Source organism: Fistularia commersonii, chromosome 1 (assembly GCF_037954325.1).
Source record: "Fistularia commersonii isolate RoL2024-O1a breed Wild chromosome 1, RoL_Fcom_v1.0, whole genome shotgun sequence".
NCBI lineage: Eukaryota > Metazoa > Chordata > Actinopteri > Syngnathiformes > Fistulariidae > Fistularia > Fistularia commersonii.
The window spans coordinates 2,398,667-2,470,334 of record NC_141284.1 but is presented as its reverse complement, the minus strand read 5'-3'; the positions used below and the strand labels follow the sequence as shown (position 1 = coordinate 2,470,334).

General features: G+C 46.9%; 1 protein-coding gene, 2 long non-coding RNA genes and 1 pseudogene across 3 annotated transcripts in view; 3 read left to right on the top strand and 1 right to left on the bottom strand.

Annotated features, from left to right (window-relative positions):
- Positions 1–1,122: 1,122 nt before the first annotated feature.
- Positions 1,123–2,717, top strand: LOC147237094 (meiosis-specific nuclear structural protein 1 pseudogene; annotated as a pseudogene).
- Positions 2,718–13,596: 10,879 nt separating this feature from the next.
- LOC147237093 (uncharacterized) lies at positions 13,597–16,249 on the bottom strand. Its single transcript, XR_015104224.1, has 3 exons — positions 15,811–16,249; positions 14,348–14,471; positions 13,597–13,674 (listed from the first exon to the last, which is right to left on the bottom strand). It is a non-coding gene; the product is annotated as an uncharacterized LOC147237093 (long non-coding RNA).
- Positions 16,250–52,388: 36,139 nt separating this feature from the next.
- Positions 52,389–67,263, top strand: LOC147237092 (uncharacterized). The gene is made up of 4 exons (XR_015104523.1): positions 52,389–52,564; positions 53,763–53,877; positions 56,428–56,530; positions 66,983–67,263. It is a non-coding gene; the product is annotated as an uncharacterized LOC147237092 (long non-coding RNA).
- A 384-nt stretch (positions 67,264–67,647) lies between these two features.
- rab3b (RAB3B, member RAS oncogene family) overlaps positions 67,648–71,668 on the top strand; it is a 7,024-nt gene continuing 3,003 nt past the window's right edge. Inside the window, exons 1-4 of the mRNA XM_086143170.1 lie at positions 67,648–67,875; positions 69,052–69,276; positions 70,458–70,576; positions 70,655–70,779. Of these exons, the coding sequence (XP_085999296.1) occupies positions 69,052–69,276; positions 70,458–70,576; positions 70,655–70,779 (469 nt within the window). The 5' untranslated portion in view covers positions 67,648–67,875. The remainder of the gene's footprint in view (positions 67,876–69,051; positions 69,277–70,457; positions 70,577–70,654; positions 70,780–71,668) is intronic.

Sequence of the window (71,668 nt, the reverse complement as noted above, 5' to 3'; positions counted from 1 at the left end):
CCACAGTAGCTTATTTTGTACCGGTACCCTTTAGATGATTGGCACTGATGCTGGCCATTATTAACCTGAGCTTTGACGGATCCGGTGCGAATATGCAGATTGACAAATTGAGAGCGAATCACTCTTGATGTCCTCATCAAAGTACTCTTACTTTGCCAGAACATGAACTCCCCCGTGGGGTTAGAAGCTCAAATGTTGCAACCAAGAGCATTGAGCAATGGCTTCTTTGCTGGTTCTCTCCTGTCACTTCCTTTTTCCAGAGAAACATCAACTTATTCTTGGAAAAACATGGGGAAAAAAAAAGCAGGTTTACTGGCGTTTACTGTGTTTTAGTTGAACCAATTGCATGATGTAACTCTTTGAAGGTATCTCAAAATCATCAACTTCAATTTCTGCAGTGAAGACGTCACCATGTTAGGTCACTGCCACCCTGGTGCTCTTTAGTTGTGATGTCAGGACTTGCTGTGACGATGATGACACTGTCACGGTTGAGCAACCATGTCAATGATATACAGTATAACATCTGAAGTCCTCTCTGGTTCCTGTGAACAAAAGTCCTAAATTCTCAAGAGGAATGTTTAGTTACTTCAGACTCTTTGGCTCCTTTGGCTCCCGGACCTTGTCTTCATTGTGAACTTTTGGTTGTCCTCATCCAGTTCCTTGGTGAAACATAGGAACCGTACTGGAACCAACTCCTGTCTTTGTTGTTTCTTAATCTTCACAGTGGAGACTTGAGGACATCGATGGTGTCGTCTACAAGGTATCCGAGCGTGAAGTTCAGCTTGGACGTCATTTTCAGACACAAAGTCCCCATTTGTACTTACAATTCTGCTGTTTGAGAAAAACATACATGTCCCGTGGAGTTCCCGAACCCATTTGCATTATTTTTTTAACTGTTTGCTCTCTGGCTGTGTGAAATAATAGCGCAGGCGGTGACGTCACATAGCGAAGAGATGGCAAGCCTGGTGAAAAGTAAAGCCGGGAAGTCAGAACGTGATGTCACTGTTTGTGCCTGATGTCGGCAGGGCATAAAAGCGTTGCCCTGCAGTGACGTCACAACGCTGCCTCGTTCAAAGCACAACCGAAACCTCAGACGACAAACCTCCTGCGGACGACCACTTTCATATCGGCTTCGTATCCGAACGAATATCCACTCGACCACAGCGGAGCTGTTTGCTCAAGCGCAATCGACTACAAACATGAGTTACTGGGCCCTTAACCAGCAGCAGAAGCTGATGTCTGAGCGCAGAGCTGAGGCACAGCAGAGGGACCAGGAGGCCCGGCAGCTGCAAAGAGACCGACAGCTGCAGGCCGGCATGAGGGACGAGGACAGCCTGGAGAGGAGGCGGTACCTGCGGCAGTTGCAGGAGGACGGCAAGCAGCAGGAGAAGGAGAACGCTCAGCTGAAGGTGCAGGAGGGCCGACTACAGAAGCAAAAGCAAGTTGAGGAGGATGACAGGTTAGCCAAGGAGCTAGCTCGCGTCAACCACGAGAAGCAAAGGGAAGAGAAAGTGCGCCAGTATATCAAACAGAACAGCATTGAGCTGAAGGAGTTGGAGGCGAAGCTTCGGGCGGCCTATTTGAACAAGGGCCGAGCCCAACAGATGGCCGAGCACGAGGCCATGCGGTTGCAGCTCATGCAAGAGGAGGCGGAGTTTGCGCGCCAGATGAAGAGCAACCACGAGCGAGCAGTCGCGGAGGACCAGAAGCACGAGAAGCAGCGCCATGAAGAGCTCCTGCATTACCAAGAGGAGCTGGAGAAGCAGCTCATGGAGGGCGAGCGCAAGAAACAGGACGCGTACAAAGAGTTCCTCCAGGAGAAGCTCAAGGTGGATGCGATCGTCCAGAGGATTTACGAGGAGGAGCAGATGGAGCGTCAGATGAAACTGGAGAAGGTGAGGGCCACTCAGCAGTACATCGAAGAGTTCAAGAGGCAACAGGCTGAGTGGAGGCGCGTTGAGCGAGAAAGGATGGAGGAGGAAAATCGACGGATCAAGGAGTTTGCGAGTTATCAGCAGCAGATGGAGGAAACCAGGGTGGGGCAGCTCAAGGAGCGTGAAGAAGCCAAGGAGCAGCTGCTCAAGGTGCTCTATGAGAAGATTGACGAGGAGAAGCAGCAACGTGAAGAGATGGAGCGAGTTCGCGAGGAGCTCTGTTTGGAGGAACAGGAGGCGGCGGACAGGAAAATGAAAATCCAGGAGATGCAAAAGAAAATTCATCACCGGCTGATGATGCAGCAGAACTGTCAGGAGGAAATGGCTTTCAGAGAGATGCGTAAGAAGGCGGAGAAGGAGGAGGAGGAGGGTTTCCGCAAGATGATGCTGGACAAGTTTGCGGAAGACGACCGGATCGAACAGATGAACGCCCAGAAGAGACGCATGAGGCAACTGGAGCACAAGCGTGAGGTTGAGAAGATGATAGAAGATCGAAAACTGCGTCAGGAGGCGGAGCTGGCGCTGGAGGCCAAGGAGAGGGCAATGGAGCAGGAGAGAGAGATGATTCGAAGGCGGATAATCGAGGAAGAGCGGCAACGACTCCTCAAAGATCATGCCACAAAGCTCCTTGGGTACCTTCCCAAGGGTCTGCTCCGCGAGGACGATCTGGAGCTGTTCGATGAAGACTTCAGGAAACACTTCAGACCACGTGATGAGGATACTCTCTTAGAGGACTGGGAAAATAAGAGAAACACCCAACACAGGACCGAGTCAGCATCTTAACTGGTCCACTGTTAACCTGTCCTGGTATCATGTAGACTAGTGGGCAACTTGTCTCTGGAACCACTTGAATTAATAAATGCTTTGGGGGATGTCAGTGTTGGTATGTCGGCCCAGTTCTGGGACGGGGTAACCATCAGGGTGAAGCTGGTATTAAAGGCAAGTGTTTCGGTACACTGTAAATATGGGCGGTATGTCCATGTGCTGTATGTGACATCATGTCTGGGGAGTTATAGTTAGACTATGGAGGATCCACCAGGCAGGATACAGTCTTCTTCTCTAAGGCACCTGATAATGTGAGGACGCATGGGAGAATAGGGGGCGGGAAGGGGGAAGGGGCTCCTCCAGACTGCGACGAAGGTGGCTGCTGCGTCGCGCAGCATGTGCAGCCACTCGGGGCAGGGATTTGCGGGGAAGCGACGGAAAGCGCTGACCACGTTGCGGGCAGGCTGAAAACCTCTGAATGCCCCTCTCTGCATTTGCAGGCCAAAGAGCTGCAAAGTGTCTGCGTGACCCCTCAACCACCACTCAAAATACCTTCCCCTTTTATGAACTCGGACCCCTGCTGCGATTGTGAAGGTCGGCCAGCGTGAAGCCACTTCTAGTGCCTTGACGGCAGTTGGGTTATGCTGTGATGATGGTGCACTATCACAGCAAGTGAGAGTGACATCATACCGTAATTTCTGGACTATTGAGCGCACCTCAGTATAAGCCGCACCGGCTAGCCTATGGCTATCTTGGGCTTCCTCTTGCGCACAAAAACCATCAGTCGTCTTCTTCGGTGTCGGAGTTGAACACCCCCAGAATTCCCACGGTTATTTTGTCAGTCCCATGTGCAGTCCCATAAATGTTTTAGCAGAGTGAATCTTGTTACCCCCCCCCCAAAAAAAATCCACATATTAGCAGCATCGTTGTATTAGTGAAAATTATGAATTTACTGTAGTTTACGATAGTAAAGTCCTGCAGACTTTTGTGCATGTAGTGTGCCAGGACCAGAGGCGATGTTTTGTAACCGTCGCTCTGGATAAATAAATCAAGCAAATAATTTGCTTCAATAGTTTTCTGGCATCTTCTGAGGGTTTTGCGGCAAACGACAGTCCAAGATAGCCCGGAACCCTGAGGTCACTTCAGAGTTCCCCTAAGAAGTAGGAAAACACTTCACTCCTCTATATGATATTTGAGTGATAGGGAAGAAGTGGGCTCTGAGCATCGTCTGTGGGACCTCAAAAAGACCCAGTGTAGGAGCTAAAATGGTTTTTCAATAGTACCTGGTTCCTATGCTGCCTGAATGCACCAAGACAGCCTAGGTCCTAAAAAGCCTCTGGGAACTGTGAAAAGCTCCTATGCAATGGAAACTGCAGATCCCAGTGTCGAATTTATAACATGAAAATATCAGTGCAAGGTCAACAACAAACTAGTATTTGACTTGTTTGGGGCAACCCAATTGTTCATTCAACTTGCTAAATTGCCTTAATAAAAGGCTGGAGGTGTCAGTAAAAGAGGTGCTGTTTGGGAGCCCTTCAAAGGGAGCCGAGCCACAAGAGCCAAATCCTTGGTTTTGAGCAGATTAAAGATGCTGCCAAAATCCAGTCTACTTGCAATGTCGCCCCAGCAGGGGGAGTCCCAAAACCAGGCGGTATGCCATCTTGGCGGCAACTGTGAAGTTACATAAGTTCAGCACTGGGTTTGGCATCTGTGCATGTGAGGTTTCCACACTTGAGACCAGTGACCTCTTCTTGTTCTTTTAATTCTGGCAAAATTACCAATATTTTCAATAGATGTCTTTATGTCGTCAGTTTCAGGGTAGTTTCTTTTACTTTTTGAATTATTTTACAAATGCGAATGGTTTTTCATTCAATTTTCTTAATATTTTTTAATTTGTCTGCAACTTTTTTTTTTCTTGACTGTAGGAAAAGGACGTGATATGAAAGGTTGAAATAAACACACAGGCGAATCACATGGCTTGTATTTATTTTCTTTAAAGTATAAATCAAACCCCGTCACAAGGAGTGATAAAGCTACAATCCAAATAATAATCTTTTTTTTTCTATTTTAGTTAAAAAAAAGAGCCTCCAGTGACAAAGCCTAGAAACTGACCTCTACGAAAGAGTACTAGAGAATAATAGAAAATAAAAACTCAGTGAGAATGCATTTGGCCAAAAATCAAGAGAACAATCTTGCAAGGAAGGAAGACAGGAATTCTTGAAAACATCAGGTTCTGATCTTTCTTCTAGGGCAGGAAGAGAGAAAGGGTTTCAACCGCTCATCTTTTGTCTACAGGTCCCATATTCTGCGGAAATGACCTTTTTCGTAATTTATCCTTTATTAATCCCCGTGGGGAAATTTGTCCCTGCAATGAACCCATTGTGGATGAACCATGAGCAGTAGGCTGCCGTCCACCAGCACCAGGGGAGAAGTTAGGGGTTCAGTGTCTTGCAACACACTAGGAGGAGCCGGGAATCCAGCCAAGACAAAGACAATATCACTGTACCTCCTGCGCCGCCTCCAGATTTTCATTGTCTCCCAGTCAGTTTTGTTCTTGTTGGTAAGACACCATGAGGCGGTACTGCAGGTTCACGTGACTTGTATGCTGCAGTGATTAACAAAGCGTGATGCTCTTTGCCTGCACTGAGTAGCACAAATATGTCCTTGGACCAGCAGCCTCAGATGAAGCCCCGACTATTTTGAAGTTGACCCAAAAAACCTGGCCTTAGTTGACGGCAGTCACATCCCCAAAAACCATTAGCTATCCATACATGGACTTTACATGGCAATGTCAAGGGGTAGACTCCCGAGCCGCCGTCTGCTGGTATTTACAGATCATGACATTATGGTCATGACTTTTATGGAAAGGACTTTGCTATAATTGGTGAACTACCAGCTTGCACAATGTGCAGGTGCATTTTTGTAGCTGATCAAATATCTCATCACATTACAGAAGATTGGAGATTTGGGTCCAGTAAGGGTCATTTTGATCGTCGTAGCCCTTGTTGTTGATCCATGCGGTAAGGCTGTTTTGATCGGCGTTGGTCATGACACCCTTGGGTTGAAGCTGTTTGAACCACTCATCAACCATCTTAATGGAATGTCCTTCAAAGCTATTCATAAAGATGTCCAGTCTGGTTTTACTTCTTGGGGTATTCTGGAAGTCTTTGAAGTTCTTGGTACTGTTCAGCTTGAATCTGGGCAATGCTCCGATGATAGTGAGTTTGAAGGTCCCAACAACATCGTCATTGCTCATGACATTAGCTAAGTGTGTCCTAAAGGACGGTGATACTGTACTGGGAAACTCCCGGTGTATTTCTCGAGGTACGTAAACAGTTGGAAGTTGAAGGCCATGGTACTTTATCACATTAGGAATGAGGTTGACATCTAAAGGAGAAGAACCTGTTGCCACTTCCAGCATGGCCTTAGTTAATTTGCTGTTCTGGTTCAACTTATGAGCTTGCTTCAAACTGTCCACAGGTGGCTGGTGATCTGCATTGATAAACCTCCCGACTCCAGGATTTCTAATGGCATAAGACTTCCAGTCTTTGTACAATTTTACTTTTCCAACCTCTCTTTGGAGTCTTGACCGGCTTTCTTTTATCTTCTGTTTTGGAGGTGCGGCTCCCTCGGCCATGTACCAGTCCCCTCCTCTGATTGAGTCTGTCAGCTCTTTGCGTTTGAGGAAAGGCTCCCATTGGCCCGGGTGTTGCAGTAGAGTTTTTGCCTCCAAATCTCGGAGTCGATTCGCCTCTGACTTGACGTCTTCCTCGCTGGCTCCTGGCTTCATGCCGCGTGCCAAAGCGTGAAACAGACAACTCTTTCCCTGGCTGGTAACGCTCACGGTTTGATTGTCGACGCGCACGTCGTAGTGCCCGGCCGGGTGCAGGTCACTCTTGGGTCTGTAGATCAGTGTCACCGTCTGATGGGCAGGTTTAGTGCCCGGACTAAACTGCTGCATCTTGGTCAGCTTGCCGTGTTTGTCTTCTGTTAGGATCACAACCCTAGTGCCGGTGGTTTCTGACAGGACCTTGATATCCAGGATGGTGCCTGGAGTCGTGGGTTTCTTAATGTTTGCTGCATGAGACTTTGAGCGCATCCCGGACTCTCTTCCTTGGTTCACGTCTCCTGGCATGTGTGTGATGTATCTGTTGTTCTGTCCCGCTCGGAGCTTCTCCTCCGTTCTGGAACTCTTCAAGCCTTTTCGCACATAACTACCAAGGACTCCATTCAGTTTACCTTGGACGCGAGAAATGATGTGAGAGGAGAACTTCTGGTTGAACACTTCTACGTAAGCATCTGCTAACAGGGTACTGATGGTGCCGGCCAGCTGTTGTTTAAATTCTTTCAGCATCGCCCTTTCTGCTTCGGCCAACTGTCTTTTCTTCGTGTTCTCTGTGATACCTTTTCCTTTTTTAAACTTGTTCACTTCATTATTCAGGTTCAAGAAGAACTTCTCCGAGAGGGTGACCATGTTAGCGATGGCATCGGCTGCCAGCACGGCCATATGAGTGACCTGGATCGCAGTCAGAATGGCATGCGTGATCTTTTTCCCTTTGGCTTCTGACTGAGCTTTGTTCAGCACTTTCGTGATGGACGAGTTCAGTTTTTTTTGCCATTTGAGGTCGGCGGTGAACGGCTGCAATGCAGTTGTACTCAATTTTTTGAAAATGTTCAAAAGTTGGTCTGTTTTGAGTTTATCCTTCATGAGCTCAGAGAGGGGTTGGTGGTTTCCGAGGTGTGAGATAATTATCGAGTCGATCGATTCAGCCAAGGGATCTTTTTCAAGATTGGTTTTCACTTGCTCAGCTATTCCTTGCTTCACACCATTCTTAATGGCCTTCATTATTTCTTTCAAAATGGCCTCTTCTGCTTTCCCAAATCCATAGCTTGCAAGCTCTTCAACCATTTTCTTTGCAGTGACTTTCACTGCATTTTTCAGGTTCGCCTTTGCCACGACGCTAAAGCCCTCTTTGGCCTGTTTGGACAAAAATTTGGGCAGTGCCTTCAGCTGTTTTCCGAACTGCTTAACAAGCATTTTAGCCGCTTTGAAACCCTTGGATATTATCTTTCCGACTCCGAAAGAAACGAGAGATATGGCGATAGAAACGGCTTTTTCGATAGCCCATTCTTTCCAACTGAATTCTCCAGTCACCATGGCCTCAATGCCCGAGATGCAGTCCGAGATGCCTTCAGTGATCAGCCCAATGCCGACCTGAGCTAACGCTCCAAATGTAAATGCGGTCAGCAGAGCTCCACCGACAATCTGCAGGACTCCCAGGAGGAACACCAGAAGTCCTTCCCAGCAGAAACGAGGTTTCTCCTCCACAGCGAAGACATATTTCAGACCTTGGCAGTACAGATTGAAGGCCTCCATCTGCAGTGCGTCATCACCGTTTGACAGAAGGGAGAACACTGGTGATTTCCTAACTATTGCATCCCTTCCTCTCTCTTTTATCTCCTCCAGCTTTTCGATGGCCTCATTCATGTTTTTATTAAGGAAACTGAACAGGTTGTTCCTTCCAATCAGCTGTTTCTCCAGGCTGGATGGGTCGCCTTCGGACGAGTCCGCAAAGGACATTTTTGCAAACTGTAGACAAACCATACATTCTTCGCTGAGGTAGGTCAGGGACTCCTGTGCCTTCTTGAGATCATCTCTGGCCTTATCCAGATAACCTTTAGTCTCCAGCTTGACCGTGCAGTAGGCATGATTGTAGAAAGCAATGGATGCCCAAGTTTCGTCTTGCTCCATAGCTTTTTCAAACAACCTGTTACTGAGGGCCCAATTTTTTTCATCCATGGCGACGTTCCCAAACCTGATGTAGTGGTAAATGCTGGACATGGGTGAAGTCTGACTTTGAGACTGACTTTTGGCCACAGACAAATCGGCCGTCAAGCTTCTCTGCAAGTCGTTTCTTTTCAGCTGGTCAATTTCCTCCGACTTAGTTTGCAACCAAATCCCCCAGAACTCGTTCAGGACTGCGACAACAGCTCTTTTTTCGTCCTCATTTGTGGCCTTGTGAATATCCTGAAGGGTCTTGCAGTACTCTGAGAACAGATCTTCTCGCAGCTTCATCTCAACGACGTCATTCTTCATTTCACGATACTTGTCGCTCGCAAGCCTGTCCCTTGTTTGCTTCGCCTGGTCAAGGGAGTCCACTGCCCTGTAGGACTCTTGCAGATCAGAGGTGGTCATGATGACCTGAGCAGATCCAGGCTTCCCTTTGCGCGCCGTTCGTCCGAACGCCTGGCGTTCCACTCGAGTGTTGTCAGCGAGGAACGAGAGGATCACGAATAACCCGCCGTTGTTGTTCACCTCCTTGGAGACTTTAATGTTTGTGCCACGTCCGGCCAGATTCGTGGCCACTATTACGTCACCCGGGCCCAGTTTCTTGTCTATTTTGCTCAAGCTGTCTTTGTCACTGCGGCAGTACAGAATGAGCTCACCCGAGACGACACTCTTCAGTTCCTCGTGGATCTCATTGGCCTTGTTGATGGTTTCGCAGATCACCAGGACTGCCCTTCCATCCCTGTACCAATTTGGAGAAATCTGAGTCTTGACCACACTTTTGATTTCAGATTTCCAATCCTCATCTGAAGTCTTCAGGGTCCCTCTGACCTCGAACAACTTCCTGCGATTGAAAGTTGGCATTTTGCAGGCCGAGAGGGTGGGATAAAGGTCCTTCAAAAACAACAGTTCCTTTTCGCTTCCGATTGTCCCTGATGTTCCGTATATTTTCCCTTGGTACTTCTCAAAAAAGGCAATGTTGGAAATGTAGTTTGTCACTGTTGAAATGGTGCTGAGTTTGATCTTGTGTTTAATCTCTACAAACTGCTGGAGGCCATCACCCCATTTCTTGCTCAGTTCTATGATACCCGTGGATCTGAAGTCCACTGGACACACGGCCTCGTTCTCCACAACATACTCCCGTCCCTCCCTAAGTCTCTTTGCCAGGAAGGCATTTTCAACCCACACTGACAGTTTCTTCTCGATCAGGTTCCTCAGGAATCCCGGGATGCTGATCTTTTCTTTGTTGTTAGTGCAGGGAGTGAACTGAAGCTTGTGTGCAATCATTTGGGCAATGGGCTGGACGATCTCCTCTTCCGAATCGTAGAGAGAGCAACAGAAGCCGTCCTCCAAAACGACAAATTTGATGTTTGGAATCTCTTTGTTGCTGTATGAGCTGGGCTTTCTGAGGCAGAGCACTCCCTCGTCATCCAGGGTGTACACAGTGAAACCGTAGGGGACGTAGTCCTCCATTTCCCCTAAAAATTGTACCACCGAATCCTGACTCACACTCTTCAGTTTCTCCAGGAGGCCGTCTTTTTCACAGTTGTGAATCTCCTCCGTAAATCCATCGGGCACATGGCCCAAGTTTTCAGCCATCTTTAAAATGTCCAAGGGGTCCTCAATTTCACTTCCTTCTGTGTCAATGGAGTCAAATATGGCCTTGAAGAATGAGGACGGGGGTCCTTGGACGAAGGTCTCCGTTCCGGTGGTCAGGAAGCCGTACTGGTTGACGTGGGCCCAGATCATGGCCAGAATACTGTTCAGGTGCTGCATGGAGGCCATGGGACTGGACAGGTAGGTCAGTTGCACTCCCTGATCCAGCATCAGTGAGTCCACCTCATCGACTATGATGCACTGATAGTCGCGATCGGGTCGCACGTCCTTCATCTCAAATATCTGACGGAGGTGATCTGCCGCGAAGGCTTCGATTGTTCCATAGACCACGTCCTTCTGGTAGCACTGTTTTCTATCGTCATCCTCAGTTTTATTAGTGTTTGTGTCGACTGTGATGCCAAAGTGCGAGTAGAAGTTGGTCCACTCTTCGGCATCTCTCTGACACAACACAGAAGAGCTGGACAGTACGTCGACCTTTTCCCCTCGAAAAACTCGCAGCGCCGCAAACATCGATATGACGCAGGACTTCCCTTCTCCAGTTCCCATCTCCAGGAGCTTTCCAGTCTCGGATAGGGCCAGGAGGCACCAGCTAATCATCTGAGTTGCTCTGGGCCACCATATTTTCTTAGCAATATGTAGATGGACAGCGTTACAGAGGACAGCCAGGACCTCCTGAAGGTCTTCTGGGGCTGAGCTTTGGCTCAAACTTCTTGCTCGTTGGATGTCTTTGTATTTTTCTATTTCTTCAGATTTTATCCAGTTTTTGACCCCCGTTACGATGGAGTATGACTTCTGCAGTGTTTCCTCATCAATGTTTTTCATCTGCCGTAGCTCTTTAAAAAGGCAGTCGATGCTCTTGTCTTCCTCACTGGTGAAGCTCTTTCCTAGATGCTTGATAAGTTCTTCTGTTTTAAGGTTACTTGAGTTGAGGAGCTCAAGGAGAGACTGGTTGTTCTTGTCCTTCCACTCAGATGACACCTGGTATGTTTCCGTCAGATGTAAAATCTTCATGATGGAGGTACGGTTTTTGTCCAGATGGTTCTCCGCTAATGCGAGGAGGAGGTTCAGAGCTTCAACTGGGGGCCACAGTTGTTGTCCTACAAGATCTGACACCACCTGATAGATTTCTGTGTAATCTTTGTCAGGGGACTGAAATTTAATTGTACATTTGAATAAAGTCTCTAAACACAGCAGTTTGCCATCTGAATATCCTTCGTTCCACTCGCTTTCACTGTTTTCACAGAAGGCTCGAAGGAGCCTCTCAAGCATTGTCAGAATGAAGGTCTCGCTGTCGGACACTACTTGCCAATTCAGCCTTTGACTGATGGTAATGATATTATTGCCGGTGGCCTCCTTCGGGTTTGTGCGCAGCGCCCGAAAGAGTGCCAGGATGAATTTTTGCCTCACGTCCTCATCCACATCTTGGAACTGACTCAGGAGGGTTTGCAGTATGTCCGCAGTGAAATACAGGTTACCGTTTTGCTTGAGTATGGACAAGTCCAGAGCTAAGGAACCACTGAGAACTTGTTTTTGGATGATGCATTCTCGGCTCAGAGGAGGGCTCCCAGTTTCCATCACCTTCCAGCCAGTCTGACAGTAGTCGATGATGAAGTCCTCCATGGTACCGTACACAATGTCTGCTTTGTAGAGATCCTCCAGAGGCTCCTTAGTTCCTTTTTGGTTGGTCTTGACAGAAATACCGATGTGTTCGTAAAAATCGGACCACTCCTTAGATTGCTCATCAAAGTTCAGCACAATGTTTACTTTGGCTGAAGTGTAAACATGTTTGGCAACAAACATGGCTGTGACACAGGGGTCCTCATCCAATACCACCACGTCATCCTTGGCACTCAGACCCAACACACACCATCGCAGCATGTGCTGCACTGTGGGCCACCAGCCTTTGGTGTCAAAGACTGCTTTACAGAGCAGCGCTAGGGAGTTCCGAATGTCAGCAGGATTCATTTTTGTAGTTGGAAAGTAATCTCTCGTTAGTCGGTCATCCTTTGGAGCGTTTTGTGAATATCGTAGGACGCTACTGACAAGATCGCCAATGAGGTTGACATCCAATGTGGGGTTTTCATTTCTCAGTTCTTTTAGAGCTGAATCCAGACATTTCTCATTGTACCTTTTGAAAGCCTCCTGGAGTTCCAGCTGGAATCTTTCAGGGCCAACAGAGTCCAGGGTCTGGATGACGGAGCGTCCGTTGTCACCCGTCCAGTCAGGTGGAATGTCGTACGCTTGGATCACCGCGAGTACCTCCCTGACCGGAGCCTCCTCTGCATAATTCTCTGTCAAGGCTTTGAGCAGCGCCATTGCCTCTGCTGGGGTCCACTGGTTTCTCTTCACCAGCCTGAGGAGCATTTTACCAGACTCGGAGTGGCTTTCTGCTCCACCCAGGTGTGTTAGTGTGGAAAGGAGAAGCTCCAAGCACCGAAGTTCCATATCTAAAATGAACACCGAGGCTTTTCCCACTGCCTTCTGCAGCGATGCCGTGAGGGTCCCCAAGAATTCTACGACTAAGAGATCCTCGGCGGAAACATCTCCCGCAGCCCATCGTTTGGCAATGAGAGTGGCATCCGAGTCGCCTCGGCCGGCGTTGTTGAAGTAGTGCATCAGGTTCAGGTACAAGGCTTGAGTCAGCAGGAAACTCTCAGGAACGCTGCCCACCGACTGGCTGATGGACTCCACCAGGGACTGTAGCTGGTCGGTGATACCCTGGAGGAGGAGTTCCTCAGTTGTCTCCAAGGACAGGGCACACAGCTCAGTGATGAACACCCGAGCATGAAGCAGAGTGCCGAGAGACGGAGGAGCCTCGATCCACTCATCGAACAGGAGTTTGTCCAGGCCTGCAAGGATGTCCTGCAGCTGCTCAGGTGTCAGGTCGGTCAGACTGAGCCCTGAAAGGGGGAGGCCACATTTTGACGACAGAATCTCGAGAAGCTCGTCTCTGTCAGGGTTCTTCTCAAACTTATCCAGACGATCTCTCAGGACCGTCCGTTTGGACTGCTGCTCCTCTGATATCTCCTCGCTCTCTTGTTGCTCCTGCTGTTCTTCAGCTTGTCTCTGTGACTCCTCAAGTTTTTGGTTCAGTTCCTTTTCTCTCCTCTCCTCTTCTTGCCTCCTCTCTTCTTCTCGCCTCCTCTCTTCTTCTTGCCTCCTCCTCTCTTCTTCTCGCCTCCTCCTCTCCTCTTCTTGCCTCCTCCTCTCTTCTTCTCGCCTCCTCTCTTCTCGCCTCCTCTCCTCCTCTCGCCTCCTCTCCTCCTCCCTCCTTCTTTCTTCCTCTCTTTGTCTTTCTTCCTGATCTCTCAGTGGCTTATAGAAGCAGTAATGACACTGATACAGCTCGTTGTAGCCAACTGGTCTGTAGTATTCTCCGCCGTTGAAAACATGGACGTTCTGTCCCAGCAGAGTAGTTTGGTACAAATCTGAGAAGCTCTTACATGGATTAAGGACTTTGTGACAGGTGATACACTTCAGCCGGTCGCCCATGTTACACTCTTTTGGTACTTTGTTCCCCATCTTTAATGGGTTTCCTCAGTGGGTCGGCACTGCTCTTCAACTGATGTCCTGAAAGAAAACAAAAGATGATAATGTATGCATGTTACCAAATGCTTTCAGACCTGAAACTGCGCCAGGCTGGGGACATTGGGTGTGAGGTCATTATCTAATGGATGACAGTCAACCGGCACATCTGTGCCATTGAAGCACAGACCCTAGACATCGTATGCACAGAAGGCTCGCCATGCTCTGCTCTGTAGCGCAGGCCGAGTAAGCAGCCCAAATGGAGGTGCAGGTACTTTCCACAATTGAGTACTATTTTCTGATGTGTGCACCCTTGGGAAAAAAAAGAAAAACAAAACAAGACCAACTCCAGTGTGTCCTGAGGCTTCACATTAGAGTACTACTTGTTTTTGGCTTGTTTCCAGTTGTTGGAGGAATTTAGAGTATAATTTAGCTACTGTTTGTGCTCATGAGGATCCCAGTCATGTTTTGGAGGCACCAAAAGTTCTGGTCCACTGGACTCTGGCCCACCTGCTAGAGTGTGGAAGGGTCGTGAGGTCGGTCCCAACTACCTCTCAGACCTCCTGAGCTCATATGAGATTTGGAAATAAAAATTTCCAAAAACAGAAATGCGACACAGGAGTTGGTGAACAGGTCCCCTTATCTGTTCATGACCTTATAACGCCACTCAAAATATTTGTCGGAATCACACAAGGTTGGACGGGCAGGAGTCACTCACCGCAGTCCTGGATGGTCAGCTGTCAATCACAGACACCCAACCAGTCAGTTTTTTATCCAAACCAACGGACAGTCTTCGGTTAACCTCATGACCACTTTTGGACAGTAGGAGAAAGAGGCAGTCCCTGGAGAGGACCCAGGCAGGAGAACATGAAGAGTCAGCTCAACGTGGACATGAAGTTGAGGTGTGCGGATTTAATTCATCTATGACAGGGGTGTCAAACTCATTTCTCATGGCGGCCACATACGGCCTAGGTAGATGTCAAGTGGGCCGGACCATTAAAATAATAGCATACTCAGCAATAAATAACCAAAATATCATGTCTTTCCTCTGTTTTGGTGTAAAGAAGTACAAGAACATTAGGAAAATGTTGGAATTTAATGAACAATCCTTTTACAAAACATTTCATGAAACACCTCATATTTCCTTAGACAAAAGTGAAATTTACTTTTATCATTCACATGTTTGCATTGCAATCATGTGATCATGAGATCCCACTGATCTTACAAAGGCACAAAACTTTAACAAGTAATTGGTATTGAAAAATATAGTAATGCACCTTAAGATTAAATGAGACTTATAAAGAAAGGGATTTTTAAACCATTTACACATGTGAATATAAAATCTAAATTGAATCCCTGCCTACACCCTACAAACTAAAAAGAGTGCTATTAAATGTGCAAGGAAGAAAGTATTTACCCGTCCTGTAAATGTGTAAACTTCATCCATAAAACATGCAAACACATACTGAAAACGCATGGAGTTGCATGAACAGTAGAATTCCACCATACTCTTTAGTAGTGAAGCTGGTGACTAAAATTAAATTGCACATTTTCGCTAGCAATTAGCCAGCTGACTTTTACCGCTGCTTCGCTGATTTCTCTGCTGTGGGTGAAAGTGGACGCTGTTTCCTCAGACACGCCAGCGATTGGTTGATCTTATCTCTTCTCAGTTTCTTTGCAAGCTGTCATATTTTTCGCTCTGATGAGTCTCGTAGCGGCGCCGTATATTATATTCTTTAAATACCGAAACTTGTTGCAAACACGCCACAAAGGTGCGTCTCCGTAAATAAATATGACACTCTTTAACTACTTTTCTCTGTTTTGATAACGACATTTTGGCTAATGAGGGAGTAGCGGGGAGGTCGAGGAACAGGGTAGAAACAAGGTCATAACAAGCAGCAGGTGGTGCATTGATAACGTCTGAGATTGTCGTCACCTCTGACCCAAATAGTGCGCACCCTAGCGGAAAATTCTCAAATTGCATTTAATCAAAAAAATTAAATCCTTGTCTTTTATGCATTTTTTCACTTTCAAATTATCCTGCGGGCCTGGTTGAACCCCCTTGCGGGCCGGTTCGAAAGGCACCTTGTGTTTGGTCAGCTGAGACTTCAGCAGTTGTCCCTGCGGACATTTGGATGCAGAAATAACATAACAGGGTGCAAATATAAAACATCAACCTACCTGCTGCTGATTTAGTGGAGTGGCCCGGCACCGGCTTGAGGAGAGGAACCAATCACTTGCATGTCATGTCACAGGAAGCCAGTTTTCACATCAAAACAAACACGGGTTGAGTTCTACCTTGGCCAGTGTGGGTTTTTTGTCCTTGAGCCAATGCTGTGATGGTTCTGAAGGTTCTGTCCCCTTCTGCTCCAGGAGGAACCGCAGAGCCTCAGAGCATGCTGTCTGAAGTTTCTACCTAAAAGGTGAGCATACCTGCCTGCTCTCGCCTGTCGGCAGCCTAATAACATCCGTCTTGGCGCCTGGATGCCTCTGACCTCAGGCTACCTTCCTCCTGCTTCACCTTGTGTATCAGCAGTGCTCGGATGCCATCAGCTCCTGATTCCCATTTAGAGATCGTCTGATAATCTGTGCAAGGAAGAGGTGGCGCCAGGAGTCTTGTGTCCTCTCTGGTATTTATACTCCGATAAGGAACTCGAGTAGCAGGGCTGATCCTTTATAGGCAAATTCCTCCTTGCAGTCCAGGAACAAAAAAACTGCTGTTTTTCTTCCCAAATAAAAAAGCATGGGGGCCAATCATCATCTCCCCATGTCCACATTTGGAGTTTGCTCCAAAACAAGTTAGAATCTTCGCCTCTGTCTGGTCTCTGGTCAGGAGCTCTACAGGGTCCACCAGTGGAAAAAATAACCAAAAAGTTGGGTTTCGTCAGGCCCGACGTTTCGTGCCAGGGGTTTCGACTCCTCATTCCAAAAGTAAATAACTGAAACTGAAAAGCACGAACTCTGCGGGTAGAACATCCAGGACAGTTTCCCAAGTTCCTGTAAGAAAGGAATTCTGATAGGCAGAACTTGGGGCGGGACTCTGGGACAGATATTCCACCAGCCTTGTCACTGCTTCATTAAGCAAAACTAGTCTGTCAGGATGCTGCTGTCACCCGGACCAGCCCCTCCTGGTGCCACCTAGAGTTCAGCAGTACACAGTTCATATTCTGTTCAAACCCACATAAGTGGTTCACCTGGTTTCTCACCTATTTTTTTTGGACATTTTCCCTGGGATTTCTCACTGAGTTCCTTCCTTCTTCCTGAACATGTTAACATCTGACTGATGATCCGGACAGTTGAACTCCTTTGTCGAATGGCAGAGAGATGTTCCCTTCCTTTTAACAGTGTTTTGACAAGCACTTTGCGATGCAGCAAATCACAAAATTGTTTGTCATCATGGAGATCTGGAGCTGCTCTGCAGCCGGTTAGGTCCTCCAGCCGGAGGTGCCAAATTCCAACTCACAACCTGGCCTGGTCGTTGCAGTGAGGAAATGTCAGACTTTTATTTCCCCTTAATCCCTTATACATCACTGACCCCTTGTTGATTGATTTATCTATTCATTTTTCAGGAATAAATAATAGTTAAGCCTTGACACATTCAAGAGGGTTCAATTAAAAAGAAAGACAGGAATGACATATAAATTATGATTGTAGTGTTAAACTGTGGTGGATAAGTTGGGCTGACTGCAGACTCCCGCAGGCCATATGAGACCAGGAACTAGTCTACAATTTGGCCCCTGCACTTCAGGTTTGATGCTCATCTTTGTGGTTTCATGAACGGAGCCACATCTACGACTATCGGCTCTGTGGTTGGGGGGCAGAATCCTTGATAGGACTGACTATTCCTTTAGTGTTTGGACCTTCAGTGAAGGAACCAGACTCGTACACTTTATGAAAGATATCTGAGGGGAAGCAGAGAACCACAGTGGCCTCATTGGAGTTCTCTGCCACTGTGCTGCCGCTCCCTGGTGGTGAAGAGATGCAGCTGCCGCCCAGTGCATGACAGAAAAAGGCCTTTCTGGACAGATGTGAGAGGCAGGTAGGCGCAATTTATGTCTTCTCCTTCCTTTTTCTTTTCTTCTTTGCTTGTTTGTTGGGATGGAAAGTGGCAAACGACCAACTTGTTAAACAATAAACAAACAATTCTATTTGTGAGATGATCATGTATTTTGGAAACATTGCATCTGTGTTTTCTGTCAAGTTGTTTCGAACCTGCCCTGCAGGACAACATCTTCGGGTAAAAACGCAAAAGCTGTAGTTCTGTCCATCTGGACAAGAGCACTGTTTGTGTAGAGAGTAGTAACTCATGCAGACTTCAATCGACATGTTGGTGCAGGCACTTGAGGTAATGAAGAAGTAATGGGCAGGTTTGGTATCCAGGAAATGAACAGACACTTTGCAAATAGGATTGAAATGCCTGTAGTGAATATTTTCTTCCAAAAGAGGCGGGAACATCGGGTCGGAGCATTCAGGTAGACTACATCTTTTGTAGACAATGTTACCGAAGGAGATCAGTGACTGCAAAGTGGTGGTAGGTGAGTGTTGAGCCAGACAATATAGGCAGGGTGGCTCGGTATGTTGCCTGAAAGGAAAGCAGATAAAATGACTTGGTGGTGGAATGAGGGAATGCAGGAGTATACACGGAGAAAGTGGTGAGCAAAGAAGAAGTGGGACACCGAGAGGACTGAAGAAAACAGGCAGGAGTGCAAAGAGATACAGCACAAGGTAAAGATTGAGGTAGCAAAGAGAAAACAAAGGGATTTGTATGCTCGATAGGACAGTAAGGAGGGAGAAAATGATTTATACAGGTTGGCGAAACAGAGACAGTGGGTTCCAGGTGATTAAGGATAGAGAGGGAAATGTATTGAGAGATGCTAGAAGAGTGATAGGAAGATGGAAAGAGTACTTTGAAGGGCCGATGAATGAGGGAAGGGTTGAAGAGGTGACTATTTCAGACCACAAAGTAGCAGAGATTAGTAAAGGTGAAGTGAGGACGACATTGAAGAGGATGAAGAGTGAAAAGGCAGTTGGCCCTGATGATATACCTGTGGAGGTATGGAAGTGTCTCAGAGAGGGAGCGATGAAGGAAAGCAGATGAACGACTTTGGGGTGGAAAGAGGGAGTGCAGGAGTATTTACAGAAAAGGAGACTAGCAAAAAGAAGTGGGACACTGAGGGGAATTAAGAGAGCACACACAAGTACAGGGAGATGAAGCGCCAGGCGATGGTAGAGGTGGCAAAGGCCACACATGGGACGTATGATGACTTGTATGCTTGGATTGTTTGGTTGAACAATTAGGAGGGAGAAAATTATTTATATAAGTTAGACAAATAGAGATGGGAAAGACATGCAGCAGGTTTGTTTTGGATAGAGATGTAAATGTATTGACAGGTGCCACAAGAGGGATGGGAAGATGGAAAGAGTACTTGGAAGATTTGATGAATGAGGAAAATAAAAGAGAACAAAGGGTAGAAGAGGTGACTATTGTGGACCACAAAGTAGTAGAGAATAGTACGGGTGAAGTGAGGAGGGCACTGAAGAGGATAAAGAATGGAAAGACAGTTACAGAGTGAGAGGATGCCTGAGGAATTGAGGAGAAATGTGAAGGCTGCCCATCTAAAAAAAAAAGTGAAAGGTGCAGAATTGTGGTAACTACAGAAGAATAAAGTTGATGAACTATACAGCAAAGGTATGGGAAAGAAGAGCTGAAACTAGACTGAAAGCAGAAGTTAGTATTTGTGAGCAGCAGTGTGGTTTCATGAAAGAGCACTACAGATGCACTATCTGCTGTAAGAATGCTGGCAGAGAAGAGCATAGTATGTCAGATGGAAGTGCACTGTGCCTCTGCAGATCTAGAAGCATACAATAGTATGGCGAGAAACGAACCATGGTTGTATGAGGACGTCTGGAGTGGCAGGGAAGTATGTTTAGATGTAGCAGGACATTATTAGAGCTGTCAGGTGGTGGTGAGTTGTGCTCTTGGTGTGGACTACATCAGCTCTGAGCCTGGGAAAAATTACGGCGATTCATAGTTGCACCCCTACAAAGATCACCTCCGTACCAGTGCGAAAATGTTTCAATCAGAGTTTTAGCTGGTCATAAAGTCCAACTTAGCAAATGGTGGATGGACTGCACAGGTAATGACAAAAGATATTTCAGACACTTCAGCATTGACAAATTCAGTCGTTATAACTGAGCGCATGTCGAGAACTTTTAACAGGGAGCAGAACTTCACCACCTGTCCCACTTCTGGCCTGTCTTAATAAGCCATGTTTCAGACAGGTCTGTGGTGTCGATGTTGGAGTCTGAAAATAATACGACCACAAAGCAGCCCCTTGGGGTTGAGTTAATGGTCCCTGACTAATCTCTCTTTGGTCAGTGTTCTGGAGATTTTCATGACTTGGTGCTTCTTTGCCAAAGAGTTGTCTGCAGCTAGGCCACTTTCGGCATTGGCCTGTTTGAGCTACCTGGTGGAGTAAGTCTCCCGGATACAGCGCAGCTAGTGGAGGAGGCCTCCCAGCTGCTTGGCTAGTTGTCATCAGCACGGGTCCACTGGGGTCTGCAAGGGTCCACTGGGGTCCACTGGTGGCATTTGCTCCTGGCCGCTGTTGGTGGTTTGAGCTGTGCACTTCTGTTTGCGCAAAGTTTCCAATCACTGAGCAAAAAGAAAATCCTTGCCAAAAGAAGATGTTGGTTTAAATCCTTAAAGAGATCAGATCTCAGGTCCCAGACCCTGCCAGCCAGCCAGACAACCAGCGTGGAATTGAAGACACAGATAATAAGAACCCCAGAGGCTCAGATTTGCAACCCAACAAACTACCCAGAGCATGAATTGGTTCATGTTACCTCTTCTCCTGCCAACAGTGGGTAGAGGGGAGCCTCCACCGGGTGCCCAGGGGGAATCACCAGGGTTTTTTTTACTCTCTGGTCAAAGTGGTGAAGAAATGAAGAGACTCACTGGACTAGAGTATAAAAAGAGCGGGTTCTTTGGAGCCGAGTCCCTCCCAGTCGTTCTATGAGATGCCAGCCGCTGATAAAGTCTTTGAAAATTTAACAAGATTGCTGTTTTTATGACAATTTTGTGTGCAAAGAGCAAGGAGTGGGTCCATGGCACCGGGCCAGGAGATTGCCCGACCCCGGCCTTCAAAAGAACGGGGAGGTGGAACACCTAGAAGTCTGATTGCCCTGTTATCTCCCGGCAGGTGCTGATTCAGACAAGGGGTTTGTCTACCCAGTGTTTGCTGAGGCAGCTGGTGACAGGTCACCGAGACACCTGATAAGGTTTTATCTGGGTTTGTGTCAGAAAGCCGATTGGATACCTGACGTTTGTTCTCATGATTGCACTTATTCTTCTGTGGTTGTTCACTTATTGAGGGATTAAGTCTTTCCTGGACATCAGATTTCATCTCTTCAGGTTTCAGTTCTTCAGTCCTGCCGTCCGTCCACTGCGGCGGTTCACCAACCTTCCACCTTCTCCGTGGCGACAGAAACACCTCAGACCTGTGGACTACACTCTTGGGTGTAGACGGTAATGGAAATTGAGAGGTTGCGGGTAAAATCAGCAGAACCAGATTTAAAAGGAGCCGCTCTCGAGAACCCATAGGAGGAAATCTATCCTGCCGGAGCAACAACTGACATTGAAACATTTATCTTCCAAACAAATTCTCCGTCTCTCTCCCAGAAACTCCTCCAGATATCAAGTGTACATAGACTTTACAGGAGAGTCCTCTTTTGTGCTTTTTACTGTGGAAACTTTACAACATCAGTGTTAGCATAGGAGGTGTGGTGGTTACGGTTTTCTGACCTTGTAGTCTTCAGGTTCACTAAAAGTTCACGTTGTGTAAAAAATGCAATCCGTCGCGTACAGATTAAGGGTTCAGGTAGACTCAATATAAAATCCGGATATGGACGGAGCCCTCTGTCCGTCTTCGAAAAATCCTGTTTTCACCGGATGTGCAGACCGGTGGAATTCGTGGTGGCGGGCAGTGTTACGTGGTATGCTCAAGTGCGACCGGCGAAAAGAAGAGGACATCATGGCACGGGAGAGGAATTCTCCGTGCACATGCAGCCTTGTATGTAACAGCAGCACAGATCGCCACTGTCTACTGAACAGGCTATTCTTAGACTGTACATTATTACCAGCTCATCCACCATCGCCGTAACTGATAACATCTGAAACGGAACTTGGACTTCGGAAAAGAACTCTGAACTTTGCACTGCCATTGAGCGGATGCGTTGCTTAAAAGCCCTGGTGACATAAAGTGCTCACAAGGACTGATGTTTGATGATGTTCGAAAGGGTCTGTTTAGGTTCGTACGCAAGCATGAAGGAACCCTGAGAACATTCCCTTCTTTTCTCCATACTGGCGTTTTGCGCTACGCTTTTGGGACTTTGCCAATGGGATCCACAACGTAGTTCTGGCGGGCGGCTAAGCTAATGTTGCATTACGTACTTCTTGATAAGAACACTCCGCTCGCATCGGGATGTCAACTTCACCAACTCCAATATTCCTGAGACTTTGAGGATCGATAATATCGGTTTGACATGTATCACGACAGTGTCTAGCGTTTCAAAACTTATGAAAGCGGGAAATGTGTGAAGATGACTAAAGCTACCAATACATCAGAAGAAGTTTTTGGGTCATTATTTACAAGACTACAACTGGAGTCTCTGCAATTTTTTTCCCACCATGCAATGTTTTCAGCAAATATCTGCAGAGCCTTTTCCTTCTCCGATTGGTCGCGATACATCAGAGAGTTGACATCGTGCAGGACACTTACTGATCGGGACGTCTTCCGCCATACCGCCGACAAATACCCAAGTACCGCCAATACTGGTCTGGTAATCTATTGTCTTGAAGCCCAAGACTTGGAAAAGACTGATCAGATCACTACCTTTTGCTTAACAGCCAAGATGACGGGAGCGCTGCCACTCCGGTGCAACTGCTTGAGTTTCCCTGACCCATCGAGTTAAACGCCTCTGATTTCGATTAGTTTTACAACAACGCCCGTGGATGTTTTCTTGGGAGGGTGATGAGCCGAGGGTCGACGCAGGAGCCCCTGCTGGTCAAACAGCGGAAGTGCAAGTAAGGTACCGGCGGCCTGAGAAGGAATCGCCCATTTCAGAGTTCCGAACCCGTCCAACGTCCGATTTAACCCGTGACTGAAGGAGACGCCGTGTTCCCCGATGAGGACGCTGCTGTCCTGGAAGCTGCTGTGTGAGGAGGCTGGTCAAATTTTAAAAGGATTTACTTTGCGTCAAATCCCCCTGATTCCTTTTCAGCTGTCAAAGAATTCCAAAAAACACATCTTTGAATGCCACGTATGCAAACATAGATATAGCAATGAAGTGTTTGAGCAACTGGGTGTATCCAAGGCAGCCAGCATTCCCTTCCCAGAGAACTGGGAGGGCAGAACAAATTAATTTCTGATTGACAGATTATCTGATTGTAGGTGTTACCTGCCAGGAGTTGAGCAGGAGCGGAGTTCGGTATTTGATTTTTGTTGCCCACTCTTGTCAAAAGCTGCCGACAGCAGGTAAACACAACACTTGAACTCATTTCCTCGGAAGAAATTGCCAGCTCTTGGCAGCGATCCGAACTCCTCCAGGTGCTTGTTACAGGGTTATTTTGACATTCCCGACTTGATTCTTCCCTGTCTTTTCAGAGAGAAGTTCGAGTCGGAATAGAACAGAATCAAAGATTTAAAAGATGATGAAAAAAATGCAGAGTTTTAAGCATCGATGAATAAATGCACCAGTGGACGGTGACTTGTTCTGAAGCCCTAGAAAAGTCGGACTATATCTGGTCTTTTGTTCCAGCTCAGGTTTCTTCCTGATTCCAGAGATGATGTTCCATGTTCTGAGAACCAGCTTGGCACCTCCTGGTTGCCTACCAGCTCCCATGGGGTCCAGGGTTCCTCTCAGCACATTGTAGTTCCTCTTTATTCCGATCTGGGAAAAACAAGCAACTCAAAAACCAAATATCAGTTGTACTTTTTTTGAACTAAGAGTTAGAAGGGTCCGATATTTAAAAAAAAAAAAAAAATCAGAAGCTTTTTGCAGAATCGATGCATTTCCTAATTGTTCCATATTTATTATCATGCAATAACGCATGGATTTTTATATGCACAGCCTTTTGTCGGAGATCAACCTGGAGAAGGATCTGGAGGGGAGAGGATAAATCCCCGCCGGCAGATAATTTGGACCAATCACGAAGTCTGCACCGAAAGGTGTGTGCCTGTTTGTGTGAGTGCACTTATCTGAAAGGGTGTGCACAATGGGTGACCACGATTGGACCTCCTCACCTTGGGTGAAAAAAAAAATGCTGAGCTCCTCGGATCACGGTCACTGCATCGAATTGCATCATGGCTCGTGGATGAACCATGAGCAGCAGGCTGTCGTCCACCAGCGCCAGGGGTTCGGAGTCTTGCTCAACAACACTTCGACACACTAGGAGGAGCCAGGAATCGAACCAGGAATGTTCGGTTCCAAAGATGATTGCTCTACCGCCTGCGCCCCCAACATATTTATGGCTATTGGGACGAAGTGGTTCCAGTGCCTGAACGAATGGCTCGAATTGTATGCCCTTATTTCATCTGCACCTATTCTTATCCCTTCCCTTCCTCAGTGCTTCCTCCTGAGGGTTGGATTCATTCAGTGTGGCATCTCCACGTCACCCCCGTGTCTACGTGGGGTTCCTCCAGGTTCCTCCCGCAGTCCGAAAACATGCAGGATGTTCATTGGAGACACCACATTGTCCAGGTGGTGAATGAGGGGGCGAAAGTTGTATCCTTAAAATGAGTTCTGAATGGAAGTGAAAGGCCCTGTGACGGTCCAGGATGGGTTCCTCCAGGTTCCTCCCACAGTCCAAAAACATGCAGGATGTTCATTGAAGACATCACATTGTGTAGGTGGTGAATGAGGGGGCGATACTTGTATGCCTAAAATGAGTTCTGAATGGAAATGAAGGGTCCTGTAAGGGTCCAGGATGAACACCGCCTCCCCTGAACTCTTTTTAAATGTCTTTTTTTAAATATTTCAGCTGGTTTGTCTCACACTTGACTTCTTGGTCTTTTTTTTTTTTTTGGTCAGTTCAAGGATGAAAGCTTGATCTGCTGTGGACCATCTCCAGAGTAACAAGCAAAAAAGAGGAGGAGGAGGAGTAAGATGTAGTCAAGATGTTTATCACCGCAGGGGCCTACCGGTAACGAGTCGGGGGCGGATTTTAACGGATCCGCCCGCGCTGTGACGTCGCCGGCGGGTATTTGAGCCCCTTACGGCTCGGGAGAGTTCCGACACCGGTCACCGCCCCCCCTCGGAGCTCCGCGGTCCCGGGAGGACATCCGCCCCACCCCCGGTAAGCGGGGACGATCTTGGTGCCGCGGCGACTTCCGTTAATCCGTTATTCTGTTTTTTTTTTTAATGGTTTTATTTATATGGGTTTATTATGCACTTGCAAGGAGAGTATCTTGTGCAGAAGCTGCACATGCAGCTGTTTTTTAAGGTTTAAATTCTGGCGCTTTTATCGATTTTTAGCAGAGGAAAAAAATCACCTGAGGTCACTTCATTTTCCAATTTTTCAGAAAGTTATCTCGTTTTTTTTCTTATTTTTTTTAGAACGCTGAAAAGCATTCATGGTCTGAGCATTATTTATATACATTAAGACTATAGACTAAATTCTGCTGCTTTACCCAATTTCAAATCAAGGGGAGCAAAAAGAGTAATTCACATAAAGTCAATTTTTTTCAAATTATTCAGTTTGATCTTTTTTTTTTCTCTAAAAAAAATCCCCAAACCATTTGTATTCTTACCTATATTTGTCTCCTATATCTATATTATGTGTTTAAAGGGATTGGAATTACACAGAAAAAAAAATATTTATCACAGAGATCAGTGGACAAATATTAAAACTGATTTTATGTTATCATTATTAGCTTTTTATTTTTCATGATGACACCGTCCCCTCCTGAGGTGTTCAGGGTTCCTCCCTGCATGTCAAAATTCACAAATTCAGTACCTCATAGTTCCTTTTTATCCCTTTTTTTTGGAAAAAATAAAAAATACCTCTTGTTATCAGTTTCTATTTTTTTTTTAAACCTAAGGGTTTTAACTAATGACATCACATTTAGATTCAAGATTCAAAACGTTTATTGTCACAGTGTGGAAACGTGTTACTGTAAAATTCCTACTTTCCTGTTCACTGTGCATTTCAATTGATGAGAAATAATGATAGTTAACTTTTTTTTTTTCAAAATATAATAAATATGTGGCAGTGCAATAAGACATTTGCGTGCAGCTTGGTGTGCAACTCCCAAAGTGCAGGTGCAAGGATGAGTGCCGTTTGAATGGGCAGTGATTACATGTGCAAAATGAGTGCATGTAAAGTGCAAAGGAATATCTGTGTTTAATATCAGAGTCCAGAAGGGCGAAATATTAAAAAAAAAAAAAAAAAAAAAATCAGAGGCTCATCTCAGAATTGGTACGTTTCCTAATTGTTATTTATCATCATGCAATAACGAGTGTGTTTTTACGCACACAGCCTGTTGATGCTAACGGAGAATTCTTTTTTTCACATGTTCAGATGTTGATTTTTTCTATTATTCACAGATTGTGGATCTGGAGAGGAGTGTGGACGCCTTCGGGACGCCAGAGGACGCCGTGGTAAAGCCCAACCGACGGAGATCACCGCCGTTCGGACCAAACACCAGGTCTGGACCGAAAGGTAAGTGTTTGTGAATGCACTTATCTGAACGGGTTGAATGGTGATCAACCCACGACTTTTTTATGAAGGAATAAACAGCTTCTGACTCGCGGATCTTCTGATCGTCAGTCGACTCTGTGAATAATTGACTCCAGTGTTCTAACCTCCTTATCGTGCCAGAAGTTCTCGAACTGACCCTCCAAGTCGTGGTTTATGATTTACTTGCAAAGTGCCCAGGTACGTAAACTGTACCATGTATTCTGAGGAGCGGTACCTTCCTTTGTATGCTCTCCCAAATGTCTTCATTCATGTCAAGCAAGCTGAGTCAAGTCCACCAGCCAAGGAGAACCAATGAGTGATGAGTGACCAATGATATTTGGTTTCAGAATAATCAACACATTTTCTGCACCCATGCTGCTCACAAGCAACCCAAAACCCTCTTTCTTTTTTTTTTTTGTGCACAACCCTACTACATCCATCCCTATGTCGCACCACCTCCATCTCTACTTACCAGTCTGATCTGTGCAACAGCCATATTATATTTATTCATTCTCCACGACATTTCCATAATTTACGGACTATAAGCTGCTACTTTTCTCACGCACTTTGAACACTGCAGTTCAAATAATGATGCAGCGAATTTATGTTTTATTTATATTTTGTTTACTGTACTGTACATGGCCTTGTCCATTTGTATCTAGATCCTCTATGTGCATATTCTTATCAATTATTGCTATTTGTATGCTATTCTACCCTGTTGTGGGACCAATAAAGTCTATCTTGTCTTAGCTTAGCTTAACATCAGGGTCCAAAAACGGTCAACAGGTCCATTGAAGATAAAGTGACCACTGGGACGTCGTAGTGCAACGAAGCAAGTTGGCAATTATGATGAAGTTGTGGTGGTAGACTGGGTTCCACCATGTTCTCCTGCATGTCTGTGGAGGTTCTCAGTCATCCAGGTCAAGGTGAATTCTTGTCGAAATCATATATGTATAACCTGGGAGTTCTCTTCAGAAACTCCCCAGGGGTCACCAGAAGTGAAGAAGCTGAGGGGTGAAGAGATTCAAGTCCAGTTGCCACGACAAGAAAATTTCGACAAGAATTCTCCTGCTTGGTTCTCACCAGGTTCTCCTTCCTCCTATCGCAGTCCACAAACAATAGGATCATTTAAAGAGTTGGGAGGGTGAATGCATGATTGACACTTGACCTGTCCAGGTTAGACCATATCAGCAACCTCACGCCCAACCCGCCCCAGACTGCCGGCAAACAGTCTGTGAGCAGGATAAGAACTGTAAAAAAAAAATGAATGAATTCATTAACAAGGAAATGATGTAATAAGATAAACCCAAACCTTTATCTTGAAAGTGTTCCTTGTTGTAGTTTATGTAGTCAGAGCTGTTTTCTTCCAGTCTGACCTGGAAAAGTCAGACATTATTCAGTAAATATTGATAAGGAGAGACTTTTAAGTTGCGGTAAACCGAAAGGTACGTCTGACTCTAAATGTCCTACAGGCAGATCGTTTGTTTGGTGAAAGTTTGGCACTCTGTGACAATTGAACATTGAACAATTGGTCATTGTAGATAAAATGCAATAGTAACACTGTAACAAAGCAAAGTGATAAATATGATGAAGCAACTAATCAAGAGTCTGATGCGGTAGTAGACTGGGTTCTCCCTCTGTGGAGCCACCATGTTCTCCGGCTTGGTTCTCACCAGGTTCTCCTTCCTCCTGCTGCAGTCCAAAAACACTAGGTTCAGTGAAAAAGTAGGGAGGGCGAATGCATGATTGACAGTTGACTTGTCCAGGTTAGACCCAGGGTCCGCCCATATTGGCAAAACCCCACACTGACCTGCCCCAGACTGCCAGCACTCAGTCTGTAAGCAGGATAAGAACTGTAAAAAATGAATGAATACATGAACAAGGACATTATGTAATAAGATAAACCCAAACCATTGTTCCTTGTTGTAGTTTAGGTCTTCAGAGTTGTTTCCATTCAGTCTGATCTTTTTTGAGACTTTTGAGTTTCAGCAAACCGAAAGATACGTTTGCCTCTGGATGTCCTACAGGCAGATCGTTTGGTAGTGAAACTTTGGCCTGAGCTCCATCATACCCCTTGGGCTCACCACCTGTGGGGAGGCAAACAGAGGTGGAGACCCACTGGTACCTGCCCTTGGTGTGGTAAACTAGCTTTTGGAAGATAGCTGCTAAGTTGGACTTTTATGACCAGCCCAAACTTCAAGTGAAACATTTTCACATTTTCACAGAACAGCCAAGCCTCTTTCACTTCTTCTTCAACTTCTTCTTCTTTCGGCTTTTCCCTTCAGGGGTCGCCACAGCAAATCAACTTTCTCCATCTAACCCTATGCTCTGTATCCTCCTCTCTCACACCAACTACCTTCATATCCTCTCTCACTACGTCCATAAATCTTCACTTTGGTCTTCCTCGAGACCTCTTGCCTGGCAGCTCCAATTCCAGCATCCGTCTCGCAATATATTCTCTATCCCTCCTCCTAACAACATTGCGCATTACACCTTCAATTTCCAGTTTCAGACTCATAAGTCTATCTGACGTTCTTTTCACCTCTAGGACATTCCTAACAAACTCCTCCTTCAAGATAACTCCTACTCCATTTCTCTCCTTGTCAGTACCATGATAGTACAACTTAAAGCCTGCTCTTAAGCTTCTAGCCTTACTACCTTTCCACCTGGTCTCCTGGACACACAGTAGATCCACCTTCCTTCTCTGCGTCATGTCAACCAACTCTCTACCTTTTCCTGTCATAGTCCCAATATTCAAAGTCCCTACTCTCAGTCCCAGACTCTTTCCTTTCCTCCTCTCTCTCTGCTTCCGAACACGCACTCCTCCTCTTCTTCTTGTTCTTGTTCTTCGACCCACAGTAGCCCAATTTCCATTAGTACCCTGTAGGTCATCAGTACCAATGGCGGTCGTTGTTAACCCGGTCCACGACCGATCCGGTATGATATGGTTATGGTTGACTCGCATGTTTGGTTTTGGCAAAAGTTTTACGCCGGATGCCCTTCCTGACGCAACCCTCTGCATTTATCCGGGCTTGGGACCGGCACAGGCAGACACTGCTCCGTGCCCTCCCAAGGCAGGCTTGGAGAGATACAGGCCAGTGCCGCCCTGAGGCTGCATTAGCCAGTCCTCTTTCACTATGTCCATAAATCTCCTCTGTGGTCTACCTCGAGGCTTCCTGCATGACAGTTCCAACCTCAGCATCCTTCTACCCAGATCTTCACTGGACCTCCTCTGTAGATGTCCAAACCATCGCAACCTGGCCTCTCTGGCTTTATCTCCAAACAATCTAACCTTTGCCGTCCCTCTGATGGACTCATTCCTGATAGTATCCATCCTAGTTATTCCCAAAAAGAACCTGAACATCTTCATCTCTGGGAAACTCCACCTCTGCTTCCTGTCTTTTCCTCAGTGCCACGGTCTGGGAAGTAGAAGAGTACCGGCTGCCAAAGCTGCCACCGATACACAGCAGCACACAAATCCGCTCAATCACTTATAGGCAGGTCGATAATTTGCATCCATGCAAAGTCAATATTTGTACATCCCAACATGTGAGTGGAACATGCTGCATCCAACATTTTGATGCGTACGCACTGTTAGTTCATGATACCCCAGGGCTTCACTCTTGTAAGGAGCATGTATGGTTCATGGGAGTGCACTCATCTCCTCTACATGGGCTTTGTAGATTTGAAGAAGGTGTTTTTTGGTGAACCTGGTGTTCTGTGTGAGGTGCGGTGAGAGTGGGAGTCACAGGGTAGTTGCTATGACTCACCTGGTCTCTTTACGAACCTCAGACACATTTTCAGTGGGTCCTGGGCTAACAGGACTGCCCTTTGTTACTGGTCCTATGTGTGATCTTCATGGACAGGCATGGTTGTAAGGAGTGTGTCTCTGGATTGGGGGCTTGGGATCACTTCTTTGCTATTTGCAGACAATGGGGTCCTGTTGGCCTCAGCACCAAATGACCTCCAAGCGGAACTGTGGAGCTTGGTTGCCAAGTAAGATTCAGCTGGGATGAGTGCCATCCCCTCCAATTCAGAGGGTATGGTTTGATTGTCCTCTACAGGTTGGAGATAATTCTGCCCCAAGATAAAAAAAAAAGTGTTGCAGATAGTGCTGTTTAATTTTGTTTGTGCCAAAGTCAGGACTGGCTGAAAGCAAGACCTGGATGCTAAAGTCTTTCCTTGCTTCGGCTTCCATTCAGTGCAGTGATTGTACTGTAGGCCTTAAATCTGAAGTCCCGTATATCAGGTAGTTCCAGTCATTAGTAGCATTTGAAAAGCTATGCCGGTGCTTTCAGTATGCTCAGCTATTGTGAGACCTACTTGGCTTCAAACTAACATTTACGTGCTATGTTATCCGAGTCTCTGTCAAAGGGAACTGTGGGGAACTTGAGTTCCCAAAGGCAGAAATGACTGAGGAGAAGACATCACTCTGGCTGGATCCTAAAGAGCCCTGAAGGCCCCATAGGTGACAAGAGGTGAAATGAATTAGAGGTGTGTAGCTCCCCCAAGGAAAGTAATGTGTTTTGTGGCAGGCTGAATCACTTTTGACATGTCACTGGAACATCACGAGGCATACATCATGGGGTCAAAATAGGTCTGCCTTGATATTGTCATTTCCGGTTCCCCCTTGGACAAGATGCACACGACAGGCTAGTACGCTCTCTGGCGATCCAGTCAAAAGGTGTGTGACACATCGAAGTTGGCGTAGCCTTCTAGAAGGCCTTGGTGTCACAACTCAAAATCTGATTGGTTGAAGCAACAGCTTCATCACATTTATTTTTCGCCAAATCACCTGTGAATCGGATTCTGCTGGCCTCCAGTCAGATTCCTTTGACTTTGACCCTGGGTGGCAACAAATAACAGCTGAAATTTGACTGGTTAAATGCTCTTTGTTCAATGGAAATACATGTCTGGATTCAGCACAGTCAGGGAAAAAGCTATGAAAGGAAGCGGAAAGACCCTTTTTGTAATTCTTCAATCAGATTCGAGATTCAAAATATAATTAAGATTCAATTGTAATTAAAATGAATCTGTGATTCAGATTTTTTTTTTAGGCCAGCAGAGAAGGCTTTGCAGGCCCTGACAGCCCACCACTGATGAATATGCAATTGAGGTTCTCCCTTGTACGGTTCGATGAGTGTTGAAAGATGTAAACAATATCAATTTATAATGTAAGATTGTTCTCATTCTGAGAAATGGAGTGAGACATTACCAAAATAATTACAAATCGTCAAATCCATTGAATGTTTTTCTCTGTCTTTTAGATCCCTAGGGTTTGCAGTTGAAGAGCAGTGTTGGCCCACTGAGGAACCCATTAAAGATGGGGAACCAAGTGCCAAAAGAGTATGACATGGGCACCAACCTGAGGTGTATCCACTGTCAGAAAGTCCTTAATCCATGTAGAAGCTTCTCCGATTACTACAAAACTAATCACCTGGGACGCGACGTCTACGTTTTCAATGGTGGAGAATACTACAGACCAGTTGGCTACAATGAGTCGTACGAGTGTCAGGACTGCTTCTATAGGCCACTGAGAGATCAGGAAGAAAAGCAAAGAGAGGAAGAAAGAAGGAGGGAGGAGGAAAGGAGGAGGGAAGAGGAGAGGAGGCGAGAGGAGCAGAGGAGGCAAGAAGAGGAAAGGAGGAGGCAAGAGGAGCAGAGGAGGCGAGAGGAGGAGAGGAGGAGGCAAGAGGAGGAGAGGAGGAGGCAAGAGGAGCAGAGGAGGCAGGAAGAGGCAAGGAGGAGGCAAGAGGAGCAGAGGAGGCGAGAGGAGGAGAGGAGGAGGCAAGAAGAGGAGAGGAGGAGGCAAGAGGAGCAGAGGAGGCAGGAAGAGGCAAGGAGGAGGCAAGAGGAGCAGAGGAGGCGAGAGGAGGAGAGGAGGAGGCAAGAAGAGGAGAGGAGGAGGCAAGAGGAGCAGAGGAGGCAAGAAGAGGCAAGGAGGAGGCAAGAGGAGCAGAGGAGGCGAGAGGAGGAGAGGAGGAGGCAAGAAGAGGAGAGGAGGAGGCAAGAGGAGCAGAGGAGGCATGAAGAGGAGCAGAGGAGGCAAGAAGAGCAGAGGAGGCGAGAGGAGGAGAGGAGGAGGGAAGAGGAGCAGAGGAGGCAAGAAGAGGAGCAGAGGAGGCAAGAAGAGGAGAGGAGGAGGCAAGAGGAGGAGAGGAAAAAAGACGAACTGAATCAAAGTCTTGAGGAGTCACAGAAACAGGCTGAACAACAGGAAGAGGAACAAGAGAGCGTGGAGATATCCGAGGAGCATGAGTCCAAACAGAAGGTTCTGATAGGTCATCTGGATGAGTTTGAGAAGAACCCTGACAGCGACAGAGACGAGCTTCTCGAGATTCTGTCGTCAAAATGTGGCCTCCGCCTTTCAGGGCTCAGTCTGACCGAGCTGACACCTGAGCAGCTGCAGGACATCCTTGCAGGCCTGGACAAACTCCTGTTCGATGAGTGGATCGAGGCTCCTCCGTCTCTCGGCACTCTGCTTCACGCTCGGGTGTTCATCACTGAGTTGTGTGCCCTGTCCTTGGAGACAACTGAGGAACTCCCCCTCCAGGGTATCACCGACAAGCTACAGTCCCTGGTGGAGTCCATCAGCCAGTCGGTGGGCAGCGTTCCTGAGAGTTTCCTGCTGACTCAAGCCTTGTACCTGAACCTGATGCACTACTTCAACAACGCCGGCCGAGGCGACTCGGATGCCACTCTCATTGCCAAACGATGGGCTGCGGGAGATGTTTCCGCCGAGGATCTCTTAGTCGTAGAATTCTTGGGGACTCTCACGGCATCGCTGCAGAAGGCAGTGGGAAAAGCCTCGGTGTTCATTTTAGATATGGAACTTCGGTGCTTGGAGCTTCTCCTTTCCACACTAACACACCTGGGTGGAGCAGAAAGCCACTCCGAGTCTGGTAAAATGCTCCTCAGGCTGGTGAAGAGAAACCAGTGGACCCCAGCAGAGGCAATGGCGCTGCTCAAAGCCTTGACAGAGAATTATGCAGAGGAGGCTCCGGTCAGGGAGGTGCTCACGGTGATCCTAGTGTACGACATTCCACCTGACTGGACGGGTGACGACGGACGCTCCGTCGAGTCAAGGGTCATCCAGACCCTGGACTCTGTTGGCCCTGAAAGATTCCAACTGGAACTCCAGGAGGCTTTCAAAAGGTATGACGAGAAAAGTCTGGATTCAGCTCTCAAAGAACTAAGAACTGAACACCCCACGTTGGATGTCAACCTCATTGGCGATCTTGTCAGTAGCGTCCTACGATATTCACAAAACGCTCCAAAGGATGAACGACTAACGAGAGATTACTTTCCAACTACAAACATGAATCCAGCTGACATTCAGAACTCCCTCGCGCTGCTCTGTAAAGCAGTCTTTGACACCAAAGGCTGGTGGCCCACAGTGCAGCACATGCTGCGATGGTGTGTGTTGGGTCTGAGTGCCAAGGATGACGTGGTGGTATTGGATGAGGACCCCTGTGTCACAGCCATGTTTGTTGCCAAACATGTTTACACTTCAGCCAAAGTGAACATTGTGCTGAACTTTGATGAGCAATCTAAGGAGTGGTCCGATTTTTACGAACACATCGGTGTTTCTGTCAAGACCAACCAAAAAGGAACTAATGAGCCTCTGGAGGATCTCTACAAAGCAGACATTGTGTACGGTACCATGGAGGACTTCATCATCGACTACTGTCAGACTGGCTGGAAGGTGATGGAAACTGGGAGCCCTCCTCTGAGCCGAGAATGCATCATCCAAAAACAAGTTCTCAGTGGTTCCTTAGATCTGGACTTGTCCATACTCAAGCAAAACGGTAACCTATATTACACTGTGGACATACTGCAAACCCTCCTGAGTCAGTTCCAAGATGTGGATGAGGACGTGAGGCAAAAATTAATACTGGCACTCTTTCGGGCGCTGCGCACAAACCCGAAGGAGGCCACCGGCAATAATATCATTACCATCAGTCAAAGGCTGAATTGGCGAGTAGTGTCCGACAGCCAGGCCTTCATTCTGACAATGCTTGAGAGGCTCCTTCGAGCCTTCTGTGAAAACAGTGAAAGCGAGTGGAACGAAGGATATTCAGATGGCAAACTGCTGTGTTTAGAGACTTTATTCAACTGTGTAATTAACTTTCAGACCCCTGACAAAGATTACACAGAAATCTATCAGGTGGTGTCAGATCTTGTAGGACAACAACTGTGGCCCCCAGTTGAAGCTCTGGACCTCCTCCTCGCATTAGCTAAGAACCATCTGGATGAAAACCGTACCTCCATCATGAAGATTTTACATCTGATGGAAACATACCAGGTGTCATCTGAGTGGAAGGACAAGAACAACCAGTCTCTCCTTGAGCTCTTCAACTCGAGTAACCTTAAAACAGAAGAACTTATCAAGCATCTAGGAAAGAGCTTCACCAGCGAGGAAGAAAAAAGCATCGACTGCCTTTTTAAAGAGCTACGGCAGATGAAAAACATTGATGAGGAAACACTGCAGAAGTCATACTCCATCGTAACGGGGATCAAAAAGTGGATAAAATCTGGTGAAATAGAAAACTACAAAGACATCCAACGAGCAAGAAGTTTGAGCCAAAGCTCAACCCCAGAAGACCTTCAGGAGGTCCTGGCTGTCCTCTGTAACGCTGTCCATCTGCATATTGCTGAGAAAATATGGTGGCCCAGAGCAACTCAGATGATTAGCTGGTGCCTCCTGGCCCTATCTGAGACTGGAAAGCTCCTGGAGATGGGAACTGGAGAAGGGAAGTCCTGCGTCATATCGATGTTTGCGGCGCTGCGAGCTTTTCGAGGGGAAAAGGTCGACGTACTGTCCAGCTCCTCTGTGTTGTGTCAGAGAGATGCCGAAGAGTGGACCAACTTCTACTCGCACTTTGGCATCACAGTCGACACAAACACTAATAAAACTGAGGATGACGATAGAAAACAGTGCTACCAGAAGGACGTGGTCTATGGAACAATTGAAGCCTTCGCCGCGGATCACCTCCGTCAGATATTTGAGATGAAGGACGTGAGACCCGATCGCGACTATCAGTGCATCATAGTCGATGAAGTGGACTCACTGATGCTGGATCAGGGAGTGCAACTGACCTACCTGTCCAGTCCCATGGCCTCCATGCAGCACCTGAACAGTATTCTGGCCATGATCTGGGCCCACGTCAACCAGTACGGCTTCCTGACCACCGGAGAGGAGACCTTCGTCCAAGGACCCCCGTCCTCATTCTTCAAGGCCATATTCGACTCCATTGACACAGAAGGAAGTGAAATTGAGGACTCCTTGGACATTTTAAAGATGGCTGAAAACTTGGGCCATGTGCCCGATGGATTTACGGAGGAGATTCACAACTGTGAAAAAGACGGCCTCCTGGAGAAACTGAAGAGTGTGAGTCAGGATTCGGTGGTACAATTTTTAGGGGAAATGGAGGACTACGTCCCCTACGGTTTCACTGTGTACACCCTGGATGACGAGGGAGTGCTCTGCCTCAGAAAGCCCAGCTCATACAGCAACAAAGAGATTCCAAACATCAAATTTGTCGTTTTGGAGGACGGCTTCTGTTGCTCTCTCTACGATTCGGAAGAGGAGATCGTCAAGCCCATTGCCCAAATGATTGCACACAAGTTTCAGTTCACTCCCTGTACAAACAATGCAGAAATGATCAGCATCCCAGGTTTCCTGAAGAACCTGATCGAGAAGAAACTGTCAGTGTGGGTTGAAAATGCCTTCCTGGCAAAGAGACTTAGGGAGGGACGGGAGTATGTTGTGGAGAACGAGGCCGTGTGTCCAGTGGACTACAGATCCACGGGTATCATAGAACTGAGCAAGAAATGGGGTGATGGCCTCCAGCAGTTTGTAGAGATTAAACACAAGATCAAACTCAGCACCATTTCAACAGTGACAAACTACATTTCCAACATTGCCTTTTTTGAGAAGTACCAAGGGAAAATATACGGAACATCAGGGACAATCGGAAGCGAAAAGGAACTGTTGTTTTTGAAGGACCTTTATCCCACCCTCTCGGCCTGCAAAATGCCAACTTTCAATCGCAGGAAGTTGTTCGAGGTCAGAGGGACCCTGAAGACTTCAGATGAGGATTGGAAATCTGAAATCAAAAGTGTGGTCAAGACTCAGATTTCTCCAAATTGGTACAGGGATGGAAGGGCAGTCCTGGTGATCTGCGAAACCATCAACAAGGCCAATGAGATCCACGAGGAACTGAAGAGTGTCGTCTCAGGTGAGCCCATTCTGTACTGCCGCAGTGACAAAGACAGCTTGAGCAAAATAGACAAGAAACTGGGCCCGGGTGACGTAATAGTGGCCACGAATCTGGCCGGACGTGGCACAAACATTAAAGTCTCCAAGGAGGTGAACAACAACGGCGGGTTATTCGTGATCCTCTCGTTCCTCGCTGACAACACTCGAGTGGAACGCCAGGCGTTCGGACGAACGGCGCGCAAAGGGAAGCCTGGATCTGCTCAGGTCATCATGACCACCTCTGATCTGCAAGAGTCCTACAGGGCAGTGGACTCCCTTGACCAGGCGAAGCAAACAAGGGACAGGCTTGCGAGCGACAAGTATCGTGAAATGAAGAATGACGTTGCTGAGATGAAGCTGCGGGAAGATCTGTTCTCAGAGTACTGCAAGACCCTTCAGGATATTCACAAGGCCACAAATGAGGACGAAAAAAGAGCTGTTGTCGCAGTCCTGAACGAGTTCTGGGGGATTTGGTTGCAAACTAAGTCGGAGGAAATTGACCAGCTGAAAAGAAACGACTTGCAGAGAAGCTTGACGGCCGATTTGTCCGTGGCCAAAAGTCAGTCTCAAAGTCAGACTTCACCAATGTCCAGCATTTACCACTACATCAGGTTTGGGAACGTCGCCATGGATGAAAAAAATTGGGCCCTCAGTAACAGGTTGTTTGAAAAAGCTATGGAGCAAGACGAAACTTGGGCATCCATTGCTTTCTACAATCATGCCTACTGCACGGTCAAGCTGGAGACTAAAGGTTATCTGGATAAGGCCAGAGATGATCTCAAGAAGGCACAGGAGTCCCTGACCTACCTCAGCGAAGAATGTATGGTTTGTCTACAGTTTGCAAAAATGTCCTTTGCGGACTCGTCCGAAGGCGACCCATCCAGCCTGGAGAAACAGCTGATTGGAAGGAACAACCTGTTCAGTTTCCTTAATAAAAACATAAACGAGGGCATCAAGAAGCTGGAGGAGATAAAAGAGAGAGGAAGGGATGCAATAGTTAAGAAATCACCGGTGTTCTCCCTTATTAAAACCGCAGATGACGAGCTGCAGATGGAGGCCTTCAATCTGTACTGCCAAGGTCTGAAATATGTCTTCGCTGTGGAGGAGAAACCTCGTTTCTGCTGGGAAGGACTTCTGGTGTTCCTCCTGGGAATACTGCAGATCATCGGTGGTGCTCTGTTAGCCGTATTTACATTTGGAGCGTTAGCTCAGGTCGGCATTGGGCTGATCACTGAAGGCATCTCGGACTGCATCTCGGGCATTGAGGCCATGGTGACTGGAGAATTCAGTTGGAAAGAATGGGCTATCAACAAAGCTGTTTCTATCGCCATATCTCTCATTGGGTTCGGAGTTGGAAAGTTGATCGCCAAGGGTTTCAAAGCGGCTAAAATGCTTGTGAAGCAGTTCGGAAAACAGCTGAAGGCACTGCCCAAATTTTTGTCCAAACAGGTCAAAGAGGGCTTTAGCGTCGTGGCAAAGGCGAACCTGAAAAATGTAGCTAAACTCACTGCAAAGAAAATTGTTGAAGAGCTAGTAAGCTACGGATTTGGGAAGGCAGAAGAGGCCATTTTGAAAGAAATAATGAAGGCCATTAAGAATGATGTGAAAAAGGGAATAGCTGAGCAAGTGAAAACCAATCTTGAAAAAGATCCCTTGGCTGAATCGATCGACTCGATAATCATCTCACACCTTGGAAACCACCGAACCGTCTCTGATCTCATGAAGGATAAATTCAAAACAGACCAACTTTTGAACATTTTCCAAACCTTAAGCAAGACTGCATTACAGCCGTTCTACGCTGACCTCAGCTGGCAAAAAAAAATGAGCTCATCCATCACGAAAGTGCTTAAAAAAGCTAAGTCAGAAGCCAAAGGGGTAACACGTGCCATTCTGACTGCGATCCAGGTCACTCATATGGGCGTGCTGGCAGCCGATGCCATTGCGACTGTGGCCACCTTGTCGGAAAGATTCTTTTCAAACCTGAATGACGAGGCGAACAAATTAAAAAAAGGAAGAAATTTCTCAGAGAATGCAAAGACAAGAGAATTGTCCGATTCAGAAAGGGCGATGCTAAGAGAATTTAAACTACAGCTGGCAGACACCATCAGTGCTCTTTTGGCAGATGCTTTCGTAGATGTGTTCAACCAGAAGTTCTCCTCTCACATCATTTCTCGCGTCCAAGGCAAACTGAATGGAGTCCTTGGTGATTATGTGCGAAAAGGCTTAAAGAGTTCCAAAACAGAAGATGAGCTCAAAGCGGGACAGAACAACAGATACATCACACACATGCCAGGAGACGTGTACCAAGGAAGAGAGTCCGGAAAGCGCTCAAAGTCTCATGCAGCTAAGATAAAGAAAGGAACAACTCCAGGCACCATCCTGGATATCAAGGTCCTGTCAGAAACCACCGGCACTGAGGTTGTGATCCTAACAGAAGACAAACACGGCAAGCTGACCAAGATGCAGCAGTTTAGTCCGGGCACTAAACCTGCCCATCAGACGGTGACACTGATCTACAGACCCAAGAGTGACCTGCACCCGGAAGGGAGTTACGATGTGCGCGTCGACAATCAAACCGTGAGCGTTACCAGCCATGGAAAGAGTTGTCTGTTTCATGCTTTGGCACGCGGCATGAAGCCAAGAGCCAGCGAGGAAGACGTCAAGTCAGAGGCGAATCGACTCCGAGATTTGGAGGCAAAAACTCTACTGCAACACCCGGGCCAATGGGAGCCTTTCCTCAAACGCAAAGAGCTGACAGACTCAATCAGAGGAGGGGACTGGTACATGGCCGAGGGAGCCGCACCTCCAAAACAGAAGATAAAAGAAAGCCGGTCAAACCTCCAGAGAGAGGTTGGAAAAGTAAAATTGTACAAAGACTGGAAATCATATGCAATTAAAAAGGGAGGGCGTTTTGTCAATGCAGATCAACAGGCACCTGTGGACAGTTTAAAGCAAGCTCAAAAGTTGAACCAGAACAGCAAAGTAACCCAGGCCATGCTGGAAGTAGCAACAGGCTCATCTCCTTCAGATGTCAACCTCACTCCGAATGTGATGAAGTACCATGGCCTTCAACTTCCAACTGTTTACGTACCTCGAGAAATACACCGGGAGTTTCCCAGTACAGTATCACCGTCCTTTAGGACACACTTAGCTAATGTCATGAGCAAAGACGATGTTGTTGGGACCTTCAAACTCACGATCATCGGAGCATTCCCCAGATTCAAGCTGAACAGTACCAAGAACTTCAAAGACTTCCAGAACACCCCAAGAAGTAAAACCAGACTGGACATTTTTATGAATAACTTTGAAGAACATTCCATCGCAATGGTTGATGAGTGGTTCAAAGAGCTTCAACCCAAGGGTGTCATGACCAATGCTGATTGTGACAACCTTACCGGATGGATCCTCAGCAAGGGCTACGACGATCAAAATGACCCTTACAGAACCCAAATCTCAAAACTCCTGTAATCCGATGAGATATTTGATCAACTACAAAAATGCACCTGCACATTGTGCAAGCTGGTAGTTCACCAATTATAACCAAGTCCTTTCCATCAAAGTCATGACCATAATATCATGATCTGTAAATACCAGCAGACGGTGGCTCGGGAGTCTACCCCTTGACATTGCCAAAGACTGCTTTGTCCTCCCCCGTGCCTTATCCCAGTCCTCACCACCTGTTAGGATAAAGGAAAAGTACCCTCCAGACATGTCTTAGCTAGCTTCTGCAGCATCAGCTGAGACAACTGTCCAACTCCTCAATGAACCAAAGTCCATCTCCAAGCACACACTTACTGTGTCCAACAGTGTTAACTTACATGTAAACCAATCTTGTCCAACTCTACTTGCCATCAACACAACAACCCCATTACCTTTTGCCTCCACAATGATCTCCCCTCAGTCCCAAAAAATCAGACTCAACATTGACTTGATGAGAAATACTTTATTAGCCACCAAGTCAGAACATTGTAGAAACTTCATGCTCACAGAAGCCGTCACTTTCTCAGTATAGTCAAAGTCTTGTGCTTCCCTGAGCAAAATCCAGTCACAGCCAAACAACACCAGTGCTGCTTCTTCAAAGGTATCTCCCAGGACGTACTACTTGGTCCTCATCTTTAGTGTCTGCTCACTTTCTTTGTGGCAGCTTCAGCCCTCTGTATGTTTTCCAATCAAAATGTTGGGTCAACTTTTTTGATAAAATCCAATCGTAGATGCTAGCTTATTTTCTCCCTTTCATCTTTAACAAAGGCAACCCACTGATCATCTGTGGTCACTGAAACCACTGGAAACTCTTGTCTCACTCCAAAAGGCTTTCCAGAACTTTGGAATCACCTTTGGCCACAATCTTTGGTTCATAGATGAGACAATAGGTGACTCGTACCTCGACAGGAAACTTCTGAAGCTATCATTTTGTGGTCCTGCCATGGAACGACTAATCCATGCCTTCATCAGCTCCCCATCAATGATTCCTGAATAGACTCCAGAAGTCTTCTGTTTGGTTCTGGCTACTATCCCCTCATCCTCAAGAACCTTCTATGACTCCCGTTCTGACTGAGGAGGGATCTTCTCTTAATACATCCTTTCCCAAACACCCTCTGCACCCCTTTCCCCACCCCACTGATCTCCATCACTGTCATCAAGCCCTTCCCCTCTCTACATAAGACCTGATGCCATGTCAACATAGCCTTTACCCTGGAGCCATCCCAACCCCCTGCTCCGTCAAACTTCAACAAGCAGATCCAAACCTCCATTTACAAAATGCCTCAAACTACTTTTGTGGTTGATGTGCAAAATTTGTTTTCCCACTGAGCATCATACTTCATTGCTTAATGCGTCACGCTGGAGCTCACCCTGATGATGTTCGTCCAAGCCACCAGAGGGAGCCACAGGAAAATGGGGAACCCCCCCCCGAGGGAACTCCTTCACTCTGAAGTCTCATTTTTAAACCGGCGCCATGTTAAATAAGCTAAAGGGCAAATCATGGGCATGTTTTATTGCTTTATTTCGTTTTATTGGGTTGGTGGTGGGGGCGTAGTCTTACGAATTATGTGAGCTAATTCATTCTAGGAATAATGGAGGTAACAAATCAGGTCATAACCTGTGTTTTCATGAAGAATCAATTTTTTTGTTTTACCTTGTATTTCAGAGTGCAGTGCAGAAAGAATATGTGTTCAAGTTGTTAAAAATCACTTGTGACTAGTTTTATGTGGTTTGTGATTTTAGTTTGATCCTGTCCTGTTTGGACAAATCGCCAGATTTTTCTTCTAATCAATTGTGAATTTTCAGCTCTGAAGCATACAAGTAACTGTCCAAAGAGCGGGACGAGTTGCCAACCATCCAGCTTGCAACGCATCACATTTGAAGATCGTACAATTTTTTGACCAACTCCGGGTTAGGGAAGCGTCACATGACAGAGCGGACTCTCACCAGGTCGATGGAAACCGTTGTCCAACTGCCGCCTCGGTACAGCAAGCGGCGATTCAAACCCAAGTCACTGCCATCGGCCACAATCTGTCTTTGGAACGGGATGTTTTGACTCGGTGTGACTTTCTTTTATATATTGTCTCGATTCTCTTATTTCAAATTCCAAATAAAATGATTTTATCGACACTGGAAGGGTTTGTAGTTATTCACCCTTCTCTTATCTGAGAGGCCCGGGTTCAATTCCCTGAGCTCCTCCTAGTCTTACCAAGTGCTGCTGAGCAAGACACTGAACCCGGACAGTTCCTGGGGCATCACCCAGCAGCCCCACCTCTGATCAGGGTTCATCCACGATGGGACAACACGGGGGATGAGCCATCTAAATTCCCCCAGGTTCTTCTGGGTTCCTCCCTAAAGTCCCAAAACATGCAGTGGGTTCACTGGAGACCAAAAACTGTATGTGTGAATGAGATGGTGAAAGAGTGACAGATAGTGTATGTCTCTACATGAGGCCCTGTGATTGGTTCAGGGTGAACCCACCACTTATACAATGGCAGCAGGGATTGGCTCCAGCACCCCTGTAAGCAAGTGGTGTAGATCAGTCTTTCTCAACCACTGTGCGACAGCACATTAGTATGCTGTGGAGAAATGACCACTGTCACCTGATTGGTCCAAAAATCATTTATTCAACGCAAATAACGTGTGTTCATACGTCTCTATGTGGGCAGCACGCAGTGACAGGGAGTACAATTAAATGGTCTTCCACTAGATGGCCACTGATAGTGAATTAACCTTTGTATCTACCTACTGCTGCTCAAACAGCAGTCATTAGTGATGCTTCAAGTGAGGCAGCAGGAGTGATTTGCGAAGGATAAATATTTTAAAAGAAGAAGTACTCAGTCAGGACCCTCTGGTCCTGAAGAACATTCTGACCCAGATGAAGGCCCAAGTATGAGTAGTGGTCAGTAGAAAGTAAAAAAGGTGAACTCAAGACAATACAATGAAAGTTATATTGCCTTTGGATTTCTTTTACTGGGTAACTAACCGAGGCCAAGAAACAGCCCAAGTCCTACTCCTAAAGGATGTCATTTCCAGACATACTGATGACATACCTGCAGACATTGAAGAGAGTGGGAAATTTGCATTGCGGCTCAACAAATCTATGGATATTAGTGGACATGAACGACTTCTGGCAAATGTGCATTTGGATATGGAGACAGCATCAGTGAAAATGTTCTGTTTTGCAAGGAATTACCAGAAAGAACAACAGGAGAGGAAATATTTGGAGTTGTATCAGAGTACTTTGACCAAAGAGAGCTTAAGTGGCAAAGCTCCGCAAGTGATTGCACCGATGGAGCAGATGCTATGTTCGGCTGCACCAAAGGATTTTAAACAGGGTGAAAGTGCAGCATCCAGATGTTATTGCGATGCATTGTTTCTGCACCGGGAGGCACTTGCTGCAGAGACATTGCCAGCACACCTAGTTCCTGTACTGAAAGATGTTGTGCTCATGATAAGCTTTGTGAAGATGAGACCTGTGAAAAGCTGTTTTCATTGTTGTGTGAGGAAATGGAAGTGTTGCATAAAGTGTTATGGCTCCTTACGGATGTCTGGTGGTTGTCCCGTGGCAAAGTTTAAGCCCATGTGTATGAACTGCGGGAGGAACTTCAAGTATTTTTGACAAATAAGAAGTGTGATGATGCTAAGTTGCTCTCAAGTGATGAGTGCTGTGCAAGACTAGCATAGACTCTGGATCAGAAGCTGTCATGTTCTTGGTGGTCAGGGATAATTTCAGATTACTGGAAAATGACTGGTAATGTGATCAGGAGACAAGTAGGAGAGTACTTGGTGTGTCACCTGGAAGACCGTAGATTAAGCAACTTGGTGGTGGAATAAGGGAGTGCAGGAGTACACTACATGCCCAAAAGTATTTCTTCACCCATCAAAATAATCTGAATCAGGTGTTCCAATCACTTCCAGGGCCAAAATCAAGCGCCTAGGCATGTAAAACTGTTTTTTTGTTTTGCAAACATTTGTGAAAGAATGGGTTGGTCTCAGGAGCGCAGTTATTTCCAGAATGGAACTGTGATAGGATACCATCTATGCAACAAATCCAGTTGTGAAATTTCTTTGTTCCTAAATATTCCACTGTCAGCTATATTCTAAGAACATGGAAGTGTTTGGGAAGGACCGTAACTCAGCCATGAAGTGGTAGTGCACATAAACTGACGGAGCGGGGTCAGCGGATGCTGAGGCGCATAGTGTCACCAACTTTCTGCAACTTTCTGGAGTGACGAATCAAACCTCTCCTTCTGGCAATCTGATGGATGAGTCTGGGTTTGGCAGTTACCAGGAGAACAGTACTTGTATGACCGCATTATGCCAAGTGTGAAGTTTGATGGAGGGGGGATTACGGTGGGGAGTTGGTTTTCAGGAACTGGGCTTGGCCCCTTTGTTCCGGTGAAAGGAACTGTGAAAGCTTCAGCATATCAAAACATTTTGGACAATTGAACGCTCCCAACTTTCTGGGAACAGTTTGGAGCAAGACCTTTCCTTTTCCAACATGACCATGCACCAGTGCACAAAGCAAGGTCCATAAAGAAATGGATGACAGAGTCTGGTGTGGACAAACTCAACTGGCTTGCCAGAATCCTGACCTCAACCCTACAGAACACCTTTGGGATGAATTAGAGCAGAAACTCAGTGCCAGGCCTTCTCATCCAACAACGTGTGTGACCTCACAAATGCGCTTCTGGAAGAATGTTAAAAAAAATCCGAAAAAATTCAAAAGTGAATACTTTTGGCCATGTAGTGTAATAACAGAAAAAGAGATTAGCAAAGAAGAAGTGGGATACTGGGGGGACTTAAGAGAGCATACAAAAGTACAGGGAGATGAAGCTCAAGGTGACCGTAGAGGTGGCAAAGGCCACACGAAGGGCGTACGATGACTTGTATGCTTGGATTGTATGGTTGGACAATTACGAGAGGGAATGATTTCTGCAGGTTGGCAGTACAGAGAGATAGAAATGGAAAGGATGTACAGCATGTCCGGGTGATCAAGGATAAAGAGGGAAATGTATTGACAGATGCCAGAAGAGTGATGGGAAGATGGAAAGAGTACTTTGAAGAGCTGATGAATGAGGACAATGAAAGAGGGAAGGGTAGTAGAAGTGACTATTGTAGACCCCAAAGTAGCAGAAGCCATTGAAGAGGATGTTTCTGGCTAGATTATTCAACAGGATCTTAGAGAGTGAGAAGATGCCTGAGGAATGGAGAGGAAGCATGATGGTGCCCATTTTTAAGAATAAGGGGCATGTGCAGAATTGTAGTCACTATAGAGGGATAAAGTTGATGAGCCATACAATGAAGTTATAGGAAAGAGTAGTGGAAACTAGACTGAGAGCAGGAGTCAGCCTTTGTGAGCAGCAGTATGGCTTCATGCCTAGAAAGAGTACTACAGATGCGATATATGCTTTAAGAATACTGGCAGAGAATCAAAGAGTAGGTCAGATGGAGCTGTACTGTACCTTTGCAGATCTAGAAGCATACAACAAGGTGATGACAGACAAACCATGGCTGTATGAGGACGTCTGGAGCGGAAGGCTGCGTGGTGGAGTAAGTCTCCAGGGTACAGCTGCTAGTGTACCCAGCTGCTTGCCTAGTTGTCATTGGAGCAAGTCCATTGGGGTCTGCGAGGGTCCACAGGGGTCTGCGGGTGGCGTTTGCTCCTGGCTGCTGTTGGTGCTTTGAGCTGTGCCCTTCTGTTTATGCAAAGTTTCAATCACTGAACAAAAAGAAAATCCCTGGCAAAACAAGATGTCGGTTTAAATCCTTAAAGAGATCAGATCTCAGGTCCCCGAGCCCGGAAGCCACACAGCCAGCAGAGACATTGAAGACACAGATAATAACATCCCCAGAGGCCCAGATTTGCAGCCTAACTTACATCCCAGGGCGCGACTTGGTTGACGGTACCTCGTCTCCTGCCAACTTCTCCTTTTCGTGTTGGTTGAGGGGGGCGTTCCAGGGGGAACCTGATGTTTTTCACTCTGGTCAAACTGGTGAGGAAATGAAGAGACGTGCTGGACTAGAAAATAAAAAAAAAAAGGGTCTCGTGGAACCAAGTCCCTCCCAGTCGTGCTATAATTTGCACTCAAATTGCACTCATCCTTGCACTTGTGAGTTGCTTCTTATTGCACTGTATTCTACTCACTGTTCTATTGCAATGTTCACATTCATATTTATAATCATATTTATAAAAGGAAGAGGCATTTCAAAACAGGAATTTTACTGTACAGGGAAACTCGTTTCACCAATATCAAGGTGACAATAAACGCTTTGAATCTTGAATAAAGTTCCACCCGACTGATAAAGTCTTTGAAAATTTAATGAGAAATATTTAACAAGATTGCTCTTTGTATGACAGCTTTGTGTGAAGAGCAAGGAGTGGGTCCATGGCACCGGACCAGGAGGTTGCCTGACCCCGGCCTTCAAGGGGAACGGGGAGGTGGAAAACCTAGAAGTCTGATTGTCCTGTTATCTTCCAGCAGGTGCTGATTCAGACAAGGGGTTTGTCTACCCAGTGTTTGCCGAGGCAGCTGGTGACAGGCCTCTGAAACACCTGATAAGGTTTTATCTGGGTTTGTGTCAGGAAGCTGATTGGATGCCTGGCGTTTCTTCTAATGATCGCACTTTTTTCTTCTGCAATCGTTCACTTATTGAGGAGTTGAGTCTTTGCTGGACATCAGATTTCATCTCTTCAGGTTTCAGTTCTTCTGTTCCCGGCCTTCAGTCGTGTCGTCCATACGTGCCCCAGGTTCTGGTCCATCCGGCCTCCACGTTGGCGTCCTTCTTCTCTGCGGGCAGCGATCCTGTTTTTATTGGCCCACGGAAAATTTCTGAAAACACAACTGACTCAACTCTGTTGCACTTCTCAGTTTCGCTAATAGAATCAGGTTTATCATTGGGGCTACGTAGGATGTGTTGCCATCTCCACAGAACTTAAAGCAATGGTTGGGCAAGGACACTGCCTGCCCGTTGTGTTCCGGGGTGGGCGACGTAACTTTCCCAGGGCGATACACTTGGCATCATAACCAGGCCTTGAAATGTTTAGCAGCAGCAGTGGAAGAAAAGCGATAGAAGATAAATTGTGTAGTTGATAATAGGGAGGTTAGGCAGATTCAATTTGTATGTGAGGGCGAAAAGGTTAGATCATTTAGGACCAGCCACCAAGCAGGGCAGTTAAGGGTAGGCGGGGCCTGGGGGCTGATGACTGATCTGAATGAGCAGCTGATCGTAGCAGCATATACAGTTAGCACATGGCTATGGGCAGATTTGTTGCTGTGGTCTGGGGTAGAGAGGATAGTGTACTTTATTGAACTTGAGCACAGAAAAGATAGGTATGCTGAGATGGCAGCAGAGGCAGAGCAGCAAGGTTGGACAGCTCTGTTGCGGCCTGTAAAGGTAGGCTGTTGTGGGTTTGCGGCAAAGTCTGTCGTTGCCCTACCGACTGAGTCGAGCATTTGCGGACGGAGCCTGAAACTTGCAGTTTCATGTCAGTATCTTGTCTCAGGCAGCAGAACGAGTAAATGGTTGTGACGAAGGAGGGAGCACGATAGCTGGGGAGGTTGTTAGAGAAAGATTGTTAGCCTGTGCATCAGCTATGTAGCGTGGGGGGTGGTGGTGCTTCCAGGATGCTGGAGTTCACTTTCAAGCCCTCTCGAGGTGTCGTGGGCCTAACTCGAAGAAACTGCGATGTTTTAAGAATGCTAATAGAGAAGGTCAGAGAAGGTCAGAGGGAGCTGTGTTGTGGTTTTGGAGACCTAGAAAAAGCATATGACAAGATGCTGAGAGAGGAGCTCTCGTATTGTATGAGAAAGTCCGGAATGGTAGAGAAGTTTGTTAGACTGGTGCAGGACATGTATACTCGCTGTGAGACAGTGGTGAGGTGTGCTGTTGGTGTAACAGAGAAGTTCAAGATGGTGGTAGGGCCTCATCAGGGATCATCTCTGAGCTCCTTCTTGTTTGCAGTAGTGATGGATGAGCTGCTTGAAATGATGAGCCTAAAAGGCACAATGAAGGGTAGTGCCATTTTCAAAGCTGTGTAAGAGGCAGTTGAAACAACAGGGCTTAAATGGGACACGCTCTGTGGAGTAACAATTGAGATCTCGTTGAGATCATAAATCAAGCAGTTTTTGAAAGAGGGCCGTCCTCTTCATGAACTGAGTGACCGTCTCGGGCTGGCAAAGCTGGCATTTTTATTTGATCTTAATCAACTGAATACACTGAACAAGCACCTACAAGAAGAACAGCTGGTGCCACACCTGTTTGCACACATGAAAGCCTTCTGTGAAAGCTTCGCCTTGAGACACAATTACAATGCCTTAATGCTGCAAACTTCCCTGCGGTGTCTAAAATCAAGTCTGCTTTTCCAAAGTCCGACTTTTCTGCTGAAATTGAGAAATTTGTGTCCTTGATGACAGAATTCATTTACAGGTTCAAAGATTTTTTTCTGTCATTGAAAAACAAATCAAGCTGTTCTCAACCTTCTTCCTGGTGGATGCAGAAGAAATGAAAGAGAGTCTGGAGTTAGAACTGATTGAAATGTGATGATTCTCTGAAGAGTCAACATCAGCTTCCATCAGAGTTTGGATAACGCCAAGTTTCCTCTAAAGAGACACCACTCGAAAAGAAGGATGAGCCTGTTCGGTTCAACATACATATGTGAAAAAAGATTTTCCATTTTAAATCAGAACACCAGCATCTTTCAATCCAAAGGTTAGCATCACTTCTCCCACTGAGTCCAATGCTCTTCACATTATAGGTGAGTTAGAATTACACACAGTATTAATGTGTCAATTTGTCACTTATAGTGACAGTAAACTTATAGTTTATTTTTCAATATTTGGCCCGACTAAAACACTTTGGACACTCTTGGGTGTGGACGGTTATGGAACTCGAGAGGTTGCGGGTGAAATCAGCAGAACCAGATCTAAAAAGGAGCCGATTTCAAGAACTCTTTGGAGGAAATATATCTTGCCAGAGCAAGTACTAACAGTGAAACATTTATCTTCTAAACAAAACCTGCGGCTCTCTGCCAAACATAGACTTTATAGGAGATTGCCCTTTGGTGTTTTTTTTTTTCTGTGGAAACTTAATAACATCAGTGTTAGGAAAGGAGGTGTGGTGGTTTCAGAGTTCTGACCTTGTAGCCTTAAGGTTCACGAGAAGTTCAGAAATCCTTTTTTTTACTGGATGTGCAGACCAGTGGAACAGTACCGCTGGAATTGGTGGTGGCGGGCAGTGTTATGCCATATGCTCAAGTGCGACTGGCGAAAGGGCACAGACCAGAAGAGGGCATCATGGTAAGGGTATGACCAGGGAGGGGAATTCACCGTCCACAGGCAACCTGGTATGTAATGGCCTCACAGATCCCCACCGCTTACTCTCAGACTGTACATCATTACCTGCGCATCTACCATCACCGTAACTGATCACATCTGAAACAGAACTTGGAATTTGGAAGAGAACTCTGTGCACTGCCCTCAAGTGGACGCATTGCTTAAAAGCCATGGTGATGGAAAGGACGCACAAGCACTGATATTTGATGATGTTCAAAAGGGACGCATCTGTTTATGTACAAAATTCCCTTCTTTTCTTCATACTAGCGTTTTGCTCTACGCTTACCTGACTTTGTGATCCACAAGGTAGTTCTGGCCGGTGGTTAAGCTAACGTTGCATTAAGCATATTTCAATAGCAACACCCCGCTCGCGTCAGGACGTCAACTTCACCAACCCCAATATGCCTGAGAGTTTGAGGATTGTGAAAGTGGGAAATGTCTGAAGATGACTAAAGCTACCAATACATCAGAAAACTTTGGAAAGATCTGTAAAAGACTCGAACTGAATGGGACGTCCTTCGCCGTCCCTGTTCATCCGTACCGCGGACAAGATACCATCTGTCGCCAGTACCATTCTGGAAATTTTTTTTTTTTTTTTTGGTTTCCCTTTTCCCAGCCTCATCGACGCTCGCCAATTGGTTGTTGATTGTGATACGTCACCCTTTCCAAGACTTGGAAAAGACCGATCAGATTACTACCTTTTGCGGCCACTCCAGTACCTCTCCTTGAGTTTCCCTGACCCATCGAGTTAAACTCCCCCGATCCCGATTCGCTTTACGGGCCGCAGACCCCCGACCCTTCGAGCAAGATGAGGTCTCCTCTTCCGTCTTCCGTCTTTGTTTTATAACATCGCCTGTGGGTGTTTTCCCGAGGGAGGGGGATGAGCCGAAGGTCGACGCAGGAGCCCCTGCTGGTCAAACAACGGAAGTGCAGGTAAGGTACCGGTGGCCTGAGAAGGAATCGCCTATTTCAGAGTTCCGAACCCGTCCAACGTCCGATTTAACCCGTGACTGAAGGAGAAGCCGTGTTTCCCAGGAAGGCTCTGCTTTCCCTGTTCCTGGAAGCTGCATGGCGTCAGTGTGAGGAGGCTTGTCAAATTTTTAAAAGGATTTACTTTGTGTCAAATCCCCATGATTTATTTTCAGCTGTCAAAGAATTCCCAGAAACAAATTTTTTTAATGCCACGTATGCAAACATAGATATAGCAATGAAGTGTTTGAGCAACTGGGTGTATCCAAGGTAGCCAGCATTCCCTTCCCAGAGAGCTGGGAGGGCAGAACAAATTAATTTCTGATTGACAGATTATCTGATTGTAGGTGTTACCTGCCAAGAGTTGAGCAGGGGCTGAGCTTGGTATTTGATTTTTGTTGCCCACTCTTGTCAAAAGCTGCCAACAGCAGGTAAACACAACACTTGAACATATTTTCTCTGAATAAATGCCAGCTCTTGGCAGCGATCCGAACTCCTCCAGGTGCTTGTTACAGGGGTTATTTTGACATTCCCGACTTGATTCTTCCCTGTCTTTTCATAGAGAAGTTCAAGTCGGAATAGAACTGAATCAAAGATTTAAAAGATGCTAAAAAATGCAGACTTTTAAACATAGGTGAATAAATGTACCAGTGGACGGTGACTGGTTCCGAAGGCCTAGAAGAGATGGTCGAAGAGATGATGTTCCCATGTTCCGAGAATCGTCTTGGCACCTCCTGGTGAGCCTACCAGCTCCCACGGGGACCAGGGTTCCTCTCGACTGTCGAAAGTTCACTTGTTCAGCACTTTCTAGTTCCTCCTTATTCTGATTTGGAAAAAAAAATGAACCAAATAAACTAAATTATCTGTCGTCATCAGTTCTTTTTTTTTTTTTATACCCAGGGGTTTTAACTAATGTCGACATATTTGGAATGAATACATGTAATCTGACTCCAGAAAGGTCTGATATTAAAAAAACATAAAAACAACCTCTTGGCAGAATTGATGCATTTCCCAGTTTTTCCATATCTATCATTGTGTAATAATGGGAGTGTTTATATATGGACAGCCAGATGTCATAAAAAAATCTGAAGGACTTCCTTGTTTTTGGGAGTCTTCCATTCAAACATTAATCTGTTGAATTTTCATTATTCTCAGACTAGAGGGGAGCAGATGCTGGTAGTGGACTTCACGGTAAAGCCTCTGGGAGCTTTTACTGTAAAGTCTTCCTTTCAAACATTAATCTGTTGATTTTTCAATTATTCACAGACTTGAGGGGAGCGGATCCTGGTAGTCGACGTCATGGTAAAGCCCCGCCGACAGATATTCCCGTAATTTGGAATGGCTCGAACGGCTCAAATTGTATGCCCTTATTTCATCTGCATCTACTCTTATCCCTTCCCTTCCTCAGCGCTTCCACCTGAGGGTTGGATTCAATCAACGTGACATCTTCATGTCACCCCCGTGTCTACGTGGGGTTCCTCCAGGTTCCTCCCGCGGTCCAAAAACATGCAGGATGTTCTTTGGAGACACCACATTGTCCTGGCGGTGAATGAGGGGGCGATACTTGTATGCTTAAAATGAGATCTGAATGGAAGCAAAGGGCCCTGCGATGGTCCGGGATGGGTTCCTCCAGGTTCCTCCCGCAGTCCAAAAACATAAAGGATGTTCATTGGAGACACCACATTGTCTAGGCGGTGAATGAGGGGGCGAAAGTTGTATGCCTGAAATGAGTTCTGAGTGGAAGTGAAGGGTCCTGTAACGGTCCAGGATGAACGCCGCCTCTCCAGAACTCTTTTTAAATGCCTTTTTTTAGTATTTCAGCTGGTTTGTCTCACACTCTCTTTCTTGATCTATTTTTTTCTGTTCAGGTTCGAAAGCTTGATCTGCTGATCCTCTTCAGAGGAACGGAAAGTAACGAGCAAAAAAAAGAGGAGGAGGAGGAGGAGGAGGAAGATGGAATCAAGTTATTTATCACCTCCGGGTGTTTCCAGTAACAAGTCGAGGGCGGATTTTATCTGGTCCGCCCACAATGTGACGTCGTCGGCGGGTATTTGAACACCTTGCCGCTCGGGAGAGTTGCTACACCGGTCACCGGCTCCCTGAGCTCCGTGGTCCCGGGACGACCCCCGCCCCACCCCTGGTGAGCTGGTAAGCCAGATCTCGGTGCCTCTGTGAATCCGTTATTCCGTTGGTTTTGATGGGTTTATGTATTTGACCCCGCGGGGCGGTTGCTCTTCATCGCACCGTGGATGTACGCTTGTAAGCAGAGTATCTTCATCCTGATGTTTACAAACGGGCACATGCTGTACAACAGAGTTTGAGGTTGTTTTTAAAAGCTTCAAATTCTGTCACTTAATAGATTTTAACTCCGGCTGCTTGTCAAGGAAAAAGAAGAGAAAAATTCCCCAAGCGTCATTTTTTTCCCCCAAATTTTTCAAAAAGTTGTCTTTTTTTTTTTCCAGAACACTAAAATCCATTCCTGTTCTCAGCATTATTTGTATACATTAAATCATCAAGAGGGGAGCAAAAAATAGAAGAAAAATTCACTTAAAGTTACATTCTTTTCAAATAATTCTGTCTTATCTCTTCTTTTTTCTATTTTTTTTAAACCAAAAATCATTTGTGGTCTTACGTATATTTGTATTAAAAGTCCATGTGCCCGTCCTTCCTTGCGAAAGTGATTCAAATCAGGCAGAGAATACGTTTATAACACAGATCAGTGGAAAAAATATTAATTTTTATTTTCTCTTATCATTATGGGCTTTTTATTAGTCGTGACAACAGGAGTCACTGCCGGAATTTGATCAGGAAATGCGCACATTCAGCATTTTTTTTGTTTAAAGTGATTGCAGTTATACAGAAAATCCATTTATCACACAGATCAGTGGACAAACATTTAAAGCGGATTTCATGTTATCGTTATTTGTTTTATATTTCTCATGATAACATGCCGCCCTCTGCTCCCACCGTGTTCAAGGTTCCTCCAGCATGTCAAAATTCACAAATTTATGTCTTCGTAGTTCCTGTTTATTCGTCTTTGGGGGAGAAAAAAAAAAGAAGAACCAAAAACAAGAAAAATATCTGTGTCATGTTATCAGTTATTTTTTTTAGACCTCTGGGTTTTAACTACATTTAGAAGGAATACGTATAATTTGAGTCCAGAAGGGTCAGATATTAAAAACAAATTAAAAATTCAAAGGCTCATCACACAATTGATACGTTTCCTAATTGTTTCATATTTATCGTTATGCAATAACGGGTGTGTTTTTACACACACAGCCTGTTGTTGCTAACGGAGAATTCTTCTTTCACATGTTCACATGTTTGATTTTTGGATTATTCACAGACTGTGGATCTGAAGAGGAGTGTGGACGCCTTCGGGACGCCAGAGGACGCCGTGGTAAAGCCCAACCGGCAGAGATCACCGCAATTTGGACTGAACACCAGGTCTGCACCGAAAGGTAAGTGTGTGTGTGTGTGTGTGTGTGTGAGTGTGTGTGTGAGTGTGTCCTTATCTGAACGGGTCAAGCAGTAATCAATCCAAGACTTTATGATGAAGGAATAAACAGGTTCAGACTCAAGGATTCCCTGAATGCATATTGATTCTGTGAATAATTGACTCCAATTTTCTAACCTCCTTATTGTGCCAGAAGTTCTTGGACTGAGCCTCCAAGTTATGGTTGATGATTTACTAGCAAAGTGCCAAGATACGCTAAACTGTACCATGTCTTTGGAGGAGCGGTACCTTCCTTTGTCTGGGCTCCCAAATGGCAAACAGGCCAAAGAGAACCAATAAGTGTTTATATGCATCTTTTTCTGCAGCACCAATACTACTCACTTGCATAACCCCCAATTTTTTTGATAGTTTTTGCACAACCCCACTACCTCCATCCCTATGTTGCTCTACCTCCATCTCTGCTCCGATCTGTAGTATTGCTATATTCTCCAGGACACCTTACTCATTTGGTATGTTTTCTTTTGTTTCTTTTCATACTTTTTAGATCTTGTTTTCTGTTGTTTCCACTGTACATGGCCTTGTTGTTTTGTATCCACATCCTCTATTTCCATATTCTTCTCTGTTATTCGCTTAACATCTCACTGTGGAGTCTCCATGTTCTGCCCATGCCTGCCCGACTTCTCTTCATGTTCTCTTGCCTGGGTCCAAAAATAGTCAGTAGGTCCATTGAAGAGAACGTGAGCAGTGGGACAGCGTAGATAAAATACAAAAGTAACACTCTGACAAAGCAAGTTGGCAAACATGATGAAGCAACTAATCAAGGGTCTGATGCGGTGGTAGACTGGGTTCTCCCACTGTGGAGCCACCATGTTCTCCTGCTCGGTTCTCACCAGGCCCTCCTACTGCAGTGCAAAAACAGTAGGTTCATTGAAAAAGTAGGGAGGGCGAATGCATGATCGACAGTTGACTTGTCCAGGTTAGACCATGCCACCTGCCCCAGGGTCCGCCCATATTGGCGACCCCCTTACCGACCCGCCCCAGACTGCCAGCACTCAGTCTGTAAGCAGGATAAGAACTGTAAAAAATGAGTGAATACATTAACAAGGAAATGATGTAATGAGATAAACCCAAACCTTTGTTCCTTGTTGTAGTTTAGATCTTCAGAGTTGTTTCCATTCAGTCTGATCTTCGATTTTCGAAGGCAATCGAGGGATGTCAACTAACTGAAGAAGGAGTCCTATCGGGCCTTTCTGGCCTGTGGGGCTCCAGATGCAGCTGACAGGTACCGGGAGGCCAAGCAGCGTGAGGTGGCCCACGCAAAAGCTCAAGTGTGGGAGGAGTTCAGGGAGACCATGGAGAACAACTTTTGGGCTTTGAAGAGATGCTGGTCCAGTTTACGGCAGCTCAGGAGGGGAAAAGCAGTGATCCGTCAACACTGTGCACAGTGGGAATAGGGCGCTGCTGACCTCAACGCGAAACGTCGTAGAATGGTGGAAGGAATACTTCCGAGACCTCCTGAAGCTCGTTGAAATGTCTTCCAATAAGGAAGCAAAGCCGGGGGACTCTGGAGCAGAGTCGCGTATTTCTTGGGCGGAAGTTGCTGAAGCAGTCAAAAAGCTCTTCAGTAGCGGGGCCTCAGGGGTGGATGAAGTCCGCCCTGGGTTCCTCAAGGCTCTGGATGTTGTAGGGCTGTCCTGGCTAACTCGCCTCTGCAGGATTGCGTGGACGTCAGGGACAGTGCCGCTGGACTGGCAGACCGGGGTCAGTGATTGCCCTTTTTAAAAAGGGATCGGAGGATGTGCTCCAACATACTCCTCGGTCTCCTTGGTAAGGTCTATGCAGCGTTGTTGAACCTCAGATCAAGGAGGAGCAGTATGGTTTTCATCCTGGTCGTGGAACAGTGAACCAGCTCTATGCCCTTGGCAGGGTCCTCAAGGGTATGGGAGTTTGGACAATCAGTCTACATGTGTTTTGTGGATTTGGAGAAGGCATTCCACCGTGTCCCGCGGGCAATCCTTTGGGGGATGCTCTGGAAATATAGGGTGCCGAATCCCATCACAAGAGCTGTTCGGTTTCGGAGTTTGGTCCACATTGCCGGTTGTAAGTCGGATTCATTTTCGGTGAGATTGGACTCTCAGAGGGGCTCAGAGTCGCTGGTCCTCCACATGGAGAGGAGTCAGATGAGGGGCAGCTGGTCAGGATGCCTCCCGGGGGATGTATGTACATCTGGAAGGAGGGAACAGGGAAGAATCAGGATGTGCCTCGAGGTCCCCCGGAAGAGTTGGAACATGTGGCTGGGAACAGGGAACTCTGGACCTCTCTGCTCCAGCTTTGGATAAGCGGTAGAAGCTGGATGGGTGGAAGAAGGGAGCAGCCGTTGTATGAATACGCAATTGAGGTATATGGGGATAGAAAGATGTAAACTACATCAGCTTATAATGTGAGATTGTAAGAAGGCTTGATCAAAGATATGAGGCATGACAAGTGGTGTGAGACATTACCAAAATGATTACAAATTATTAAATCCAGTGAATGTATATTTCCTGTCTTTTAGGAACCTAGGGTTTGCAGTTGAAGAGCAGTTCTGACCCACTGAGGAACCCATTCAAGATGGGGAACCAAGTGCCGAAAGAGTGCCACATGGGGGACCGGTTGAGGTGTGTCCACTGTCATAAAGTCCTTAGTCCATGTAGGAGCTTCTCCGATTTCTACAAAAGTAATCTGCTGGGACAAACCGTCTACGTTTTCAATGGCGGAGAATACTACAGACCAGTTGGCTACAACGAGCTGTATCAGTGTCAGTACTGCTTCTATAAGCCACTGAGAGATCAGGAAGAAAAACAAAGAGAGGAAGAAAGAAGGAGGGAGGAGGAGAGGAAGAGGGAAGAGGAGAGGAGGCGAGAGGAGGAGAGGAGGCAAGAAGAGGAGAGGAGGAAAGAAGAGGAGAGGAGGCGAGAAGAGGAGAGGAGGCGAGAAGAGGAGAGGAGGCAAGAGGAAGAGAGGAGGACCGAGGAGGAGAAGAGGCAAGCAGAGGAAAGGAGGCAAGAAGAGGAGAGGAGGCGAGAAGAAGAGAGGAGGCAAGAAGAAAAGAGGAGAGAAGAGGAACTGAATCGAAAACTTGAGGAGTCACAGAAACAGGCTGAAGAACAGCAGGAGCAACAAGAGAGTGTGGAGATATCCGAGGAGCAGCAGTCCAAACATGAGGTTCTGATAGGTCATCTGGATGAGTTTGAGAAGAACCCTGACAGCGACAGAGACGAGCTTCTCAAGATTCTGTCGTCAAAATGTGGCCTCCGCCTTTCAGGGCTCAGTCTGACCGAGCTGACACCTGAGCAGCTGCAGAACATCCTTGCAGGCCTGGACAAACTCCTGTTCGATGAGTGGATCGAGGCTCCTCCGTCTCTCGGCACTCTGCTTCACGCTCGGGTGTTCATCACTGAGTTGTGTGCCCTGTCCTTGGAGACAACTGAGGAACTCCTCCTCCAGGGTATCACCGACCAGCTACAGTCCCTGGTGGAGTCCATCAGCCAGTCGGTGGGCAGCGTTCCTGAGAGTTTCCTGCTGACTCAAGCCTTGTACCTGAACCTGATGCACTACTTCAACAACGCCGGCCGAGGCGACTCGGATGCCGCTCTCATTGCCAAACGATGGGCTGCGGGAGATGTTTCCGCCGAGGATCTCTTAGTCGTAGAATTCTTGGGGACCCTCACGGCATCGCTGCAGAATGCAGTGGGAAAAGCCTCTGTGTTCATTTTAGATATGGAACTTCGGTGCTTGGAGCTTCTCCTTTCCACACTAACACACCTGGGTGGAGCAGAAAGCCACTCCGAGTCTGGTAAAATGCTCCTCAGGCTGGTGAAGAGAAACCAGTGGACCCCAGCAGAGGCAATGGCGCTGCTCAAAGCCTTGACAGAGAATTATGCAGAGGAGGCTCCGGTCAGGGAGGTACTCGCGGTGATCCTAGCGTACGACATTCCACCTGACTGGACGGGTGACGACGGACGCTCCGTCATCCAGACCCTGGACTCTGTTGGCCCTGAAAGATTCCAACTGGAACTCCAGGAGACTCTCAAAAGGTATGACGAGAAAAGTCTGGATTCAGCTCTGCAAGAAGTAAGAACTGAACACCCCACGTTGGATGTCAACCTCATAAGCGATCTTGTCAGTAGCGTCCTACGATATTCACAAAACGCTCCAAAGGATGACCGACTAACGAGAGATTACTTTGCAACTACAAACATGAATCCAGCTGACATTCGGAACTCCCTCGCGCTGCTCTGTAAAGCAGTCTTTGACACCAAAGGCTGGTGGCCCACAGTGCAGCACATGCTGCGATGGTGTGTGTTGGGTCTGAGTGCCAAGGATGACGTGGTGGTATTGGATGAGGACCCCTGTGTCACAGCCATGTTTGTTGCCAAACATGTTTACACTTCAGCCAAAGTAAACATTGTGCTGAACTTTGATGAGCAATCTAAGGAGTGGTCCGATTTTTACGAACACATCGGTGTTTCTGTCAAGACCAACCAAAAAGGAACTAAGGAGCCTCTGGAGGATCTCTACAAAGCAGACATTGTGTACGGTACCATGGAGGACTTCATCATCGACTACTGTCAGACTGGCTGGAAGGTGATGGAAACTGGGAGCCCTCCTCTGAGCCGAGAATGCATCATCCAAAAACAAGTTCTCAGTGGTTCCTTAGCTCTGGACTTGTCCATACTCAAGCAAAACGGTAACCTGGTTTTTGCTGCGGACATACTGCAAACCCTCCTGAGTCAGTTCCAAGATGTGGATGAGGACGTGAGGCAAAAATTCATCCTGGCACTCTTTCGGGCGCTGCGCACAAACCCGAAGGAGGCCACCGGCAAGAATATCATTACCATTAGCGAAAAGCTGAATTGGCGAGTAGTGGCCGACAGCGAGACCTTCATTCTGACAATGCTTGAGAGGCTCCTTCGAGCCTTCTGTGAAAACAGTGAAAGCGAGTGGAACGAAGGATATTCAGATGGCAAACTGCTGTGTTTAGAGACTTTATTCAACTGTGTAATTAACTTTCAGACCCCTGACAAAGATTACACAGAAATCTATCAGGTGGTGTCAGATCTTGTAGGACAACAACTGTGGCCCCCAGTTGAAGCTCTGGACCTCCTCCTCGCATTAGCTAAGAACCATCTGGATGAAAACCGTACCTCCATCATGAAGATTTTACATCTGATGGAAACATACCAGGTGTCATCTGAGTGGAAGGACAAGAACAACCAGTCTCTCCTTGAGCTCCTCAACTCGAGTAACCTTAAAACAGAAGAACTTATCAAGCATCTAGGAAAGAGCTTCACCAGCGAGGAAGAAAAAAGCATCGACTGCCTTTTTAAAGAGCTACGGCAGATGAAAAACATTGATGAGGAAACACTGCAGAAGTCATACTCCATCGTAATGGGGGTCAAAAACTGGATAACATCTGGTGAAATAGAAAAATACAAGGATGAACAGCGAGCAAGAAGTTTGAGCCAAAGCTCAGCCCCAGAAGACCTTCAGGAGGTCCTGGCTGTCCTCTGTAACGCTGTCCATCTACATATTGCTAAGAAAATATGGTGGCCCAGAGCAACTCAGATGATTAGCTGGTGCCTCCTGGCCCTATCCGAGACTGGAAAGCTCCTGGAGATGGGAACTGGAGAAGGGAAGTCCTGCGTCATATCGATGTTTGCGGCGCTGCGAGTTTTTCGAGGGGAAAAGGTCGACGTACTGTCCAGCTCTTCTGTGTTGTGTCAGAGAGATGCCGAAGAGTGGACCATATTCTACTCGCACTTTGGCATCACAGTCGACACAAACACTAATAAAACTGAGGATGACGATAGAAAACAGTGCTACCAGAAGGACGTGGTCTATGGAACAATCGAAGCCTTCGCCGCGGATCACCTCCGTCAGATATTTGAGATGAAGGACGTGCGACCCGATCGCGACTATCAGTGCATCATAGTCGATGAGGTGGACTCACTGATGCTGGATCAGGGAGTGCAACTGACCTACCTGTCCAGTCCCATGGCCTCCATGCAGCACCTGAACAGTATTCTGGCCATGATCTGGGCCCACGTCAACCAGTACGGCTTCCTGACCACCGGAACGGAGACCTTCGTCCAAGGACCCCCGTCCTCATTCTTCAAGGCCATATTTGACTCCATTGACACAGAAGGAAGTGAAATTGAGGACCCCTTGGACATTTTAAAGATGGCTGAAAACTTGGGCCGCGTGCCCGATGGATTTACGGAGGAGATTCACAACTGTGAAAAAGACGGCCTCCTGGAGAAACTGAAGAGTGTGAGTCAGGATTCGGTGGTACAATTTTTAGGGGAAATGGAGGACTACGTCCCCTACGGTTTCACTGTGTACACCCTGGATGACGAGGGAGTGCTCTGCCTCAGAAAGCCCAGCTCATACAGCAACAAAGAGATTCCAAACATCAAATTTGTCGTTTTGGAGGACGGCTTCTGTTGCGCTCTCTACGATTCGGAAGAGGAGATCGTCCAGCCCATTGCCCAAATGATTGCACACAAGCTTCAGTTCACTCCCTGCACTAACAACAAAGAAAAGATCAGCATCCCGGGATTCCTGAAGAACCTGATCGAGAAGAAACTGTCAGTGTGGGTTGAAAATGCCTTCCTGGCAAAGAGACTGAGGAAGGGACGGGAGTATGTTGTGGAGAACGAAGCCGTGTGTCCAGTGGACTTCAGATCCACGGGTATCATAGAAATGAGCAAGAAATGGGGTGATGGCCTCCAGCAGTTTGTAGAGATTAAACACAAGATCAAACTCAGCACCATTTCAACAGTGACAAACTACATTTCCAACATTGCCTTTTTTGAGAAGTACCAAGGGAAAATATACGGAACATCAGGGACAATCGGAAGCGAAAAGGAACTGTTGTTTTTGAAGGACCTTTATCCCACCCTCTCGGCCTGCAAAATGCCAACTTTCAATCGCAGGAAGTTGTTCGAGGTCAGAGGGACCCTGAAGACTTCAGATGAGGATTGGAAATCTGAAATCAAAAGTGTGGTCAAGACTCAGATTTCTCCAAATTGGTACAGGGATGGAAGGGCAGTCCTGGTGATCTGCGAAACCATCAACAAGGCCACTGAGATCCACGAGGAACTGAAGAGTGTCGTCTCGGGTGAGCCCATTCTGTACTGCCGCAGTGACAAAGACAGCTTGAGCAAAATAGACAAGAAACTTGGTCCGGGTGACGTAATCGTGGCCACGAATCTGGCCGGACGTGGCACAAACATTAAAGTCTCCAAGGAGGTGAACAACAACGGCGGGTTATTCGTGATCCTCTCGTTCCTCGCTGACAACACTCGAGTGGAACGCCAGGCGTTCGGACGAACGGCGCGCAAAGGGAAGCCTGGATCTGCTCAGGTCATCATGACCACCTCTGATCTGCAAGAGTCCTACAGGGCAGTGGACTCCCTTGACGAGGCGAAGCAAACAAGGGACAGGCTTGCGAGCGACAAGTATCGTGAAATGAAGAATGACGTCGTTGAGATGAAGCTGCGAGAAGATCTGTTCTCAGAGTACTGCAAGACCCTTCAGGATATTCACAAGGCCACAAATGAGGACGAAAAAAGAGCTGTTGTCGCAGTCCTGAACGAGTTCTGGGGGATTTGGTTGCAAACTAAGTCGGAGGAAATTGACCAGCTGAAAAGAAACGACTTGCAGAGAAGCTTGACGGCCGATTTGTCCGTGGCCAAAAGTCTGTCTCAAAGTCAGACTTCACCAATGTCCAGCATTTACCACTACATCAGGTTTGGGAACGTCGCCATGGATGAAAAAAATTGGGCCCTCAGTAACAGGTTGTTTGAAAAAGCTATGGAGCAAGACGAAACTTGGGCATCCATCGCTTTCTACAATCATGCCTACTGCACGGTCAAGCTGGAGACTAAAGGTTATCTGGATAAGGCCAGAGATGATCTCAAGAAGGCACAGGAGTCCCTGACCTACCTCAGCGAAGAATGTATGGTTTGTCTACAGTTTGCAAAAATGTCCTTTGCGGACTCGTCCGAAGGCGACCCATCCAGCCTGGAGAAACAGCTGATTGGAAGGAACGACCTGTTCAGTTTCCTTAATAAAAACATAAACGAGGGCATCAAGAAGCTGGAGGAGATAAAAGAGAAAGGAAGGGATGCAATAGTTAAGAAATCACCGGTGTTCTCCCTTATTAAAACCGCCGATGACGCACTGCAGATGGAGGCCTTCAATCTGTACTGCCAAGGTCTGAAATATGTCTTCGCTGTGGAGGAGAAACCTCGTTTCTGCTGGGAAGGACTTCTGGTGTTCCTCCTGGGATTACTGCAGATTGTCGGTGGAGCTCTGCTGACCGCATTTACATTTGGAACGTTAGCTCAGGTCGGCATTGGGCTGATCACTGAAGGCATCTCGGACTGCATCTCGGGCATTGAGGCCATGGTGACTGGAGAATTCAGTTGGAAAGAATGGGCTATCGACAAAGCTGTTTCTATCGCCATATCTCTCATTGGGTTCGGAGTTGGAAAGTTGATCGCCAAGGGTTTCAAAGCGGCTAAAATGCTTGTTAAGCAGTTCGGAAAACAGCTGAAGGCACTGCCCAAATTTTTGTCCAAACAGGTCAAAGAGGGCTTTAGCGTCGTGGCAAAGGCGAACGTGAAAAATGCAGTGAAAGTCACTGCAAAGAAAATGGTTGAAGAGCTTGCAAGCTATGGATTTAAGAAGGCAGAAGAGGCCATTTTGAAAGAAATAATGAAGGCCATTAAGAATGATGTGAAAAAGGGAATAGCTGAGCAAGTGAAAACCAATCTTGAAAAAGATCCCTTGGCTGAATCGATCGACTCGATAATTATCTCACACCTCGGAAACCACCAACCCCTCTCTGAGCTCATGAAGGATAAATTCAAAACAGACCAACTTTTGAACATTTTCAAAAAATTGAGTACAACTGCATTGCAGCCGTTCACCGCTGACCTCAAATGGCAGAAAAAACTGAACTCGTCCATCACGAAAGTGCTTAACAAAGCTCAGTCAGAAGCCAAAGGGAAAAAGATCACGCATGCCATTCTGACTGCGATCCAGGTCACTCATATGGCCGTTCTGGCAGCCGATGCCATCGCTAACATGGTCACCCTCTCGGAGAAGTTCTTCTTGAACCTGAATAATGAAGTGAACAAGTTTAAAAAAGGAAAAGGTATCACAGAGAACACGAAGAAAAGACAGTTGGCCGAAGCAGAAAGGGCGATGCTGAAAGAATTCAAACAACAGCTGGCCGGCACCATCAGTACCCTGTTAGCAGATGCTTACGTAGAAGTGTTCAACCAGAAGTTCTCCTCTCACATCATTTCTCGTGTCCAAGGCAAACTGAATGGAGTCCTTGGTAGTTATGTGCGAAAAGGCTTGAAGAGTTCCAGAACGGAGGAGAAGCTCCGAGCGGGACAGAACAACAGATACATCACACACATGCCAGGAGACGTGAACCAAGGAAGAGAGTCCGGGATGCGCTCAAAGTCTCATGCAGCAAACATTAAGAAACCCACGACTCCAGGCACCATCCTGGATATCAAGGTCCTGTCAGAAACCACCGGCACTAGGGTTGTGATCCTAACAGAAGACAAACACGGCAAGCTGACCAAGATGCAGCAGTTTAGTCCGGGCACTAAACCTGCCCATCAGACGGTGACACTGATCTACAGACCCAAGAGTGACCTGCACCCGGACGGGCACTACGACGTGCGCGTCGACAATCAAACCGTGAGCGTTACCAGCCAGGGAAAGAGTTGTCTGTTTCACGCTATGGCACGTGGCATGAAGCCAGGAGCCAGCGAGGAAGACGTCAAGTCAGAGGCGAATCGACTCCGAGATTTGGAGGCAAAAACTCTACTGCAACACCCGGGCCAATGGGAGCCTTTCCTCAAACGCAAAGAGCTGACAGACTCAATCAGAGGAGGGGACTGGTACATGGCCGAGGGAGCCGCACCTCCAAAACAGAAGATAAAAGAAAGCCGGTCAAGACTCCAGAAAGAGGTTGGAAAAGTAAAATTGTACAAAGACTGGAAGTCTTATGCCATTAGAAATCCTGGAGTCGGGAGGTTTATCAATGCAGATCACCAGCCACCTGTGGACAGTTTGAAGCAAGCTCATAAGTTGAACCAGAACAGCAATTTAACTAAGGCCATGCTGGAAGTAGCAACAGGTTCATCTCCTTTAGATGTCAACCTCATTCCTAATGTGATAAAGTACCATGGCCTTCAACTTCCAACTGTTTACGTGCCTCGAGAAATACACCGGGAGTTCCCCAGTACAGTATCACCGTCCTTTAGGACACACTTGGCTAATGTCATGAGCAAAGACGATGTTGTTGGGACCTTCAAGCTCACTATCATCGGAGCATTCCCCAGATTCAAGCTGAACAGTACCAAGAACTTCAAAGACTTCCAGAACACCCCAAGAAGTAAGACCAGACTGGCCATCTTTATGAATAGCTTTCAAGGACATTCCATTAACATGGTTGATGAGTGGTTCAAACAGCTTCAACCCAAGGGTGTCATGACCAACGCCGATCAAAACACCCTTACCGCATGGATCAACAACAAGGGCTACGAAGATCCAAACGACCCTTACTGGACCCAAATCTCCAATCTCCTGTAATGTGATGAGATATTTGATCAACTATAAAAATGCACCTGCACATTGTGCAAGCTGGTAGTTCACCAATTATAGCCAAGTCCTTTCCATCAAAGTTATGAGGACAATATCATGTTCATCATTACCAGCAGGCTCAGGAGTCTACCCCTTGACAATGCCAAAGACTGCTTTGTCCTCGTGCCTCATCCCAGTCCTCACTACCTGTTACTTACATCTCCCAGTTTGTTGCCTGCTTTGGTTGACTACTCTCCTTCATCAGTCAGTGATGACCAACTCAAACATGTCGCACAGTATCTTCCAGTCTCTTCCTGGGTGGTCCAGTGGTAGAGTGTCGTATGTAGCTCAGTGGTAGTGCGCATGCTTCGCATGTATGAGGTCCTGGGTACAATCCCTGGCATCTTCATTGTAATTGGAGCTTTGGTTAAAAGCGTCTCCCAAATGTAATACCACTGAATTCCTGGAACTGCTGCTGACGTTCAACAACACATCTCCCCCTCCTGGTCCGGTTGGGTCACATTCTGGATGTGGGCTGCTGTGATGGTTCACAACACCACATTTCTCCAGCTTCAACCACTCTCTTTGGTACTTGGTCGATCACTGTGGACAGTGACGGCAGTACTTCTTTACCGAAGGCAACGTACCCTTCAGAAATGTCACAGCTATCTTGCGCAGCATCAGCTGAGACAACTGTCCAACTCCTCAGTGAACCAAAGTCCATCTCCAAGCACACACTTACAGTGTTCAACAGTGTGAACATACGTGTGAACCAATCTTGTCCCCTTCTACTTGCCATCAGCACAAAAACCCCATCGCCTTTTTGCCTCCACAATAATCTCTCCTCAGTCTCCAAAATTGGACTCAACGTTGACTTGCTGAGAAATGCTTTCTTACCCACCAAGTCAGCGCACCTGAGCCCCATCCCAGAGCAAAATCCAGTCACAACCAAGGATCACCAATGCTCCTTCTTCAAATGTATCCTCCAGGAGGTACTACTTTCTTCTCATCTTTAGTGTCCGCTTACTTCCTCGATGGCAGCTTCAGCCATCTGTATGTTCTCCACTCAAAATGCTGGGCCAAGAATGTCCTACTGACCATGTCCTGACCAACTTTCTTGATAAAATCCAAGAGTCGATGCAAGCTCATCTTCTCCCTCTCTTCGCCTTTCTCAAGAAAGGCGACCAACTGACCATCTGTGGTCACTGAAACCACTCGAAACTCCTGTCTCACTCCAAAAGGTTTCCCAGAACTTTGGAATCACATTTGCCACCATCTTTGCTTCATAGATGAGTCAATAGGTGACTTGTACCTTGACAGGAAACTTCTGAAGGTATCAGGGTGCCTTTCTGCCATGGAGCAACTAACCGTGCCTTCATCAACTCCCTTCCACAGAGTCCTGAATAAACTCCAAAGTCTTTGCTCGGTTTCCAAACACCCTCTGATCTCACTGTCACTATCATCAAACCCTTCCATGGATCCCGATCCTCCTTTGAGGCTGTTCCACTCCCCTCTCGACTTAGTTCCTGATGCCGCAGCGACATAGCGGTAGCCCCATAGCCGTCCCCACCCTCTGTCAAACTTCAACAAGCAGATGCAAACCGACATTTACGAAATGCCTATAAAACTACACTCTTGCTTTCAGTTGATAAGCATAATGCCACATTCTTCACGCTTCACCTTGATGACGTTAGTCCAAGCAACCGGCACCATGTTAAGCAAGCTAAAGGGCAAATCATGTGCATGTTTTATTACTTTATTTCATTTTATCGGGTTGGTGGTGGGGGCTTACGAATGATGTAATCTAATTCATTCTGATATTAATGGAAGTAACGAATCAGATCGGAACCTGCACTTTCATGAGCAATCACCTTGTTGTTTTCCTTTGTGTTGCAGAGGACAGTGCAGAAAGAGTATGTGCGCAAGACGTTTGAAATCACCGGTGACTAGTTTTACGTGGGGAAAAAAAAACAGAACTTATGATTTTAGTTTGATCCTGACCTGTTTGGACAAATCACTAGATTTTTCCTCCAATTGATGGCGGATTTTTGGCTAGCATTTATTCCCCTCTGAAGCATACGAGTTCCAGTCCGAAGGGCGGGACGTGTCACCAACCGCCCAGCTTGCGACGCATCGCATTTGAAAATCGTACAATTTTTGTGACCAACTCCGGGGAGTTAAAGCCAACTTTATTGTCAATATTGCCAAACATCCACGCATACAGAGCGCGTTGTTCTAAGTCCCAAAAAGTAAAAGTGCAAAAGTGAAAAATACTATTTGTCACAGAGAATGACGAGTTGTGCTGAGGTAGATATGGAGTGACATTTTCTTTTGATTTGGTTTCAAAGTTACAGAAGCACTAAGGTAAAGTTGCAAGGGAAAAAAAGCAAAGCGATAGCAACTTGAAAGTGCAGTTGCATCAACAGTTTTTACAGTGTATTTTTTTTACATTTCAGTGAATGAGTCAGTGAGTCCATGAAAGAGAGCGTTCTTAAAGCAGGTACTTGATGACGGTCCGATCTGCGCGTACGAGTCGAAAGTGTAACCGGTCCGAGCGGATTCTCGCCAGGAAGCCGTTGTGGAATCGCCACCCGCAATCCAGCTCGTGTCGATTCGAACCCGAGCCACCGACATCGACCACGGACCGGGAAAGTTTGACTCATTGTGACTTCTTATTTTCTTTAATACTGGCTTAATTCTCTTATTTCAAACTCCAAATAAAATGCTTTGCATCCACGCTGGACATGTCTGTTGTTATTCAGTTTCCATTATTCATAAGCAATAGAAATTCCGCCTCCCAAAACATCCAGAGGACCAAAAACCCGGAAGTGCGACTGAGCCGATGAAAGCGTGAAAGGTGGCGTGTTTCTACATGAAGCCCTGTGATTGGTCCAGAGTGAACCCCGCCTCTGGCCTAACGGCAACCGTGATTGGCTCCGATCCCCCCCTGTGACAAAGTGGTGGAGATAATGAATGAATGAACCTGAAGGTGGTCGATTTGACCTTTGAACCGCGAGGACCTGCGGGATGAGGACCGGAAGCGGAAGTGGGAATCCGCCGTTCTGACTCACCGCCGGAAGAAGCCGCTTCGCACTCGGAGGAGGTTATTTTTAGGAGGAAAAAGGAGGAGGAGGAGGAGGAGGAGGAGACAGGAAGCACCGCAAACATTCCCGCCGCCGCCGAAACGCGTGCGTAACCGCGGAACACCGAGGAGGAAATAAAAGCATCCTTCCATCCATCCTTCCTTCCTTCCTTCCTTCCTTCCTTGCGCCCTTCCCTCCAGCGGATCCGCCCGGAAGCGGCTCGTCCAGACACATCGGTGGATCTTCACACCGCCCCGGCAGAGGAGGTAAGCAGGCGCGTACACGCACACATGCACGCGTACACACACACACCTTAATTCGATGTTATTTGAAGGCATCTGCGCCTGACAGATCACACACACACACACACACACACCTAAACGTCTCTTAATGGTCAGCCAGGTGTCCGTGCGGGGATCCACGGACAGACGCGTTCTTGCGGGGCGTTCAGGTCTGAATCCCGCATTTTATCATTTCCTCTGAAAATCACCTTGAAAAAACCTTTTGTCCATGAACGTGAGGATTTAAGAGGGATATTTGATACGTTATTTTTCTAAAATAAAAATGACAAAGGTGTGTGTGTGTGTGTGTGTGTGTGTGGGTTAAAATGTCCTCCATGTTTGTAGTTCGCAGCACATTACCATGCTATTAGCATTGGGTGTTTACAAGAAGTTGTCAAGCTAATTGTTGTTTTAGCAGATGACCGGTTTGTGTTAAAAGATTATTTTTTTTACAAACAGTAAAAGATACGTGTTTGACAAAATATTCAGTTGAAAATTCAGAATTCGACAAAACACACAAAACATCGCCGGTCATCCTTTTTATTTTCGTTCTTGCGGGATGATCTGGAAGCCTGATCCTTCTGGATGCTCCTATCAGCTTCTGGAGGTGCTTCGCCGTCTCCATCAGCGGGTGTCCGGTTGCCATGTCGACTGGCAGCCGCCCGTCACACGAGCGCCGTAGGGTTACGTGTCGTAGCGAGCGCGGCGTGTTTTTTTACGAAAAAAGCTTACGTCGCGGTCTGCTGCTTGGTGTTCTTTTAGCCGTGGACCGACCACGCCGGAGATATCGAGGCTCCGCCCCTTAAAGGTCACGACCTTTCGCAGCGCAGCTTGTTTTTCTCCCGTCGTCGGGTTGAGCCGCTCGCCGCTAGGAGGCGCTAGAGGAGGTTCAGAGGACTCAAAGGTTTCGGACCTTCCGGGTGGTTTCTGCTTGAGAGATCAGAAGATGGAGATCCAGCTGTTGTCCTGCCATGTTTGCAGGTAAAAAGGTGTGCGCTTAGCGGGACGCTAGCTAACGACCCGCAGAGACGTCGACCTTCACCCCAGCGCACCTCGACGTCCAAACAACCTTTTGTGTTTTTTGTGCATAACGGAGGTCTGAACCGATAAGGAAACCTTCCTCCTCCTCCTCCTTCTTCTTCTTGTCCACCTCCTCCTCAGATGGCGAAGGCAGACCAGCGCTACGGGCAGCGCGACGGCTCCGACCAGAACTTCGACTACATGTTCAAGCTGCTGATCATCGGCAACAGCAGCGTGGGAAAGACCTCCTTCCTGTTCCGTTACGCCGACGACTCCTTCAGCAACTCCTTCGTCAGCACCGTCGGCATCGACTTCAAGGTGAAGACGGTTTACCGCAACGACAAGAGGATCAAACTGCAGATCTGGGTGAGGAAACACCTCGGACACACGCCGGTTAGAAGTGGAGGAGGAGAAGGAAGGAAGAACGGCGGTTTGTTTCCGAGACGCGAACCCGCGAGGGGGATTTCTGTGTGAAAACCGCAAGATAAATCGGATTAAACGCCTTAAAATCTGACGGCACGCTTGCACCTGGCCCGCTGCGTCGGGCCGCAGCCAATGATGTCGGGTCACATGACCCGCTGCGGGCGACGGCGTGCATCCACGCACGGTCACGTGCAGCGGCAGAGCGAGCCGGTGAGTCATGCTGCTTGATGTCGGCGGCGGCGGTGGCGGCCGGCCGCCGCAGGAAGCAACAGACAGCCTGTATCATCGCGGTGATGTTGTTGCCATGGTGACGGCTCCCTCCCTCTCTCTCTCTCTCGCTACACACACACACACACACACACACACACGCGTGAATACGCCAACCTCATGGCAATTAAAGCGAGCTCTCGGGGAGGACAGGCGGAGACGGCGGGAGTGAAGGGGGAGGGAAATGTGTTTTTGTTTGTAGTGCCGGTTCCAAGTTGCCTTGAAGATTTTAGATTTTACACACTAGATATACCATTTATGTGTGTGTGTGTGTGTCAGACATTAGTGTGCGTTCTCTGTTGTCTCGATTCTTTGCAAAATCAAGACGACAAAAAGAAAGAAAAATATAATCCCTTAATCCCCGTGACCAAAGCTTTTATTTTGAAAGGATCCAGTTCATCCTCTGCTTCCTCTGACCGACAACGGACACATTTTTTCTTCTGGTTTCCAGCAGACTGAGCAGGATGTGTGTGTGTGTGTGTGTGTGTGTGCCAAGGGCTGTGCCACACACACACACACACACACACATGCAGACACTCCACATCACGAGTCAATTAGAGGACCGTTTACTGGCGGTGATTATCGAGCGAGTCCACGGGATGTGAAGCAAAAACAGCTGATCGTATCCTAGCAACCAGACGCGGCGGCGGCGGCGGCGGCTAATACTCCTGGAGCCCGGTCGCCACCTGGAAATGGTGAACTAGTCACCTGTGAGTCCGCACGAGGACCCCCTGGTTGAAATCATCTCATATCATCATGTTAAGAAGTTTCTCCAGGAGGAATTAAGAAATTAGCTAGCGGGAAACCAAGGAAATCACTGAATGTGTGTGTGTGTGTGTGTGTGTGTGTTTTTGCAGGACACGGCGGGACAGGAGCGTTACCGCACCATCACCACGGCGTATTACCGCGGCGCCATGGGCTTCATCCTCATGTATGACATCACTAACGAGGAGTCCTTCAACGCCGTCCAGGATTGGTCGGTCACCCGTCGCGCGGCACACGCCAGGCGCCGGTGAACGACGGCGCTCTCACGCCGCTGCGCCGTGTCTTTCAGGGCCACTCAGATCAAGACGTACTCGTGGGACAACGCCCAGGTCATCATGGTCGGGAACAAGTGCGACATGGACGAGGAGCGGGTCGTCCCTCCGGAGAAAGGGAAACATCTGGCGGACCAGTTGGGTGAGAAACTAGCTAGCTGTGAAAATATGATCCTCCGGAGTTACTCAGAAGTCGAAACCGGGTCTTTTTTTATAGTTCTGAAAATATCTATTCATCACCAGCCGATCTGTTGATGCTGATTCTTAGATTTCCGCGAATTCTCGCCCGTAGATTTAGGCGATCGATCGAATTCCCAGTCAGGGTGTGACCTCTTTGACCTCCACGTGCTAAAGGCTAACGGCGCTCGGAGTGTCAGAGAAGCACGTCGACGATCCCGTGTCTGGGAAATAGTTCCTCAGCAGCAGCAGCAGCAAGACATACAAGGACAAGACAAGCTAAAAATAAAATAAACTATGAATTAATCTTAAAAAAAAAGGTGTCAATGAGCAAAAGTAGGTGATTGGCGAGTTATTGTAAAGGCTGTACAATAACGCAGGTTTTTTTTTTTGTCTTTTTTTGGTAAGTAGGAATAGAAATTAGCATCATTAGCATCAATAATCGATGTTATTGACAGGTGTGGGGGGGGGGGGGGTTGATCAGAAAACAGGAAAACAGATCAATTGTCCTTATAGCTTTAAACGAGTGCTTGTGCTGAAGCTCAATCTTGGAGAAGAATCAAAAAACACTTGGAGAAGGAGGTCCCGGTTTCTCAGGAGGCCTGGAACCTTCTTCTTCTTCTTCTTCTGCTTTCACAAGCAGCTCAGGTTCCACCACAGGCCGAGCCGTGGATCCACGAGCTCCAACAGGAGCTCGTCTCAAAAAGAGGCCGAGATCCCGGGAGAACGCAAACACGCTCGAAGGCTGACGACGCTAAACACACACACACACACACACACACACAAGCTGAGTTGCAAAACAAGCTTCCAGCCTGGTGGCCTGGAGGTCCTGCAGAGGAGCCAATCACAGCTGA